This window comes from Lactuca saligna, chromosome 5 (assembly GCF_052625555.1).
Source record: "Lactuca saligna cultivar CGN05327 chromosome 5, ASM5262555v1, whole genome shotgun sequence".
In the NCBI taxonomy this organism is placed as follows: Eukaryota; Viridiplantae; Streptophyta; class Magnoliopsida; order Asterales; family Asteraceae; genus Lactuca; species Lactuca saligna.
The window spans coordinates 110,573,576-110,645,664 of record NC_136421.1 but is presented as its reverse complement, the minus strand read 5'-3'; the positions used below and the strand labels follow the sequence as shown (position 1 = coordinate 110,645,664).

Below are 72,089 nucleotides of genomic sequence, written 5' to 3'. Positions count from 1 at the left end.
TGTAAGGGAGCTTTGTAACCCTGATGAATTCATAAATCACACCGAAGAAAGGGAATTTTAGGCCTAAAGAAAGGGGTACTCCAGATTGCACACCCATGAGGGGGAAATGAAATCCGGTTGAATCAAAGGATCATACGGCCTAAACACAGTGTTGTGGGGAAAGCTCCACCATCTTTCAAAGACTGTATATCTCCATCATCAAAAGAGCATGTCTCGTCATAGGAAAAGAATTTTTGATCAGTGAAATCATCCTCGGGAAGAACGAGAACATTTTCGCGGGAAACGGTCATCTTTTTGCCCATGATGAAAGAAATTGTAAAAAGAAAGAGAAGGAGAAATTTACCTCCAAAGTTAGCCGGTACAGATCGAAAAGGACTGAGAGACGCGTATGACTTGATTGCCTCGTAAATATCTCTTAAATGGGTAGAAATGTAGCAGTTGGGGAGTTTTAAATTTAAAAATCTTATATTTTTACCCTTACCTCTATTTTTACTCATTTAATTTAATTTATCCCTTCAGTATATCATGAAGTAATTCGCTTATTTTTAGAAATAAATTACGGGCAATTGTTAGGGCTAGGATCTCAAAACTACAATAAGATCCTCAAGCCTAAGGATCCTCAAACCTCAGAATCCCAAATATACTTCAAGATCCTGATCATTATTATTCTAGTATTTATAATGGTTATATATTCTATTTTCTTTACCACATGTACAGTAATAATCAGTCAAAGTCTCAAAGAATAGTCACAACCATGCAAAAGACTCATAGGACCAAGTCATGCAACGTTCATAAGTTGATCTCAGAGGACCCCTAAATTTTCAAAGTTCTTTTTATTAGCTTTTAACTATATAAATCACTTATATTCATCACACCATACACGATATTTAACATAACAATAGCACTTGTGCTCGTATTCTTTACTTTTTCTCTGTAATAAATCATTTCAGTCAATAAAGTCATCAAGGTAGATGATCATCATCACCTCCCAAGGTTTTACAACGGATATCCTATCAAGGATCAAGGGCTTTCCTTGTAAAACACTTGTATTGCTTTTATTTACAATATATACTTGCTTCATTTTGAACACCGCAGCCTCCCATACACTTTGGTCGATCTTAATTTGTTCATTTTTTGACCAATACATAAGGATAGATAGAAGCTAATGTCAGCTTAAACTCCAATTGATCTTTTGGTCATCTCTCTAAACATTTCTTTGGATAGATTTTATCATCTTGAAGAGAGTTCTTCTGAATATGTTTTTGGGAGATGATCCCAACTTTAGAATTTACAGGGAAAAGACCCAACTCATGTAATATTGGGAAAGATTCCTTATAGTAATTCACTGGGGAAGATCCTAACTTAGAGTTTTACTAGGGAAAATCCCAAATTAAGAAATATTGGGGAAGATCCCAACTTAAGAAATACTTGCGGAAATATTGGGGAAGATCCCAACTTAGATTATACTAGGTAAGATCCCAACATAGATTATACTTGGGAAATCCCAACTTTAGATAATAACTAGGGAAAATTCCAACTTTAGATAATAACTAGGTAAGATCCCAACTTTAGATAATAACCGAGGAAAATCCCAACTTTAGATAATAATTGGGGAAGATCCCATTTCATAAGATAACATTATAATTTTATAAGTTGTATAAATTTACTTTAGGATCTTAACATATGTTCATAAATAAGAGGGTTTACAAGCCACTAAAGCACGAGATCATCCTCTTATTCACATCCTATATTTAGATATCATGCATCCAAGCGAGGTGTAGAAACCTAAACTGGTGCGGAAGAGGTCATTAACTCTTTAAACCTTAGGATCTTAACATATTTTTGGAAATAAGAGGGTTGCCAATTCAGTAAAGCGTGAAACTATCCCCTTACATACATCCCATAGTAAGATATTATGTGTCTAAGCAGGGTATGGAAACCCAAACATGGACGAATGAGGTTATTAACTATTTAAACCTTAGAGGAGATTAAGTACCCTTAACCGGAGGAGATATGATCAGTCTTTATTCATAATGGCCAGGATCCTTGAGTTTTTGCATGTTGCAAACGTTAGCTTGGGGTGGGCATTAGCCTTGCTAACATCCCTTTGATGCCTAAGTCAGTAGTGTCCTTAGAATAAAAATAAAAAAAGAAAAGAAATGAAGGTAAAGAGTAGGTATGTACCTCGACTCGGTTGTCATGAATTGCGAGTAAATTGACTTACATAAAGTACGCTTCAATGTGTATAGCATTTTAGGATCTTGGCAAGATGCTTCCTTCTAGGGTAGCTAGCCAATATGCCCCCATTCCCACTTCTGAATCAATGAGATACGTATCACACTTTTAAACATGTAGGAATGCATATTTCTTCATGGTTGGCCAATAGTATCATGTTCTTAACACTTTAGAACACAAGGATCTGCCTCCAGTGTGGTTGCCACAATCCCATTCATGTATGTCTTCTAGAACTTCCATGGCTTTTTGATCTTATATATGGACCTGTTATGGATTTTTTGTACAATACTCCATGCATCATCACAAAGCGTGAAATCCTCATCTTGAATGCTTTATTGCTTTTTTCTTCTTTTAGGATTGTACCATTATGGAGATACTCTATGATGAGTTGTGCCCAAGATCTTAAATGTCTCTGAGGAACCCGACTATTTAGATCAGGATCCTGAATATTAGGATCGTGGTTAGAGGATCATGAATTGGGCCTCTAATTGTTGTTATGTTGGTTGTCTGATCATGGTCATGGGGGTCGTCTGGTCCCCTAGAGGGGTCTTCTATCATTAGGATCATTATGTGGTTTATTAGGATCCTGGTCTCTTGCGGGATCCTGAGGGAAGACTCTAAGTCGGCTAATACATCTGAATCAGTGTTATCTTCTCTAAGAACTTGATCCAGACTAAAAGCTTCAAATTCAGAGGCTAATTTTTTTAGAATTTGAACGTATAAAGCTAATCTTTCACTTTTAACTGCATAGAATCCATTAAAGTGGTTAGTTATTAATAACGAGTTGACATATACCTAAAGCTTCTTGATTTGAAGATCCTCGGCCAGTTGTATCCCCATGATCAGTGCTTCACAGTCTCCTTCATTGTTAGTTGCATGGAGTTCAAAACTAACTGCCTAGGTAGGATGTCCCCATGTGGTGATTTTAGTATGATCCCAAGGCCTGCTCCTCTAAAGTTCGATGCTCCATCTTTAAAGAGTATCCAATCCCCCATGTTTTCTTCTTTTTTAAGTCATTACATTTCTAACCCTACCTCAGGTTTTAGATGATCACTAAAATTTTCCCTAAAATCGGCTAATGCGTTTAACTTTATTGAGCATATTGGCTCATATTTGATGTCATATGTGATGAGCTCCATTGACCACTTAGTCATTCTTCCTAACATTTATGTTTTTCTCATGACATTCTTAATACGGTAGTGAGTTTTGACATGCATATTATGAGTTTCAAAATAATGTCTTAATTTGAAAGAAGTTATAACTAGTGCAAGTATTAGTTTTTCAAGGAGAAAGTACCTGGTTTCAGGATCCAAGAGACTTTTACTTACATAGTAAACAAGTTGTTGTTCACCATCAAGGTCCTTGGCTAGAACAACACTTATAACATCTAAAGATATTGAAAGATGTAGGAGGAGTGGCTCCCTATTCAAAGATCCTTGGCCAGGACTCGCTTCTATTTCCCTTTTGGTGACCATGTAACCAAGGAACTTTCCTGCCTTCATTCCATAGTAATATTTGGATGAGTTCAGCTTTATGTTATATTCATCTAATATATCGATTACATCTTCATGCTCCCTGAGGTGATCTTCATATCTTTTAGATTTGACCACCATGTTATTAATGTAGACTTCGATGGTGTCCCCCGGTTTATCCTTGAACATTCAATTCACCGGCCTCTGATATGTTTTACCTACAAATGGCATAGTAGTATAGCAATATATACATGTGGGAATTATGAAGGCGGTATCATGTTCATTTGATGGTTCTATTTGAATTTTTTTGTAATCTTGGCGAGGCATCCATCATTGTTAATAGCTCATGTCCTACCATGGCATCTATCATCGAGTCTAAGTGTGGTAAAGGGAAAGGATCCTAAGGACAAGCCTTACTGAGATCCAAATTTTCCATTCTTCTTTTGGACCACCACTACGTTGGCTAGCCATCTTGGGAACTTCAATTCCTTGATCATCCATGTTTTGAGAAGTTTTTCCCCTTCTTCTTGAATGATCAGGTTCCTTTCAGGTGCAAACTTCCTTCTTTTTTGATGTATGGGTCTGAAAGAAGGATCAATGTTAATTTTATGAGTTATAATATTCTTATCTATACCTGTCATGTCTTCAAGTTTCCATGAAAAGGTTTTCCTTCTTTCTTTTAGGAATGTAATTAGGTAACTTTTTATGTCTTATGGTATCGAGGATCCTATCAGCATTTTGGCATCAGAATCTTCAAGGTATAAGCTCACTCCATTTATATCTTGCTCATTCTATTCTAGTACGCCACATGCCCCCTTCTTTAAATGATATGCTTGTCATGCAACTTTGGAAGTCTTCGTCTAGGTCGTATGGCACTCCTTGGATTTGTATTGATCACCTGTGATCTTCACTATTTCCCATGGAGTGGGCATCTTCACATATTGATGGTAAGTTGATGGAACCGCTTTCATGCCATGGATCCAGTGCCTACCTAATATAACATTGTAGGAAGCCAAAAATTAATAACACAAAAGTTTTGCATAAAATTTACCCATTCGATGTAGATGGGTAGCTTCATCTCTCTAAGACTATGCTTCGTTTCACCGTTGAATCCTATTAGTATTGAGGATCTCTTGATTATCTCGGATTTTGGGATGTTCATCCCAGTCAGAGCATCTAAGAGTATGATATTCACCGAGGATCCTCAATCCACCAGGATCCTTCTGATAAATTCGGTGGCAATGTAGATAGTTATCATCAATCCATCATGATGAGGATCCTAGATATTTTCTCCGTATTGTTCATCGAATGTGACTTCTTTCTTTCCTGTTATCTATGTATTCTTTTGGCGTCTCTCTTCTTTCTCTATTTTTGACACCTTGGCATGTTTTTTTTGCTGCAGAGTAAGAAGTTCCACAAATATCAGAACCCCCAGAGATAACATTAGTTACCTTAGAGTCATGAGGAGTGGATCATGGTTTTTCCAGGATCTTGGTAGGATCATGTTCCTTTTCCTTCGATTTTTCTTTTTGTCTTACTACGATTTCTTTGACATGTCCTTTGCTCAGGAGATAACTAATCTACAATCTTAGGGTTATGTAAACCTTAGTGATGTGGCCGAAATCTCCATGTTATGCACACCATTTAGATTTTTCTTTCCGACCACTCGATTTCTCTCCTTTCCTTGTCCACCTTGCTTTCTTGCCAAGATCCTACATGGCAAATATTAGACCAAAAACATCAACAGAAAAACAATAGTCATGTAACACCCTAAATCTGGTATGAGTTGAAACCCTCAACAAATTACATTTTTGCATAATTGGTCCTTTGAGTACATTGGGTGTACTTAAGTGTACGCTTAGCGTACTATGCATGGTTGATCGCGGAGGAACAGGACGTACGCTTGGCGTACATGTTAGGGGTCCAAAACCCTAATTTCCAGACATTAGGCCTATTTAAGAGACCTTAAGTCCCTTGGACTTAACCCTAGAGAGCCTCCATAGCCTTAGAATGTCCTTACACTCCAGAGAAACTTTTGAGACCATTTTGATCTTTAAAAAGGTATTTCTGGCACTTTTAATGTTCATTCCAAGAAGAAGAGGTGGTTGAACAAGCTTGGAATGAGTTGGTGCTTCAAGATCTTGCATCATAGTCATCTTGCAAAGTTTCTGGAGGTAAACATCTTGGATCTTTCATCTTAAATCTCTAGTTCTAGTTAGGATTTTCTACCTTGTCCCTTTTGTTGATTTTTGACCTCCATTTGTGAGTTAAGCAACTCCAGAAGGTGGGAATGACAAATCTGAAGTCCCTTGGTTCTTTAGTATCATAAAAATGGAGTCTTGATGGGAGTTTTGGCCTCATGCATGGGTTAAAGACCTTGGAAAGGTCTTAATGGAGGTGTTTGGGGTATATGAGGCACGCAAAGGCATAAAGTTGCCAACTTTATGCCTTGGGACATCTTATTAGACTTAGATCTAGCTTTTCGATGTAAAGGAAACGAGTATTAAGAAATTAATGGAGAAAGTGCTTAAATTTGTTGTATAATGGGCGTAACCCAGTGTACGCTGCGCTTAGTCCCAATCCAGTACGTTGTGCGTACCAGGATGGTATGTCGAGCGTATGCATCGCAGATGGGTCGAATCTATTCTGGGACTTTGAGCTATTTGGGCCTCATTTGATTTTTGGGCTTGGTGTATTACGGGAATTATGAGTCATATCATTAGTTATGGGCCATGGATATATTGAATGGGCTTTATTGGGCCAAGAGGCCCATTAGGGATTTTGGACTTGGACTTTGGGCCCTTTAGCAAGGGATGGACAATTGGGCCTTATGGAAGGGTTCGGAGTTTGGGTTTCCCTTGGTTAATTAAAATCCTAATAGTGTCTAATACTATTATTCGGCACGTGAGATGTGAGTCTCCTCACCATACCAATGGGTCTAAGGCGCCAAGGCCAGCCCATTCTTGATATGTAGTTTCCTAACTTAAATTGTATTATTTTGCTTGATATTTGGTACGAGCTAGGAAGTATGTTAGCAGTATGTGTGGTATGTTTCATGGAAGATCATGGGAGATCCCATGGCACTTGGATGTAAGACCATGAGGAGAGCCCGTGGATTTCCTATCAAAGACCATGGGAGAGCCCATGCCACTTAGGTGTAAGACCATGTGGGTAGCCCATAGCATCCTGGAGTAAGACCCTGGGGACGAGCCCACAGCATCCTTATATGTTGTATGCATTGCTTATGTGATATGTGTGTAGCCTTAATTAACTATCAGGTTATGTGTATGTGTAGAATGTGGTATGCTCTGGGGAACTCACTAAGCATTTCGCTTACAGGTTGTTGATTTGTTTCAGGTACATCCGAGCCCAAGGGCAAGGGTATTGCGTTATAGCGTGGCGTTGACTCTATCTCTCTCTTTCACTGTTAGGTTCTGGGGACACTCTGATGATTTGAATAAGTTGTAATGAATCATTGGTTTGAAAACAATTATGTTGTGATTTCATTGTTTATGCAATTAAGTTTTATTAATTAAAAGTGAAAATTTTCTTTAAAAAAATTGGGTCGTTACAAGTTGGTATCAGAGCCTTGGTTTGAGGGATTCAGGACTCAAACTAAGGAAATGGTAAATTTTTAAGCAAATGAAAAGATGAGAGTGCAACGCGCATGATTAGCCAAGCCAAATAAGTAGTTCCCCAATATTTTAGCCATGTTATACTAATAATTGAGCCTTGTTGATTATATGGAACTTGCTATGTGTATGCTTTTAAAATTGTATACGGTTAGGAGCTTATAGGCTCAGAATGATTGATTTGGCCTTATTTCCTATTCCTTGTTTGGTTGGGGTCGTAGGGTAGAATTTTTTATTCAAAAGTCTATTTGATCCTTTTTCTGTGTACAATTTGCATGCATGAAGGCAACCTGTTATGATGGGTTTGATTGATATGAGTAGAATAAATATTAGGACAGCCTGAGAATGATGTACTTGGTAATTGTGGGATATGGTTTGGTTGTGGGACGACTTGGAGTTATCAGGTAGAGCAGTGGGGAAAACTACAGGTAGGTGTGGAAGGTAGTATTGGTCCCGTACTATTAGAAGCACAGGACATGTACCCGAACCAATGCTAGATCTGACGACTTCAAGGAGGACCGTTATAGGGAAATCCATATCATGGAAAATCCTTATCGCTATAATTTATGATATTTTAGTTCAGCATGGTGGTGACATGATTTAGAGCAGGGGGTCAGGATCGGGCTCTAGGTCCAGGGCAGGATCGGGCGACACTGTCCATGTCATTGATGAGAGGTTGCACGAGCTTATCGCAGCCGAGGTTACTAGGGGATCCTTGACGCTACCCCAGTTATTTTTAGGATGGTCAAGGAGGGTATGATGGAGATTATGGAGGAGAGACTCAAGGCATTTAGGGCTAGGGTTGTTGCGGGTTAGGTTAGGGCCCAAACTCCCTCGTTCTGGGAGTTCAAGGTGTGCGGAGCGCTAGAGTTTCTCAGAGTCAAGGACCCCATTGTTAGCCAACGCTGGGTGGCGGATATCAAAAATGCTCAGCATACGAGTTCTTGCCCAGATGTGGCCAAGGTGGGTTTTTCTTCATGTATGCTAAGTGACTGAGCCTGAGATTGGTGGGGAGTGGTGACTAGTCACGTGGGAGCGGCTAGTGTGGTTAAGATGACATGGTCCGATTTTGTTCAGCGATTCAATGCGGAGTTTGTACCAGCTATTGAGGTGAACCGGCTGGTGAGGGAGTTTCACGACCTCTAGCAAACCACTGAAACTGTGGTGGAGATCACCGCCAGGTTTCGGGAACGAGCTTTGTTGATTCCACAATACGCTACAGATGAGGATTTGAGGAGGATGAGATATCACTTTGTGTTGAGGGATGATATCCAAGAGTTTGTGAGTTTTATAGGGTGCAAAACCTTGAATGAGATGGTGGAGAAGGCCCGAGAACGGGAGATGGAGTTGGATTTCCGCACCAAGCAGAAACTGGAGCAGGCACGGGCAGTGGTGGGTCAGACTAAGAAGCCCAAGACCTCAGATCCTTTCAGCAGGGGCCAGCAGGGTCGGGGCCGGTGTGCCAAGTACGGTAAACCGCACAGTGGAGCTTGTCGTGGGATAGGCTCAGGATGTTATGCTTGTGGCCAATAAGGCCACGTGATCAAGGATTGCCCCAAGAAGGGCTTGATTTTCTTCCACTACAACCATACTAGCCACAAGCAGACCGATTCTCCGATATTTCAAGTAGGTGGAGTGTAAGGATTGTTTTTGTTATAATTAGTCGAAGTATGTTTTGTTCTCTTCGTATATTTTGTAATCTATTTTACTAGGGCACTTTTATACAAAGCTAATTGTTTATGCCTTGTATATTTTTTATACGCTTTATGTATCCTGTAAATAGGATCATTTACTAGAGTTAGATAGTCTTTACAGTCTTGGCTATGGTTCTTTGTAACACACAAAGCGTAATAGAGCTGAAACGAAATCTTATTTATTTCCTGTGTTCCGTCTCTCTTACTTTCTTCAATATTAATTCTGATTAATATCTTACTTGATTCATTGATTCTTCAATTAATATCAGAGAAGGAATCATCTCTGTGATCTGATTTTCATTTGTTCAAAAAGTTTTTAAATCAAATTTTTGGTTCAAAAGTTTCTGCGCTTTTTAAAATTGAAAATTTCTCTTGGATCTAAGATTGTGATTCGATTCTGCATTTGAATTATTGAAACGAAAATCCCAAAAGTTTGAAAGGCCACCATTGTTATCTTCTTTTGCCTCTCCTATTCCTCTTCCACTTCATTTGATTGATCCCTCTTCACAAAAACTAGCATCTCTCCCTTAATCGAGGTAGCCTTTCATCCAAAAGTTCCCGCATGATACTATTTCACTTATGTATCGGTAGCATTCTCCTCAAAATCCTTACTTTTTAATTGGTCTGACCATCTTCTGGACTTCGCTTCAGTTCTAGGGTTTTGTTTCTCTCTTTCTCTTGAACACCATATGATTAATCGTTATTCTCTTTTCTTTTTACATGATTTGAAAGAACGAAGATTGTATATTCCACTTCATTTGATTCTTGCCTCTTTTCAACAAAAATTAGAGTTTCAATTTGGAATCCAGTTCATGAGGTTTGCTTAGATATTGGTCCTATTTCGTATTATACTTTCATTTTTTTTCTACCCTTTTCACTTTAATCCATCTTCTAACATTCTCTTCATGTGAATATATGTTGAAGCCCTATGTTTATTCTCTTTTCTTCAGCATGTCTGGAATTGATCCAGGTAAAGGGCTAGAACCCTAATTTCATTTCTAAATTTGTGTTTTGAAATTTTTTTTATTAGATGTTGCACCTGTTAGTTTGTCCCTTCTCTTCCAAATATGACTTTAGTTTGCGTCTTTGTTATGTGATTTTGGTAAAAATTTCTCTTTTTATGTAGCTACTTATCTTATTAAACTATAGCCCTATTTCTAAATAATATTTGTTTGTTTTTTGAAAGCAGTTATCATGTGTAAGGTCAAACCTTGAAATATGATAATGTTTAAAACAGACTCAGCATCAGCGCGTATCTCAGTATCAGCACCAGCGTGTCAGCAGCTCAGTTTGTAATAGTTTAGATTATTCAGTGCATTGTAATCATGTAGATCAAGCCGGTCAAGAGGATGAACCATATGATGGTGGTCATTTCTCTCCTCAACTTTCTCATCATATCGACTCAGTTGCTAATGTTCCCTCAGCTCAAAAAGATTCACTGAGTCAGGGGGAGCAACAATTTCAGGGGGAGCAACAATTTCAGGAGGAGCAACTATCCCAGGGGGAGCATCCCTCTCAGGGGGAGAATCCACCTCATGGGGACCAATATTCTCCGGTAATGGCTCCTAGCTCTCCAGCAGCTCCAGCTACTTCAGTTGTTCAGATTCCGGCCTCAGCATTTACTGAACTTCTGAAACTAACTCGGGACATGAATCAGCGTCGTCTACGCATTGAGGCTGATGTTCACCAGCTAAAGGAAGTTCTCCTGCAAACTTCCTCCTCTCGTCCCCAATCTGATGATGCTCAAAAAGGGGGAGATACTGATAATGATGCTGATGTTGATGATAATGCTGACCGTGAACCGAATGAGAGAGACACCAAACCTGTTGACAACACTCCTGTTCAACCTGAATCATCAACGCCAATGCATGAGTCTGACACTGCGGGGCACAATAGTCCAACAGCTACCGAAAAGCTGATTGAAGATAGTGAGCATGATGAAGAGCATGATGAACCAGATGATGAATGTCAAATACTGGATATGAACTTCATTAATCTTGGTGCTGATACCATCATTTCGGTCCAAGGAGAGGATTCAGACGTTGCCAGTGAAGAATCTCATCTGCTATCTCGAAAGCGTAAGGTAGCAGACACTGAGTTGGATCTTTCTCAAATTGATACTTTTCTGCCTTGGAAGAAACCCAATTCCATAGTCAGTATTTCAAATCTTGCCGCTGAATGGAACATGTCTCCTGATCAAGTTAAGCAAATTCTTGATGAAGCCAATCGAGCTCAACGTCTAAAGAACATTACTCAAGCTGATGTATCTCTTATTCAGCACAAACTTCAGGCCAAGGGATCTTTTGAAGCTCAGATGCAGAAATTCCTGGAATTTCAGTCCAAGGCTCAGTCTTCTCAACCTCTTCCTGGTTATAGTAAGCCTAAGCCTGACAGTGTTCTTGACCGGATTGATCGAAAGAGGTTTGAAGACGTTTTTAATCGGCCAATGTGTGGTGATAAGATCATCAAAGTTAAAGCTTCCAAACCACGAAATGAGAAAATCCTTACGTTGAAGATCACTCGTCAAGGTCCTCAGCATTCATACACTGAAGTTGTCAAGAGGGATGAGCTGATCAGGTATGGATATTCTGAATGGATGGAACTACTTGAACTAGCATCCAAGAAAACCTCAGCTCACTCTTCGGAACTGACTTGTGCTCTTCATCTGCTGATCAAGAAAGTTCAACGTTTGGATCTTGTTCCTAAAGAACGACCTTAGCATCAAGGCCAAAGGTTGTCTGTTCCTAGAACTCGAAGAACCAAGTTTCAAGTTGATGGTGAAGATGTATTGGTTCTTGACTTTGGTGCTGGTGAAATTAACAATTCTCTTCCTATCAGTGTTGATCCGGTTCAGCATAAGTTTATCTCAGCTCCTGAACACAGGATGTTCTATCTTGATAAAAACAGGAGGATGTGTTTTCAGCGAACTGTTGAGATCCTAAAGGCTCCAACCACTCATCTTGTTGGCTTAAGGCAAATGTGCATGAGTCATCAAGATCTATCTGGAGAGTTTCACATTCTTATTGCCATGGAGCTGTTGAACAGAAGACAGGAGTTGTTGGATGGTCCTCACTGGCCAGTTAAAATTAAAGTTGAAGCTGAGTATGAAGAGTTCCTTTCCAGAGGTGTTTTAATTTAGTTTGTTTTGAACATCATCATATTGGGGGAGATTGTAAGGTCAAACCTTGAAATATGATAATGTTTAAAACAGACTCAGCATCAGCGCATATCTCAGTATCAGCACCAGTGTGTCAGCAGCTCAGTTTGTAATAGTTTAGATTATTCAGTGCATTGTAACAAATCTTGTATTTATCCTGTTTCCATAGTTAGCTTAATTAGTTAGCTAGCGTATCCCTGATTTGTAGGAATTATCTAGAATCGTAGTATATAATCTTTTGTATAGGTTTGTGAATGTAAAGGCCTTTCACAAACCCTAATCGCTGCTTTGTGCACACGATAATCTCTTTGTGAGATTATCTTTCTTAGTGAAAGTTTTTTCTTCGTGAATTCCTCTTATTCTTATTTTCTGTCATTGTTTGATATATTGATTGATCTAAAGGTCTCTTCATCATGTTAGCTAATTAGAGATTAGGATTCCTCTTAAGAGAGGATAAGACAAGAGAAAACCTTGAATTTAATGTTCAATGGAGGATCCCTAGGAAACGAGAGAAAAGAAGTATGATGTGTCGTTTAGGGGGAAGGTGTTGTAACCTACATCAATCGATGACTCAACTCATTTTCTAACTGGCGCTTGAAACAAAGCAGGCGGTGGCATTCCATGGAAATAAGTGACAAAGTTGTGCTTCCCTCCTCCAATCGAAATGCTTTGGACTACTTTTTTAACTCATATGGTGCTCATAGCTTCTCTATTGATCAGGGTAAGCTAACGTCACTGGTTACCCTTTGTTGCCTCAAACCTTCTTCATGATGACAGTTTAAGAATCGGGACAGGTGTTTGGGAGATGATTTCCAGATTCTTTATAAGAGTGGTAATAACAAAGAGAAGAAAGAAGCACATACAGTTGATTACTTTTGGATTTTTGCCAAACCACAGACTGAAATAATATAACAGAAGGGATCATCTTAAAATCAATTAGCTTTACTAATTATCTAAAAGGGTTTATGCTTGGATATAATTTTTTTTTTTGTTAAAACGAAGGGATAGACAGTGAGGATCATTTTATTTGGAAAATATGTTTGTTTGTCATATATGTGTTCAACATGTGAATACATATATTATCATTATTAAATCTGGTCTCCTACTGTAGTCAACCCAAATTTTGAAACTTTTAATCTTTTTCCATAGCCTTCAACCCAATTTTTACTAAATTTGGTCTCATACTGTAGTCAACAAGTGAATACATATATTATCATTATTTTATTCCCATGGTCCCTTAATAGTTACCAAATTCAAGTATGTTTCCAAAAGAAAGACATTAAATGGTTTCGATAATGGGTTTATGCAAGAACTGAATGAAAATAACTTGATGTGAAGTATATGAAGACATGAGTTTGAAATTGATGGATCATTTTTTCTTTATGATACGAAATTACTCCAGCAAAGTTTTTCCAAATGTTGAATTTTCACTTTTTGTTGACTTTTGGGTGGGATGTAGTAAGGTATCCTCTTCCAGTCTATGAACCTCAAGGCTCTACTTCTGACGTCATCCATTTTTTTGCATGGGGTCATTACGAGATCTTCATAGAAGGGATAATCTTTCTTTAGTCCCATCTTGAAGGCTTCTACGGCAGTGGCCATGTCGATATTAAGAATATTTAGTGCTTCTTTTTCAAACCTGCTTACAAAATCTCTAAGGGATTCCTTAGGATCCTAGAGTACTCGATATAGATCACTAGTGATCCTTTCGAATGCCCTACTATAAGAAAACTATTTATTAAAAAGATTAACTAAATGAGAAAAAGAAGTAATGAAATAAGGAGTAACATTAAGAAGCCATTTCAAGGCTGATTCTGTGAGGGTTAAACCAAAACCCTTGCACAAACAAGCTTAGTTTAAGTGTAATGGGATGGGAATGATTTCCATTCTTTACGTATGTTGTGCTACATGTTCCTCAGGATCCATAGTTCCGTCATAAGGCTTCATTTTGGGACACTAGAATTGTTTTCAAACATCAGTATAGGCTATTGCGGCAGCGAATCTCGAGATCATGTGGCTTGCGGGGGATGCTTCTAGTATAGGTTGCAGTATTCGCAGTATGCTCAAGATCATCTGACTCCATTGTTAAGTTCCCTAGCCATGATAGGACTTATATCTGCATCAAGATCCTCAAATTTAGTATTAAATGCATTATTATTTAGTAAGTTACTGGTGTCTTGGTTTTTAAGGGTAGTGAAGGTTTCGTTAGGATCGTGCATCACAATGGTTTGATTATTTGCGATTGCTCCCCAAGTTAAAGCAGCAGTAGGTTTCGAGGTTATAGTATCTTAATGATTCCCTAGGGATCCCGCGCTGTCGAAATTAAGGATCCTAGGTTGCAAAATCAAAGGTGTTGTTTCATGCAGTTATTCTTTACATTCCTTTTATCAATGTTATGTTTTCCTCCTATTATTGATTCAGTTGTTGCTTTACTGTAACACCCATAATCAAAAATACCAAGAAAGGAAAGGAAAACCCTAGATCAAAGGGGGTCAACTCGTCGAGTCTAGGGTGGAACTCGATGAGTCTGAGCGAGATCCGGGTCGAAGAGTAAGTGACTGACTCGACAAGTCGGAGAGTGGATGCGGCGAGTCCGTTCTGGATTGGGAAAACCTAAGTCCAGGGCTTTGTGCACTATATAATCTTCTCATTCTCTCCCTTATGGTTCTCTATAGCCTCTCTTACCCAGAACAAGAAACCCTAAGTCTCCATTTTTTTCACATTCAAGCTTTCTTGCCATTTTGGGTGATTTGAAGGAAGAAGGAGGAAGCGAACCTTTGGTAATTCAAGGATTGGCTTTAGATCCAGAGTTGGTGTGACTTTTCAGATCCCTTGAGGTAACAAGCTGACCCTATTGCATTTAGATCTATCTTATGGTTGAGTTTTGGGCATTTTTGAGTATGGAGGATGTTTATTCTGAGTTTGGAGTAGATTTGAGGTTGCTACCTCAGATCTAGGCTATTAAGGATCCAGAAAGCCATAAATTTTATGCCAATAAGTTGTTGGTGAAGCCCCTTGGTCACAAAACCTAGCCCTAGAGTGTTTTAAGCCCATATCTCTTTGGTTTCACGTAAAGTTTGCAAATTTACGTGAGGAATAGACTTGGGAAGGGTGGATCTATGAGTTGGAGCCCCTGCATGGCTCAAAAAGCCACTGTATGGATTAAGAATTGAAGCGACTCGGCGAGTTGGATGAAAATGGGCATGGATTCGACGAGTTGGAAGAACAAATCGGCGAGTCTGTTGAAGATTATCATGGACTCGGCGAGTCTGTTCTTGGACTCAGTGAGCTAGGTCGCAAAGCACTAACCCCTTCTGGTTAAGACTTAGATCGGTGAGTTGAGTGGAGACTCAGTGAGTTGGGCAGGATGGGACTCAGGCATTGTTGAACTCGATGAGTCTTGGGGTGACTCGAGGAGCTAAGTTGTTTTATGGGAGTTTCTGAATGCAGGGACTCGACGAGTCTTGGGGCGACTCGGCGAGTAGAGTCAGTCAAGAAGGATGACTTTGACCAGGAATTTGACTTTGGAAAGAGTAGACTTAGACGGATTTTAAGAGTTCAGTTTAGGACTAAGTGTTGTATGATATTGATATTGATAGCTCGGGGAGCTAGTAGAGCAGCGGTTAAGAGAATTGTCGGTCAGCAGTAAGAGGATTATCAGCAAAAGTTCAGCACTGCAGGTGAGTTTCCCTTTGTGTGAATGGGTCTAAGGCCACAATGTCGGCCCGTGTAGTTGTGAGTGGGGAGACCCAGGGGTTAGCCCTAGGTACTGTTTGCTAGTATGATATTCCGAACCAAGGTCCGATGTCGGGCGGGTGCTCAAGGAATGGTTTGCATGTTAGAGTATACTTGTTGTTTATGTGATGCATGTATGTGCCTAGTAAGAAGGTGAGTGTGGGCGAGGTCCCGTATTTCACAATAGCAGAGTATGGATGGCATTCCATATCTCATTAGTAGAGGACCATGGGTGAGGCTCGAGATTGGCATGGAGTGAGTGTGGGCATGGCCCGTATCTCACTTATCGTAAGAGCTTGGACGGGGTTCCATGACTCACTAGTGACAGGACAGGGGCGAGGCCCAAGACAGGCGAGGCCTAAGGACAAGAAAGCAGTAGGGTATGTTCAGTTATGTGTTATATGCTATTTTTGTACTATATGTGGTTAGCGAGCGAGGCCAAGAGATAGGCAGGGCCTAAAAGAAACAAATATGTATCCGAGCGGGGTTCGAAGCCAGGCGGGCCCTGGAGCGGCGGGGCAGTTGTAGCGGGCGAGGCCCGAGGTAGGGACATGGCCCAGTATATGTGTATGTGTTTGTGCAGGGTATGTGGTTGGTTGGGGAACTCACTAAGCTTCGTGCTTATGGTTTTCAGTTTTCGTTTCAGGTTCTTCTGGTAGTGGAGAGAAGAGCTTGGGGTGATCGCATGGCACACACCATTGATTAGTCAGCCTGGGATGTTTTACTCTGATAATGAAATATGTTTTGAAATAAATACCCTGAATTCATGTTATGACTTATGATATATTTTTATGATTATGGCTTTGATAATGATTTAGAGAAAAATTCTTGGTATGGATTTTTGGGATGTTACAAGTTGGTATCAGAGCCTTGGTTTGAGGGATTCGGACATACTCTCGGGTGTGTCTGAACTCAAACTAAGGGAATGGTCTAAAATTTTTCAAAATGAAAAGACATTTTTGGTAAAAAGAGTTTTTAGAAAGGAAACAGTTTTAGAAATGCGAAAAGAATTCAGAAAGAAAAAGAACTTTGATAAAAGAAAAGGGTGCGGTGCATGCAATCAGCTGAGCTCAAGTAAGTACCCCAAAATACCCATATAAGTCTATCTTACGTTTATCAGTTAGTATAGTAGCATGCTATATTAGGACTAAGGATCTAGGGAGGATGCCTTATATGCCTGTTATATGTGCTTTGAGCTGCATGATAGTGCTGATTAGACAGTAGGAGGATAGCATGTTTAGGTTATGCCTGAATTTGTGAGCTTATGTCGCATGCTAGTGCAGATTCTTGATATGAAATTATTATTGTTGAGTATGTTATGGTTAGGTTTTTTCCCTTGTCTGAATGATGCTTGCTTTGTGCATTGTGGGATTCTGAGTGATGGGAGTTAGCCATTAGGTGAATACGTCATGTCACATGTGATCAGGGTTGAATAATCTCAGAGTGCTGGATTTGGCCCTATTGAGCAACTCTTGTCTGAGTCCAACCGTTGTAGGGACGAGTCTTCTACTCGAAGGATTATCTGAGCCCCGTCACATGTGATGGTATTCAGGTGATGGCTTATTGGCATCGCAAAGAGGCCTTCAGCAGCTGACGACTGCTTTGCGTTGAGTCAGAGGTTTCCCTAGGGTAAGCCTAGGATGAGATACTGCTGGGAGTTGTAGTAGTAGAGAAAGGGACATGTTGGAGTCGAAGCAGTTCTTGAGGAAAGTACGGATAGATGTGGAAGGTAGTATGGGCCCGTACTACTGAAAGCAGAGGATCCGTACTCGATTCAAAAAAGGCCGAGATGAGACCGCAAAACTTGCAGTGTGTGCGTATGATCCCTCAGCAGTGATGAGTATTCTGATAGTTGTTGCGATATGTTATCAGCATGGTGACATTGCGAGAGAGACCAGTGGGCGGATCAGGCGCCGGAGAGGGATCAGGCTCGGGTTCAGGGGCCAAGCAGCTCGAGGAGCGAATGAGGGAGTTGATATCAGCAGAGGTTACGCACAGTATCCTAGATCAAACTCCTATGATCTTTGGCACGGTCAAGAAGGGTATACTTGAGATCTTGGATGAGAGGTTGGGAGCCTTTCGTACCGAGATAATGGATTTGATGGGAGCGCGTACTATGACATTCCGAGAGTTTAGAGCTTGCGGAGCGCCAGATTATCATGGGGCTAGGGACCCCATCGCTAACAGCAGGTGGTTGGCCGATGTTGCCAACGCATTTCGTACGAGCCGGTGTCCCGAGTGGGACAAGGTCATACTCGCCTCCTGTCTTCCGAAGGACAGAGCGAGGGATTGGTGGGATGAGGTTGCTCATGCCATTGGTGATGATGCCGCGTTGGACGTGATGACATGGAGTGATTTCTCGGCCAAGTTTAGGGCTGAGTTTTCACCGATTATTGAGGTGCAGCAGTTGGCATGGGAGTTTCAGGATTTTACGCAAACTACTGAGACTGTGGCGGAGATCACTGCCAAGTTCAAGGAGAGGTCCCTCCTTGTTCCACAGTATGTCACAGATGAGGAGATGAAGAATGCCCGATACCACGAGATGTTGAGGGATGACATCAGGCAGTTTGTGAGCAGATCCAACTGCAAAACATTGGAGGATATGATTGCACGAGCTAGAGAGAGATTGATTTGGAGCATATCCGGAAGAGGAAGTCGGATGAGGTTCAGGTAGCCACAGGTTCGGGCAAAAGGCCCAAGGGGTCAGATTCGAGATCGAGGGATTACGATAATCGCGGCCGATATGGGAGGTGCGGCAGGATGCACGAGGGTGCGTGTAGGAGTGGTAGTGGTGGAGATTCGGGATGCTTCAAGTGCAGTCGGACTGGTCATCTTAGCAGGGATTGTACTGCAACCACCACACAGGGATCAGACTTGATATGTTTCCACTACAGTCAGTGGGGCCACAAAAAGGCCCAGTGCCCCAGTTTGTTTTTGGCAGGACGGGTGATAGCAACTGCCCCTGCAACTCTGAGGATCATAGACGGTCATCAGGGTCGAGCAGAGGCGCCTACAGTAGGAGGCAGGGCTTTTCAGATGACTACCATGGAGACGCGAGCAACATCGGACGTAGCAGTTATAGGCCATCTGCATACCTTGGATAATGAACTGGTAGTTAGGGGTCGTGCCCTATGGAAGCAGGTTACTTAGGATGCAGTAACTATAGCATGCTTATGTTTGACTCAGTGGTGACCCGATGGATTCAGGAAGGTGTTATCGAGTGATGGATTGGTTAGACCCCTAGCTATGGCAAGCTTGGTTCATCAGCAGATTGATTGCGGTATAGCATAGAAGATTGGGAATTCTTCTCAAGCATTGAGCAGTGAGGTATAAGCAGGATCAAAGTTAGGGAGAACCCTCCGATTTTACAAGGGTAAGAGCACGCAGATCCAGAATGAGTTCACGACCTCTGAGAAGGAAAAGAAGTAGCACAACGATTGATGGATTGAGGAGTTCAATGTTGGGGGTTTGGGAAACTTCCCAATAGTTAGTTCATTTATTCGAGATGGTTAGTATCTGGATGGTAATTCGGGATGGAGGATCGCCTGCAGGACTCCCCAAAAGTTGGAATGAGGATTTTGAGAATGGTTAGCATGGGATGCTTTCGTGTTAGTAGTCAGTGACAGAGGCAGCATGTAAAGCATTGTAGAGCGGCAGGAGGGCCGCAGCATTCTCCAGTAGCAGTCAGAGGTGGAAAGTGTTGTAATACTACGGGGTAGTCGTAGCATTCACTAGCAGTCAGTAAGTTTAGAAGGCATTGTAAGACTATGGGTAAGCCCTAGCATACCCGAGCAGCTTAGTTAGCGGAGTTGGGGCGAGTCCCTTACCTCCTAGTGATCCACATAGGAATCAGGAATGGGTAGTGGATGAGAATAGTATGGAGCTTGCATGCATAACCCTAGAGAGGTGATACCTTGTGAGAGGCCGCTCTAGGATGTAGTTGGGTGAGACCCGTGGGCGAGGCCCGTATGAGAATAGCAATATAGGTGAGACCTGAGAGCAGGGTTCCTCAGTAGTGTAGTCGGGTGGGACCCGTGGGTGAGGCCTGTGAGTTTTAGTAGCACAGGTGGGACCTGGTAAGGACCTTAAGGTCGATATAGGAGGATCGAGGATCCTAGGACTTGTAGCGCCAAAGTGGCAGAGTAGAGGGGGAAGGATTAGGTAGCCTAAGTTTCCTCGGAAGTCGCTGGGAGCAACTAGAAGTTTGTGTTAGTGCTAGCAACCAGTGGGAATCGGTAATCTAGATAGTGGTAGATCAGTAGGGACCAGGGTGATCTTGGTTTATCCAGAAGGCAGATAAGGGACAGAAAGATTTTCAGTCAGCGATAGTGATGGTAAGCAGACTATGGTGGAATATAGATAGTTAATCAAGGGTTGCTCAGCACTAAGTTATAGTAGTGAGAAGTGTCCAGTGGATACTGGCGGTAATGACCCGTACTAGAAGTAGTGGGGGTAATGGATTTGGTGAAGGATAGGACCTTCACAGCGATAGGGGGAGTAGTTGGTTATGGAACGTTGCCTTAGGGAGGCTAGAAAACGCACAAGGAAAAAAGAGGTGAACCCCTACGGTGTCCAGCATATGTACTCAGGGACTACCAGAAGGTTTGTCAGTTGAGTAAGTTGTGTTCCCAGGATGGTCAGTGTTAGGGTTAACCCGATAATATTATCCGCAAGGAATAATGGTAGTCAGAATGACCGGGCGAAAGGCCAGCAGAGGTAGTCAGCGGGTGTTAGCTCTAGCAAGCAGAGTGTTGAAAGCAGATTGCAGGGCGATTGGCCGTAGAGAAACTTCGAGGATGAAGTATAGTTTAAGTGGGGGAGAGTTGTAACACCCATAATCAGAAAGACCAACAAAGGAAATGAAAACCCTAGGTCAAATGAGGTTCAACTCGTCGAGTCTAAGGTGGAAATCGACGAGTCCGACCGAGATCCAGATCGAAGAGTAAGTGGCCGAATCAAAAAGTCAGAGAGTGGACCCGGCGAGTCCGGTCTAGATTGGGGAACCCTAAGTTCAGTGCTTTGTGCACTATATAATCATCTCATTCTCTCCCTTAGGTTTCTCTATAGCCTCTCTTACCCAGAACACGAAACCCTAAGTCTCCATTTTTGCACATTCAAGCTTTCTTGCCATTTTCGGTGATTTGAAGGAAGAAGGAGGAAGCGAACCTTTGGTGATTCAAGGATTGGCTTTAGATCCAGAGTTGGTGTGACTTTTCAGATCCCTTGAGGTAATGAGTTGACCCTATTGCATTTAGATCTATCTTATGGTTGAGTTTTGGGCATTTTTTAGTATGGAGGAGGTTTATTCCGAGTTTGGAGTAGATCTGAGGTTGCTACCTCAGATCAAGGCTATTAAGGATCCAGAAATCCATAAAGTTTATCCCAATAAGTTGTTGGTAAAGCCCCTTGGTCACAAAACCTAGCCTTAGAGTGTTTTAAGCCCATATCTCTTTGGTTTCTTGTAAAGTTTGCAACTTTACATGAGGAAAAGACTTGGGAAGGGTGGATCTATGAGTTGGAACCCCTGTATGGCTCGAAAAGCCACTTTATGGATTAAGAACTTAAGCGACACGGCGAGTAACATGGGTGAACTCGGCGAGTTGGATGAAGATGGGCATGGACTCGACGATTTGGAAGAACAACTCAGTGAGTCTGTTGAAGATTGTCATGGACTCGGGGAGTCTATTCTTGGACTCAGCGAGTTAGTTCGCGAAGCACAAACCCCTTCTGGTTAAGACTTAGATCGGTGAGTTGAGTGGAGACTCAGTGAGTTGGGCAGGATGGGACTCAGGCATCGTTGAACTCGATAAGTCTTGGGGTGACTCGAGGAGCTGAGTTGTTTTATGGGAGTTTCTGAATGCAGGTACTCAATGAGTCTTGGGGCGACTCGGCGAGTAGAGTCAGTCAAGAAGGATGACTTTGACCAGGAATTTGACTTTGGAAAGCGTAGACTTAGACGGCTTTTAAGAGTTTAGTTTGGGACTAAGTGTTGTATGATATTGATATTGATAGCTCGGGGAGCTAGTAGAGCAGCGGTTAAGAGAATTATCAGTCAGCAGTAAGAGAGTTATCAGCAAAAGTTCAGCAGTGCAGGTGAGTTTCCCTTTGTGTGAATGGGTCTAAGGCCACAATGCCGGCCCATGTAGTTATGAGTAGGAAGACCCGGGGGTTAGCATTAGGCACTATTTGCTAGTATGATATTCCGGACCAAGGTCTGATATCGGGCGGGTGCCCAAGGAATGGTTTGCATGTTAGAGTATACTTGTTGTTTGTGTGATGCATGTATGTGCCTAGTAGGAAGGTGAGTGTGGGCGAGGTCCCGTATCTCACAATAGCATAGTATGGATGGTGTTCCATATCTTATTAGTAGTAGATCATGGGCGAGGCCCGAGATAGGCATGGAGTGAGTGTGGGCGTGGCCCATATCTCACTTACCGTAGGAGCTTAGATGGGGTTCCATGACTCACTCGTGACAGGACAGGACCGAGGCCCAAGACAGGTGAGGCCTAATGACAAGAATGTAGTAGGGTATGTTCAGTTATGTGTTATATGCTATTTTTGTACTATATGTGGTTAACGGGCGAGGCCCAGAGACAGGCGGGGCCTAAAAGAAATAGATCTGTGTCCGAGCGGGGCTCGAAGCCAGGTGGGGCCTGGAGCGGCGGGGCCGTGGTAGCCGGCGGGACCCGAGGTAGGGGTGAGGCTCTAAATAGCGGGTGTATCCCAGTATATGTTGTATGTGTTTGTGCAGGGTATGTGGTAGGTTGGGGAACTCACTAAGCTTCGTGCTTACAGTTTTCAGTTTTGGTTTCAGGTACTTCCGGTAGCGGAGGGAAGAGCTCGAGGTGATCGCACGGCACACACCATTGATTAGTCAGTTTAGGATGTTTTACTCTGATAATGAAATATGTTTTGAAATTAATATTATGAATTCATGTTATGACTTATGATATGTTTTTATGATTATGGCTTTGATAAGGATTTAAAGAAAAATGATTGGTACAGATTTTTGGGATGTTACATTTACCATCTTCACCAAGGTGAAGTGTTCGCTATTAAAGATTGGAAAAGGAGGATCCTGGATTCTCATGGCTGGTGATCGGAGAGGTGTTCTTTATAGAGGTATCCAGAGTTTTCCTTTGGTAGGGAGATCCGTTTGGAGGTGGTGGAAGATTATTTATGGAAACTGGGAGGAATAGATAAAGAATATAAAGTTGGTTGTGTAGACATGATTTTCGAGAATTAAGAAAACCACGACCCCATGGTGGGTGCCAAATTGTTTTGGTCAAAAATTAACCAAATTGCATGAGAGGTTGTGGTGTTGTGGTTGAAGTGATTAACAAAATTAGAACAATTTTTCACAAGTGGTTTATAGGTAAATCCCTTGATACTTGACGACATCTCCAACATAAAACCTTGGGAGGTGATAATAATCACCTACCTTGTTTGATTTTATTAATTTGGATGAAAATTACAGAAAAATGATGAAGATAAAAATACAAGTGTTTCAGTAGCGTAAGGTGTTTATGGTGTATGAAGATTGTGCTCATTGTGTGTGTTTTAAAGGTGTATATATAGTCTAGGTTAATTAACTAAGAGTCTGATATTTCTGGGATCATGTTGAATTGGTATTTGCAACATGCTTAGACTTGGTATTCCTAGGTTTTAAGCATGTTTGAAGTGGTTCTTCATTGTGAATGAGTCTTACGTTGACCATTTATACACATGTGAGAAATAAACAAGAAATATAGTCGTTAAACTTGTTTGGAAATAATGGTGATGTTTAAGATCCTGATACTCCTTTAAGATCCAAGATCCCGGATAGGTTTAAGGATCCTTAGATATCTTTGAGATTCGGGATCTTGGATGGGATTGAGGATCTTGTCCCTAACAATGTTGATCCTAACTTGCCAAATATTTTCAATGAAAAGCTACAATGGAAGGAGCAGGAACTTATGTAAGGTATGAGGTTTGAGAATCCCAACAATTGAAACATATGCTTTGTAACTATGTTGTTGCGAGTGGTTATCAATTATGCTTTGTAAAAATTGATAGTAGATGGTTATTAGACAAATGTTATGATGGAAAATGTACTATTAAGGTTAAGGGTTCATGGATGAGTGATGATAAGTCTTTCCAGATCAAGTCTCTTATAAGTGACCATAATTGTGCAAAGAATTTCAAATTAGGATCAGTTGTCACTTATAAATGGATATGTACCCATTTTACTCAAGAATTTGTTAATAATCAAAAGATGAGTGTCATATTGCTTAGTGAGGATGTGAAAAACACTTTTGGAATTGATGTGACTATGAGGGTGTAACATCTAGACTTCCAGGTATATTATTTGTTATTTATTTATTTATTTATCTCTTGAGTTACTCGACGAGTCGGTACTCCAACTCATTGAGTAGAGTCGCGATGTGCCACGTGGATTTAATGATCTACTCGAAGAGTCCGAGGAGCCGACTCGCCGAGTAGGCGCTGGGATGAGAAACCCTAAATCCCCAGGTTTGGGGCCTATTTAAAGGCACTTATAGCCTCATTTGCGGCTACACTTCCCTGAGAGCAAACCCTAAATGGCCTTTGAGCTTTGAGAGAGAGTGCTTTGCTAATTGTGAGTGTTTGGTGCATCTTGTGAAGATGAGAGAAGAATTCCAAGCAAGGGACAAGAAGGTGCTGCTAGATCTGAGGTTGTTTCACTTCAGAGCTTCTGGGAAAGGTATAAAGCTTGCACCTTTCTCATTATTTGGTATAGATCTCAAGATTTTGTGAATCTAGGGTTTTTCCACCCAAATATGAGGACCTTGAGTGTTTTATGTTCATTGAGAAGGTTGAACTTCAGATCTAGACCATGTGAGGTCCCTAGAGTACAAAAGTCCCTGCTTTATCCAACCATAATAGTGATCTTGAGTGAAAAACACTTTTTAAGGTGTGTTTTGGCATTTTAAGCTCAAAATGCCATGCATGAAAATAAAGCCTATAACTTTACATGAAAGATGAGCCTTAGGAGTGTAGATCTAGAGTTTGGGAAGGTTCTTTGTCTTGAAAACGACTGAATGAGATATGAGGCTGAATGGACTCGTCGAGTCAAGGAGCTGACTTGACGAGTCGGATGGGGTTGTCCTGGTGGTATTGATCACACAACAACTCGGAGAGTTGAGCCAGATTTTGAGTATTATTGTGGATGGCGAGCAGACTTGTCGAGTCCCATAAGTGCCCTCGATGAGTAGGGTCAACATGGACTGTTAACTCGAGTTCCACATCTGTTGACTTAGGGTTTGGTCAACCTTGTCTCTGGGAAACCATGGAGGGGTAAAATGGTATTTTTCCCACTTCAAGAGAGAGAGAGAGAGAGAGAGAGAGAGAGAGATAACTTATTAAAATGTGTGATTTAAAGATTTAATTAGATATAATTATCTTATGTGATTAGGAGGATGCTATATTTGGTGATTTGTGTGCGAGGAGTATTCATTTACTTAGCTTACTTATGAGGTGAGTCTTCTCACTATACTTACCAAGAGTGGTATCTTTATGTGATTGAGTTGTTTTATGTGTTTATTTGTGTATTGTAATATTATGTATTATTTCTTTGTGATTCATGTTGAATGTTGTTGTTGTGAGTTTACTGAGTTGGAACCGGAGGGTTCCACTGAGACATATTGGCTGGAAGGTCTTATTGAGTTATGGCCTAGAGTGGCAATGAGTTGTGTATGGTATTTTGGGGAACTCACTAAGCTTTGTGCTTACCGTGTTATGTGTTATGTGTTTCAAGTACTTCTTAGGATCACAGGAAGGCGATGGCTTGATTGTACACACATCGGAGATTGTTTTATGATTTAGAGGATCCTGGAGTTTTATACACAGTTTTCTTTTAAACATGAGTTTTGATGAATTGATATTGTGGCATTTTATGGTTTATTTATTGGAATCAATGTGTTTTAAAATTTTAAAAAAATGGTCTAAAATTTACGTTGTTATAGAGGGATGGTGTAGGAGCGCCAAGAAGTATGCTTTGACTCTAGTTGAAAGCACAATTGCAGAAAATTATTCCAGAATATGGTCATATTGTGAGGAGATTAAAAGATCAACTATTAGATCTACTGTAAAAAAAATAAAAATAAAAAAACTTGTGGATGCAATACCAAATGGTAAGAATTACTTCAGCGAGATTTACATATGTTTTGGTGGAGTCAAAGATGGGTGGAGGGGAGAGTGTAGAAGGATCGTTAAACCGGATGGTGTGTTTCCTTAAACGTTTTTGCCAAGGTGAGTTGTTTTCTGCAATGGGTAGGGATGTTAACAATGGAATATTCCCAATTACTTGGGCATTTGTATGTGTGTAAAACAAATACAATTGTATATAGTTCATTGAAAATCATAAAGAAGATTTGAACTGTTCAAATGAAGGATTTGGGCTCGTTCTAATTTCTGATCAACACAAGGTATGATTCATTTTATAAATGTACTATAATAAATATTGACAATTCTAACTTTATTACTTCTTGTTACATATGTAGGGTATAGTTGAGGCAGTGAAAGATTTATTATTAGTAGTAGAACATAGGCATTGTGCAAGGCATATCTATAGCAATTTTAGAAAGAGGTTTAGTGGAGCCCAGTTTGAATATATTTTTTGGAGAGCTAGTAAAGCAACAATTGAATCACATTTCAATGCAACCATGAAATAGATTCAATAGTTAAACCTTGTTGCCTTTATTCATCTTTTGGAGAAGTATCCTACGACATGGTCTTTAGCTTTTTTCAGAGTTCACCATGCTTCTTGTGAATTTGTGGAGAATATTCAGAGAGCTTTAATAACATCATATTAGATGCTTGGAAGAAGCCTACTATTAGCATGTTAGAGGATATTTGTACTTTTGTGATGCAAAGGATGGTGACTATGCAAGTTAAGGGACAAGGATGGAATTGTTACTCAATGTGTCCAGACATTAGATATGAGTTGAATAAGCTACAAACTGGACAGAGGTGTGTACACATATATACTTATACATAACTTAAATGTTTGACCTCTAATTATTTGCATTACATTATGTAGGTATTTGCAGGTTGTATCTTATGGGGTGATAAAGTTTGAAACAAGGAAAATTGATGAGACTTAGCTTGTTTATATAGAAAAAAATGAATGCACTTTCAGGCTGTGGCAACTAAATGGGTATGGGTGTGTTCATTCAGTTGATACATTATCATTTTTAAATGTTAAACCTGATGCACCATATGTAGACCCATTATACTAGGAGCCTTCTTCCATAATACTTACAAAAGCCTCATACATAGGATGAATGGAAGCAACATGTGGCCTACTACAGAGTATATTCCCTATTTGCCTCCAATGAAAAGAAGAATTCCAGGCATGCTAACCATGAAGAGAATAAGGGATGCTTCTGAAAGGCCTAGAAAAAACACAATTTCAAAAGCAAGGAAAATGGTTTCTTATGGCATATACAAACAGATAAAACACAACAAGAGCACTTGTACTCAAGTGGAAAGGCGATCCGAAATTAATGTGAGAAAGAAACAAAAGGTTAGGCAAAGACAAGAGTTAGTAAATATGCAAGGGTGTGCGGAAGATGATGTTATGATAGATAAAGTTGAACAACAAGGTGTGCGTGATAATGAAGACGAGAAAGTGGTTAGGGTTAATGAAGATGTTGAATATGATGTTAGTGTGGTTCAAGCAAGTAAGAGAAAAAAAACTAAAAGAATCCTTAAAATGAAGCTTGCTAAAAGAGTTCAAGGTGAAGGTAGCAGTGCTACAACAGCAATGAACTTGGATTGATTTATATTTTAACTGTGTTTGGAAACAGGGGTATTTATGGTATTTCACAGATGTGAACATTGTAAACAATGGGAATGATGATTGTAATTTAAATTTATGTTATGGTAAGTTTTACATATGATATTTAGATTTATATATAAAACTACATTTTGTTTACTTAAGCATCATAGTACATTGTTTTAGTCATTTTAGGCATTTTAGCCTTTAGGGGTATTTTACTCATTTTAGGTATTTTAGCGAATTTAACAGTTAGGGGCATTTTAGTTATTATTGGATTTTTTAGACGGATGGGTTATGTTAGGCAATTTAGTCATTTTTATAGGGTAGAGGTATTTTGGGCATTTTGTACATACTGGTATTAGGCATTCTATCCATTGGGGAATTTAATACATTTTACCAGGGTATTTTGATATATATATATATATATATATATATATATATATATATATATATATATATATATATATATATATATATATATATATATATATATATATACTACCTTATAAAAGAAATGTTACTATTTCTATAAATAGAATCAATATAATAATAATATTTTTTTAAGATATTTTTAAGCTTAAAGTACAACCAACTATTAATATAATAATATTATAATATATATCTTACAAATGATAATGCTAGGGATACAAGTATTAAAAACACATTTAAATTAGTATTTCCTTATTTTTAGGGATTGAATTAGTATTTTCATCAATTTTGACCCAACTTGTACTCCTAAAGTATCTCTTCTCTGGTATCTGGTGCATTCGAAATCTGAAACACTTATATTCGACAAATCGTTTGAAATTTAAAAGCTCATTCAAATTGGACTTCCCTAATTTTTTTTGCATAAAATATAGTTGACTGGAGACTAATTCAAATCTTCATCTCTTTTTCCTCCATGGAATCCACCACCACAATATTTTTTTGTTTTGACATTGCACTTTTTATTTTAGTGAAATCGATCGATAATGGTGCAAGTGTACTTAGAAATATAACATGTCTCCGAATGGAAATAATCGCTTGAAAGAAACTATTCGTCGCCGCCGCTTTGCGCGGGCGAACGGCTAGTATATATATATATATATATATATATATATATATATATATATATATATATATATATATATATATATATATATATATATATATATATATATATACATTATGTTAATGGACATAAATTATATTAGTATAAGTAAACATGAAAATAGTATGGACGTCATGGTAGGTTGCTATTTATTAACGTAAAGAACAAAATCCAACTACACACCCGATTAAACAGTAGAATTTAACTTTTCTTATTTTTTCCAATTTTAGGTTAAAGACAAAAGGGGTATACATTAATTCCATTTTATGCATCTTGGGTTAGAATATTTCTTTTTGTCCTTTTCTTAAGTGAATACTTGTTGATCCCTCTTTTTTAAGTTAAAAACCACATTGACTTTGGCATGTTGTCCTAGCCTGCAAAACCAAATATATGGGACTTAGTTATAAACCTATTTTATTTATGGGGGTGTTTTGTATACAGAATTAATGCACATACAAAGTTGTAGTAGGAATGATAGTTCTTAAACATAACAATTTCATTTTATAGTGTTTGTTTCATACATTTCCATCAACTTACATAGATAATAGGATATACAAAATAAATCGTTCTTACATCTTAATAGCAACGATTACCACCACAAACAGGGCCACAAAATAAGAGCCAAAATAACCAAGCTTCACAACACCAAAATGAGAAACCCAAGAAAGAAATCATGTAACTTAGAGTTCTTCTCTTAGTGGAAGAAGTTGTAGCTTAAAACCCCCGACCCTAACAACAGTGACACATCCTCAAACACATTTGACTTTATTGAACTTGTTCTTGTCGACGATCATCTTGGCATACATAGCTTGAAGGGAGTAAAAGTGATTTTTAAGATTAAAACCCATATTTGACATGTCCATTTGGCATGTCCTAACATCATCAGCCTCATTGTTAAGGACGTCCATTTCTCTTCTAGCCCTCTAGTGTAGTTCGCACAAGTCAATATGAACCTCCTTCCAGATCAATGACACCTCCAAATGTGTTTGGAGTAGGTTGATGGCCATGTCTTCTTCCCTGAATCCATTAGACATGTTCACTTTCAAGTGATGGTGGTCGCTCAAGGACTAGGAGATGGGAGTTACGACATGTTCTTAGTGATTAGGGTATGAACTAAAGTACGCAGAAAGGGTAAGAAACTTTGGACTTTTGTCATTTTAAGGCATCAGATTGTGCTTATATACAGATGCGGGTATAAATAGTGTTGACTTGGGCTATACAATTAATACACAATTTGACATCGTTCCGTTAAATGGCAACAATTACATGGTTGCCATGTCATATTTGATGTGTCAAATAATGTGAATGTGTCCAGCAAACCAATTAAAACAAGTCCAAGGGGACTATATTGACAAGTTTGTCCACAAATTCATTCCATCGTAAAGCCACAAAAATAGTTTAGAGTCTAAAATGACCAATCCTAGAAAGTCAGCAGGATGTTTGTTTCATTTTTTTTAATAAATAACAATAACGATAACATGTTATAATTTTAAATGAATAAGAGGAGGGCTTGTCAAATTCAAATTTAAACTGAGTAAGTGTTGTAAAATTGGATTCTAACCCTCTAGTTGACAGAGGATAGCTTGAACTGGGAATGGAAATCAACTCCAAGAACGGTGGATCAGATCAGTGAGATTAACATGCTCACTAACATAGTCGGTGATTATCAGCTTATGGATGGAAGAGATAAGTGGAGGTGCACTTTATCTAGTGATGGTGCTTTTCATGTCGATGCTCTCAGATTCAAAATTGATTGCTGGAACATACCATTGATGGAGACCCACTTAAAATGGATTCATGAGATTCCATTAAAGGTGACATGCTTTATATGGAGGGCCAATTTAGACAGAATACTAACCGCATGTGCTCTACTCAAACGAGGCATTCAACTGGATTCCCCCATATGCACATATTGCGGGACTGCAGAAGAGGATGCATCTCATGTGCTCCTTCGATGCCCAATGGCTATGCAGGTTTGGGATTGGGTGTTCCGTTGGTGTGACATCCCTAATGTTCAATTCGCATCAGTGGAGGAATTATTGAAGTTTTCATCGCAGTGGGGGACATGTACAAAGAGGAGAAAAAGCTTCGTCAGTATCTGTTATGGAACGGCATGGCTCCTTTGGAAGGCAATGTGTGATTGGGTATTCAAAAAATCTAGAATCTCTCCTGTTAAGGTGGCTGACTTGGTGAAATCCACAGTGTTTCTGTGGATCGAATATAGGAGAGAACATTGTAATTTTCAATGGATTGATTGGTATATCAATCCTTTTTTGTGTCTGTAATTTCTTTCTTTATGTTTGTACTTATTTTTCCCTCCCTAGCGTCTTGCTAGGGTATGGCCTCTTAATGATATTTGCCGTTTCTAAAAAAAAAAACTAAACTGGAATAAATATCATAAATGAATTTATATCATTTTGTTAGACTACAAGGGTGTTTCTAATTAATGTAAGGATATGAATTATTGAAGTGATGGTAAGGGTATAAAGTATTGAAGTGAAGTGGAAGTTGTCATATGATCTTTTTAAATGGTTCTTTGCATAGGTGACGAAGAGCTTTGTAGAAAGGAGTCAAAAACGAACTCTTCAAGATAACAAGATGAATAACAATACTTATGTATGAGCTTTTTATGTATTGCATGTGTAAATAATATAGGTATGAAGTTTATGGATGTGGCATTGGTTTTCTATCTCTATCGTTAACTCATGCCCCTAGTATTCTTTTTTCCATATAAAAATAAATTCAATTTTTAGCATCAGAAAACTGAGAATAGAATGGCTCTCAAATACAAATTCCTTATTCTTGTAAAAAAAAAAAAAAAATACTGATACAATAACAAATGATGCAGAAATAAGTATTGGAATGATCTTCTTCCTGTTTCCAGTGTGTACCACTTTGTACACCATATATTGCTTCAAAGCCTCCAGTTTCTGTATACAATATAAAAGCTTATAGTTACCGACCTATGAATAGAAACTGTTTCTGAGAAAATGACCGGTTTACCCTTCTGTCTAAAAGGAAACTGAAGATAAAGGAAGATGTGATACAAAGAGGTACATACCAAAGTGAATGGCCCGAAACAATCAATACTTTGCCATAATCTCACTAAATAATTCCTTAGGTGCTGCAGTTGCAAAGTATAATTAATAAAGAAAAAGGAAAAGGAAAAATAATTTTTAATTTTTAAAATCTTACCAGGTAACCCTGTAAATCTCTCATATTGTTCATAAGCCTGCCCTATAAACATCTCCACCCCTGTAACAATTTTGGCTCCACATTCTCCTGCTTCCCTAAGTAATCTGGTAATTTTAGGCGTGTAAACAGCATCAAATACCAATGCATACAACTTCAAAGCTTCCTGTAAAAAAACAAGACAATACAGAAAAAATGACAATTCTGCCCTTCCAGGTAGTGGTGGTAACAACTGATAAGAGGATTTGTTTCAAATTTTATCTTTTAATAAAAATGATAGGATTAAAGTACCCAAAAATGCCCTTTAAGCCGTGTTTGTTATGCAGGAAAATATAGAACATGACGGCCTATTGACTTTTGGAATCATACTCGAGCTCTCATTTGTGCAAAAGACACAAATGCCCTCCTCGTTATCATGTTTCCATTTAACAAGCTTTGTAGGGGTATATATCAATGTTTTTGTTATAAAGGACCGGACTTAACAAGCTTTTTAATGCTATCTTCAATGATAATGAGAAGGGCATTTACATCTTTTACACATAGGAGAGATCAAGAAAACAAGTTTCTGTCCCAAAACTTTATGGGTGGGACAAAAAATATTACAACTTTTGTCACATTGACATGAGTCCAAACTATCCTGCGTAAGTAAGGAACAATCTTGTAAAAGACGTAAATGCCCTCCACATGTCATGCACATATTCACCTCATATCATAATCAGATTTCCAATTGAATAAAATATGATGAGAGAGTCAAACCTTAGAAATAGGAGTCTCCTGAATGTTTGGCTGCATACCAATTGAAGTTGTGTTTGCAAGTATCATGCCTTCTTCAGGGGCATAACTACTTAAATCAGCAAGAGATAAAGCTTCTCCCCCAATTATCTCAGCAAGCTCCCTAGCACGATCTACAACACATCAAAAAAAAAATCTTTATAAAAATTATCCATGTAAAACAATTATAAATAAATTCAAATTTTAATTTCTAACCATAAGTCCGATTGGCTATGACAATTCTTGCACCCTTCTCTTTTGCTCCATAAGCAAGTGCTTTTCCTGCTCCACCTGCACCAATTACCACAAATAGTCTACCAGCCAAAGGTGAACTTGAACCCCTTACACCATTTTGAACCCCTGGACCTATTAAAAAAAATAATTAAATAAACATTTAAATATTTTCATTAAAAAATTTCACATTATTAAAAAAGTACAAAAGGAAACCTCGTAGACCATCTTCAATGGCAGAAATGGCACCAACATAGTCTGTATTACAACCATATAACTTCCCATCACTTTGTCTTCTAACAACACAGTTCACTGCTCCTATTGACTGAAAAATCATACTTCATTATTAAATAATAAATATTAATTAATATCTGTGTAAAACTTTGTGATTTACCTTTGCAACTGGATCAACCTCATCACAACATTGGACTATAGATTCTTTGTGTGGAATAGTACAGCTGCATACAATAATGATATATCATTATTTATACCTTTTTGTAAATTTGACAACCAGAAAGATTCTAAAAATGGAATTAGTTTGGAAAGTATACCTGAAACCAGCAAAATCTGTAGAAGAGTAAGTGTCAAGAAAATTCTTTACATTATCCACCAACATATGTACATAAACGCCATTGAAGCCAACTGATCTAAAAGCTTGATTGTACAACAATGGTGATTTGCTATGTCCAACTGGCTTCCCGATAATACCAAATACTTTTGTATCAGGCCCTAATTGTCTGAAATTAAATAAGTCCAAAAGATCCCTAATTGTAGGTTGCCCTGGTGCTGATACCTTTCCATGTTCAAGGGTACCAAATGTCAAATATCCACCAAATTTTGGGCAGAGTACTCTTGACATCAACCCCTTCTCCCCCATCACCATTGCTATTATTGGAACCTGAAATATCAATCAGTTTACTCGAAATAAATTCATGTTTTCTTCTTTCCATTAAGTATTGTTTGGGAAACTAGAGTGAGGGTAAATCTGTAAATAGTTGGAACTTAATCGGGAAAGAATGGTTTTCGTTTCTTGACTTTCTCTATTGAGTTGTTTTTTGTGCATTAAGTCAAAAAGAAACACTCAAATATACCCCATTAAGTAAAAAAGAAACAAGCTTTCTTTTTTGCTTAATGGGCGATATGTTAAGTTATATATGTGGCTTTCTTTTTGACTTGATGCAAAAAGAAGAACTTGATAGAGAAAGTCAAGAGAAGAAAACCAGGCGTTCCCGATTAAGTCGAAAACTTTTACAAATTTGCCCTCGTCTTCAGAAATATTTTCATGCATCGATTATCTAGGTAACTTTTTTTTTCCATTAAGTCTTGTATGAGTAAAAGTGTTGTATATACATAAGGTATGTTTCCTTTCCTGACAGGATGAACTGTCTGAATGAGAGTAAATGACCATTTTACCCTTACATTACAAAAAAGTGAAACAAATTTCACATTCTTCATCGGTTATAATAACATGAGAGGAGTTGGAAGGAAGATTGAAGAATGGAAGATGATAATGTGAAGCTGCTATTATTTTTTGAGGTTCTAATAAAAATAAAAAGAACCAATCATACAATATATATATATATATATATATATATATATATATATATATATATATATCTAAAATATATGATGCATGACTTACGCCGCTTACTTGAGAATGAGCAGTTATTTGAAAAACTCGTGCTACATCAGTTATATCTACAGCTGTTGTTGCAAATTTTACTATGTCAGCCCCTGTTGATTGTATTTTAGCCACAAGGTTCCCCAGCTCTTCTACTGAAGGGGTATTTTCGTAATTGTGGGAAGAAACTATGAGTTTGCACTTTGTAGGCTTATCTCCTTGAATTAAATTGTTGAAATCATCAACAGCCTGCAAGTGAGCAAGTAATATGAGAAATTTGAGAGAAATATTATATTTGAAAGCAGATAACAAGTGAGCAAACAAAACTGTCCTCATAACCCATTACAAAACAACTCAATTGAAGGGTATTTTGGCCATTTAACATAATTTACGTTCTTATTTCTTTGATAAGTGAAATATAATGTACATAATACTAAAATTTCATGAGATGGATCCTAAACATCAATCATGCCAACATGACTCAGATAAATTGACAAACTTTAAATAAGTCAATGACTCAAAATAACAAAACACTCTTCAACTTTCCACCCTTTTGAGTTGAAAATTCAACTTTCTTGATTTAAGGAAAAACAGCAAATAAATTCTCAATATTGTGGTGGTGCTCTAAGCCAAATAAGCTAAATATTTAAGTTCTTTTGTACACGAATTTATCCAACAACTTGGATGTCTATGTTGCTATTTTTAGTAGACATCAAATGAATTTATAAAACCTGAGGCCAATGTAAAAAGAATATTGTTCATTTAATGTGAAAGTGAAACGTTTGCTTGGATGAATCTATTTTTAGACAAGAAGAAAGAAACCTGAAGCTCAACATCAATGTGATCAGCTCCTAGCTCCATTGCTAAGCGCAGAGCATCCAGTCGACTCTCTTCATCCCCATTGTATTGACCACCTTCCCATGTTGGTCTAGAAAATAACACAGAATCAGAAACCTTCTGAGGCAGATAAACTGTTAGAAGATCGTTTGATACGCACACCATTTATCCAAAAGCCAAAAGTGGATGCTAGTTGAATCCTTTTATGTTTTGCATACAATTCAGTGGACTAAAAGTCTAAAATGAAACTGAAATGACAGCATTCGTATTCTAAGACTGGCGTATGTAGAAATAGCACCTGTAAGTGAAAAGCGTGGGGAGAGGACTGAGTTTGACTAGGGTTTGGATAGCTTCCCGAGCGTTAAACCCCTTCAAGCTATCCAATCGGATTTCAACAAGGTCAGCACCATAAGATTTCGCCGAATTCATTTGAATCAACATCTGATCCACCGTATCCGCCATTATCGGTGCACAGATTAGGGTTGAATTCCTCCTAATCCCTTCGCGTCCACCCATCTTCTCGATAGCAGGCGTTACCTGACGAAAAAAATGTCAATCAAAGTTAAATCCCCAAACTTGAATAAACAAAAGAATACATCAGGTCTTGGGAGAATGCAGTAGAATCAAATCATCATTACTCAAACCCAATTTCCAAATCCTCATTCAAATCATTCCCCTCAAAGCTCTTTCAGCATAGAAATGCAAATATAGACATGCATAAAGAGATAAGTGTAGTTGTATTGAGAGAGGGGGAGACTTACGAGCTCCATTGCTGCCTTGTGCGTAGATGAGGAAGGTAGATTGGAGGAGAGAGAATGCAAGCAGCCTTTATACCAGTTGTTGGTGGGGAAATGTGGAGGGGGTTGGTGGAGAGTTGAGAAGAAGAATTCGGTAGACGCCTTGCTGCATCGTGGGAAGAAGGGGTTAGTTGGGAACCCATCTTGAACGTTCGATCCTATCTCATGTCTATACACTGGCAACGCCCTGCCCTTTCGTACGTTGGATCGATCGAACAATTTCAGGATTTTCTAAGTAAATATGAATACGTTTTATACAAAGTTTTAAAAATCGGTTTTTTAGTTAAAACGATATGATGTTCTGTTTTTGGTTTAACAGGTTCGATCTTTGAGTAAACTGGTTTGTATAATTTTCATATTTTTTCGCATTTTCCTATATATACATACAAAGTTTTAAAAACATGTTTTTTAGTTAAACCGGTATGGTGTCCTGTTTTTGGTTTAACCGGTCCGATTGCTGAGTAACCGGTTTCTATAATTTTCATATTTTTTCGGATTTTCCTATACATACATACATACACAAATCAAAATTTTGATGTCCACAAATTCAAACATTAAAATACACATGAAAACAAGTTGTAGATCAATTCAAATATATTAAATTTTAAAATAACTTATAATCATATCTTTTACATCAATCTACGTGCATTAAAAAGAAAATAAAATCGTAAATGAATATTATGTTAGAATGTCAGAGTAATAAAGGCATTTGGATATTCTGAGAATTGTGATTTCATTGTCAAATCAAAATATTAGGTGGTACTCTCTAATCTTTGAATGAATAAGACTCAGAAGATTAATAACAGAAAAGGAGATATATGAATTTCGTAAGTATAAAAAAAACTGACCAAAATTGGTTAAATACCTCCTTTGTCTGAAACTGTCAAAACTGTCATAAAACAATTTAGCAACAGTCAAAAAACTGTCATAAATTCGGATTTTCTATAAGGATTAATACCAAGCCAAAAAAAACGGGTCAAATATTCTAAATTAGTAGTTTTGATGCATTTTTAATACAGTAATATAACTCAAATAAAAATTTTCCACCCTAACCTGGCAGATTAAAAATTTCCGCCCTTGGACCACGCTCCTAGGGGCGTTGCCCCCGAACCCCCGTTCGTTCAGGGGTTTCGCCCCTAAATGACAGTCTACTTTTAATCTTAAATAAACTTAAACAAGTGTGCACTCTACACATTCCTTGCTTGTTTAATATTTATCAATATTACTTTTTGTCAACAAAGTAATCACATTACACTTAAATCACATTAGTGCATCAAAAAAAACTTCATAATATTTATCATGTGTTTTTATTCAGAAAAACTTTAATAAATGTGAAAAAAAATTACCAAAGTTATTATGCAAAATGTTTCAATTCCATGTGTTTTTATTCAATTTAAGTGGTTCAACCGGTTTTTTTGTAAAAACCGGCCGGTTCGATCCATTTCAGAAATAGACATAAAACAGTTGATAGTTGAACTGTTTCCTTCCCCGATTCCCGGTCAAACCAGTTCGACCAGCCAGTTCAAACTGGTTTTTAAAACATTGGTTTTACATTATGTAATTACATTTTTATTGGTAACCACAACATATTTTTATTGAGAAACTTGAAGTTGTCAGTCCCCACATACGCAAACAAGTTCATATATATTGTACGTTAGATGAAAATAGCATATTCAAAAAGTAAGATACGATGTTCAAAATGTGTTGTACAAAAAAAATATCTTTACAGTTTCTAATTACATTTTCGTAGGGGACACATGTGAGGTTTTCTTTACTATGTTCTAGTTACACAAAAGGAACATCTATTAATCATTTTATCATTTTGTATGCACTATTTAGGGGGGAAAAGTTGCCCATGTATGAAAGAGTAGGGACCAAATTTGTAAATTTTCTATTAGGCAGGGACTATTTTTTTTATAATTTTTTTAAACAAATAAACCGTTTCTATAAATAAAAATTACACAATGATATTTTTTATAAATTACGGAGACAATTTTGTAATTTTTTTAAACATATGCACTGTTTCTGTAAAAAAAAATACACAATAACATTTTTTGTAAATTACGGGGACAATTTTGTTAATTTATTTTCTACACATGGATCAAACCTGACAACATATTGAAATCTTAGACATATAGATTGTTTTGTAAAAAAATTAAACTTTACAAATACTTTTTCTGTAAATTTTAAAATTATAAGTACTAAATCAGTTAAAATCTAAAACTTTTATAGTAATACTCTAAAAGTAGAAAACATTAGCGATCCTAAGGTCATTACTTTTTATTATATAAAATAATATGTTAGAAATTAAGAGTATAAATAACAATAATTTGGATAATCTCTAGAATCGTGTTTCTGAAAATCACTTTCCGAAATCAATAATTTGAATAATCTTTTGAATCGTGTTTCTGAAAATCACTTTCCGAAATTTGTAAGTTTACCCTTATTAATAGGGTTACACATATGCAGATTCATGGGATAATTCAAGAGATCAAATCAGATTTTAGGACCAATATAATTTACAAACACAGAATACCTTGTTTATTAAATTTTCTTCGAGATAGAGAAATGCAAAGTGTTTGATTTTCAAGTATAATAATGTAACCGTTGTATTGTATTTCCATCTTCCTTATATAATAGGAAATTAGATGGTTTCCCGTGCGTTGCGGGATGGAAGGTGTCTGTTTTCTGTTATAGCATTATACTTTCGATATACAATGCTATAATTAGGAAAACTTTTAGGTATTTCAAAAAAAAAATTTCATGCTTAGAAAATGTTGAGACGGTCTGCTTTAATAACATTAGAAATGATCTGTTCTTAAAAAATACATAAATGACGACAATTTGCATAATTAGGATTAGTTTTATCTATTTCAAAACTTAATTGTACTTGAATCAACAATATTTAAATCAATCTGATGTATGGTGATTCCAACTCCAAAAGTAATAGTACAACAAAAAACATGTGTGGCCATTCCTGTAGTATAATTTTCCAAATTTTGAATTCCTTCTACTTTCCATCTTATTGAAATAAGGGAGTGACCTTCGCATCCAATAGTGATCTGCAAAAGCCAACTAACAAATTTGAATGTATCAATATCAAGAAAGCTCAGAAAAATGGCAAATTTTTTGTTGTTAAAGCAACGGTGAGCATGATAAGCCTAAAATTACTCCTACCAGTAAAAATTCTATATGTGGTCAATGCATTTACATGTTTGGTGCATTTAAATAGTAAGGATATTTTAGATCAATCTCATATACACAAACAATCACCAACACTAAGATGATTCACATATATAATACATATAAATGAATGTTTTGGTGCATTTAAATCATTTACACTTGATGTACCTATCTCATAACAACCACCAACAGTTCATTTAAAAAAGCTTCATGATCGATCATTCCATGAAATTGTAAATCAAGCATGTTAAAAAATAGCACTATGTATTTTGTGTTACCTGGTATGTTGGTTTTCATGAAAAAGGCAACATATTGTTATTTATTTTTTTTTTTTTGTCATCTGGTACAGTGAAAGGGCAATGCACTTTCATTTTGATAATGGTGGGAAGATGATTCACTATGACAAAACCTGGAAAAAAAAAAAAGCATGGGGTCATAATATTAGCAGCGTTCTCTCCAAACATATGTTATCCATTTTATAAATATTGCTAAAGTCTATCATGGCAAACTGATTAAAAGCATTTTACTTGTCTATTTTTTTAGAATAAGCTTCAATAAACACAAAAAGAAGGATCCAAGTAAACTTCAATCTATTTATTTGTAACGATAATGGGTGAATAGATAAGGTTAACACAAAAATGAAACATCCATGAATATTAGAATGTTGGTGAGAGGTAAGAATGATTTTTAACATGTGAAGGAATATTCTGCCTAAGCTGAAAGTGGCCTTCATAACGATCATCAAAAATTACCCTATCTGGCCATGGGCACTCATGCAGTCAATGTTGTAATCAATTGAACATAAATATTAGGCCTTGTATTTGATATGGCAGGAGATATATAAGGCCTGCACAAAAAACAAAAAGAAAATTGTTCAATGATCTGAATGAATGAAGATTTAAAAAAAAAAAAAAAAAAAAAAAAAAAAAAAAAAAAGATCTACAAAGTTTTAAATCCATGTGCTGAAATTCTCTTTAATTTATATGTTATGTGTGTTTCTCATTGAATCTCTTCATTATTTGGGCATCCATAATGAAAAACAGGTATTTATAATGTTCTCATTTATTGCTTCAATTTTCTTTGAATTAGTAACACCTAAATATTGACAAACACCAGCACTCCATAATCTATAAAACATGGGAAAATTATAACTATGTTAGTTAAAACCAAAACAGACAGTGGATATATGAACTGAACTTTAAACTGTAATGTTTTATTAAAAACGCCACATCAGCAGCACCAGTTTCGGGTCGCCTATGCGTTAAAAACCCTGTAAAATACACATTATTTTATACATTTTATGTACATAAAACAAAAACACATACATAATAGTACATTACTAATTTATATATATATATATATATATATATATATATATATATATATATATATATAACACAAAAAACAACATGCCATAACTTTTGTAAAGAACAGAAAACAAAGATCCATCATCCATCTTAATTTATATAATATAATGCCACAAGACCATGAATACTGAATATAGAAATGTCACTTTCGTAATACATTCAATAAATGGACGTCAATAAGTAAAACAAAATGTGAATAAGTAAAAAAAATAAAGAACTTACAGTTGAAGAAGCCTCTACAACTGTATCTTCCACAGCTGTCATAGAGATGAAACATTGGTGGTTGTAGTTATGGTTGTATGATGAGAGATAATAAGCATAATCAGATTCACCAAATTTGACAAAAGAGTTCATGTGGTAATTTGTATCTTGTTCTAACCTGAATACATGTCAATCAAAGTGCAGAAAACCTGAATCGGTAAAATCTTGATATGATCGAATAAGAAAAATCGATAATCCGGATTTCCAAGTATAATTATACAACTAATTGATGAAAAACATATTAAATTTTGAGCTTTAAGCAATCAATATAGTCACTTGAAAGTAGAGGTGCAAGGCACGTTTTATGGACGCTACAAACCAAGCATGATGTGGCAAGTAAATTTAAGGGAAGAGGCACTGCTTCTTTTTATTGGGTTTTCATATTATTCATGTTTAAGTAGATTTTGTTGACATATATTATCGACGCTACAGACCAAAGTGTTTTCATATTATAGTTGACATATATTATTCAAATCATTTTGTTGCGTAGCTTTCTAAGTGTAGCAGAGTCAAAGCTGCTATTTTTTCACAGAATGCACTCTTATATAGAACAATTCTCTGCTAAATTTGGAAGTAAGAAAAGCTAATTGTAACAATTCATCCAACATTTTTACTGATTATTAATCATTAGCCTCTTATAAGCTACAAAAAAACTCCCAACTATGGTATTCATAAAGTCGTATCACCAAAAAATGGTGTTTATGAAGCTCTAACCATTACATGGAAACGATGAATCAGGGAAGTAGAAGTGGGCCTTTTTTACTGTGACTCTAGATCGAGGGACAAATGGAGAACTAAGACAAGATTTATTGATTCGGCAACACCTACAACACAAAACCAATAAAATTAAACGTTTCTAACCAACCAAATACAAATTCCTTGCTTTTTTCATCGAGAAAATAAAAAAGTCTATGAAATAGCTAAACAACTGAATAACAACATATCTAAGATGGAAAAAGAACATACCATTAAGAAGGGTGTTTAATATAGGAAGAACATGAAGAATCTGTTCAGTCCAGTTATGACAAGTCAGATTGTTGTCATAGGGCATGACGATAGGAAAATCAGAAACTAACAGCCACAAAACTAAAAAAATTGACTACGGATCAAAACAACGTACAGGCGGAGAATAGATTGGGTTGATTCACCATTTCTTTGTTACAATTCTTTATGATAAGCAGGTTTTATGATCCAACAACAAAGTTGGAGGAGAAGATAGTCTCATGAATCCATCAAAATAGAAACAATAATTGGCCAAGTAATCGATTCAGATTGAAAGACAACACTCACATGGAACAAATAATCAAGGAGGCAGGTATCGGGAGCACAAGGTGGAGTCGCTGCTTTCATCCTCTTTCCCGTCTTTTACTGTTAATATTTGCCTCTCAACCGATCTGTATTTGTCGATTTCACATGGAGAAATTGATTAGCCCTAATAGTAAACTGGAACAAAATAGGGATTATTAGCCTGTAAGATTTGAAGCAGAAGTTCAGAAGTGTGGATTTTGGACTTTAATCAATCCAAAATTAAACCTGATGTGATGATGGTGGTGGGTTGCGAAGCGACAGTGGTGGATTTTGAAGCAACACATATGTATGTGTGTTTCAGCTGCCGTCTAAGTCGATTTGCAGGGTGAATAGAGGACGATAACGGAGGCGTTGTCAGAGGGTGAAGCTTTGAGAAGAATGAAATCGACAATGGGAGAAAATGAAGCCTTCCATCGTAGATCGGCTTGCGGAAACAGAAAGAGATGGAAGAAGCAGGTTAGTAATGGAATCAAGAGTCATGAGCGATTTTGGATTTGGGAGACGATTTCATCAGGAGGATACGAAGGAAACTGTGGAGAAGGATCCTGAAACACGGGGTGGATACTTACATGCACTATCCGTAACCGAACTGAATCGTGTAAAAAACCAAACCGAACCGAACCATATAAAGGTGGGTAACCACGGTTCGGTCCACGGTTACCCGCTAAAAAATCAAATTTTTTTGAAGTTCTAACACCATACATTACCAAAAAAAATGATAAACCTAATACATAGACATTAATAAGATATCATAATTTGATACATTTGACACAAAACATATCATGCATAATAATATAAACAAATATAAAAAAATTGAGAAAAAAAAAAAAAAACAAAAGACGTGTAAAGCCGTTAACTGGTATAGGGTATGTATTAAGAGTCTAATTTGATCAAAATGTTAGATTATTATTCAATGTGTTCCATTAATAATCACAACTAATAAATCATGACATAAGACATACATATCAATTATATATGCATCACTAAAATAATCACTAATGCTTGTGTAAAGTCTATATATATATAAAATGTAATACGGTTCGGTTCGGGTACCCGCGGATATCTAAATATCAAAACCGAAACCGAACCGTATATATCCGGTTTTTTCGGTTTTGGTTTTTCACGGTTTCGATTTTTTTCGGTTTCGGATTGACCGGATCGGTTCGGTTTTTCGGTTTTACGGTTTTTTTGCACACCCCTATTTCTGCCTACCTCTTAGGAACTTTACTATTCCGAAGAGGTGCACAACTTATATATATATATATATATATATATATATATATATATATATATATATATATATATATATATATATATATATATATATTAATTAGTGGTTATAAGTTGGTTAACATCCAATTTAGTGTCAAAATAGTGGTTAAAAGGTAATTATTAATGGAACCACCACCAGGGGCTCTACTCCTTGCACCCTGCAAGGGTTGCTGTCCCTTGGAACCATGTACCTAGGGGTGCTACCCCATGACCCCCGTATTCCCAAGTTCACATTTATAACTCCTAGTGTGCACCCTCACACCTCCAGTCTTGGTGAGTAAATAGAGCTCAATCTATCTTAACATTAATAATAACCACAGTAAAATATGTTGATAATACTAAAATCACCAACAAAGTCTTTAATAAAGTCTCAATATGTAGAGTCACTTTATGGTTTAATCCAAATATAAATTTTGTTTACAAAAAAATGACAGATTATCGGCTAAGACTTCAAAATAACCCTTTTTGACCAGATTCGCAAATTGAGTCAGTATCTCCTTTTTTTTGTTAATTGGTCAAAATATTGAGACTTTTCTGAAGATTACCTTATTTTTACTAATAGCCAAAATATTGAGACTTTTCTGAAGACTACTCTTGAACTAATTGTAACATCCTGATTCTTCACCAATTTTTTTTTTTCAAAATTTTATTTAACAGAATACGTTAGCGGAAGTCTTATTTTGAATTTTATGAAAACATCACCAATGTTACTTTTATTATCAAAAACATCATTCATCAAAATTAAAGTTCATAAACCAATCCAAATCAAGTTCTCAAAAACAAGTGTTATGAAAACTCAACAACATGTCCAAACGGTATCAATACTAAGACATAAACTGGAATGTAACTACCCATAAGCCCCTAATCCTCACTAGGTCATCATATCATGCTACATGTACCAATGCAAGGAAAAAGCCACAAGCAAAAAAAAACAAGTGTTAGGAAATGTTAAGTGAGCCAACCATAAATAAAATGTTAGGAAAATACAAATAGCATATCGCCACATACAACATATACATCACATACGAAACATACATCACACACATCACATACATCATATGCATCATTAGTGTGTCATTAAGGTCTAATGTTGTTATTTATCTTATAATATTAGATAAATATTGATTATTCCTCGCCTAGACCTGGGTCCTTCACTAACCCATCAGGTAGATACCCCACACATGGGTCCATCACTATCATGTAAGGCAGACATCCTACACGCATGTCTATCACTAACCTAAAGGAAAAACGCGTTCAGAACTAAGTGACCGGCCCAACTCTAACCCACTTGGTCCACCACTAACCCAAGAGGTAAAAACCTCATTCACTACTAACGCGACCATCTCAACCCAATGTGCTAAGTGAGCCGCGAATCTCATCCGTGACAATACCCCCCATGCGATGCATTTTCTACTCTGAATATGCAAATACAAGTACGTGTGTTGTCGTTCAAGAGTGGTACTTATCATTGTTTCCCATCACTAAAACATCCCACGCAAACGTGATATTTGGTCCAGCGTCATCACTACGCAAATATCACTCCAGTCCTCAAACACGTTAATGTCCATGAATAATGTTATGGATGGTGGTCGAGAAAAATCACCAGCATTGTTATTGGCTTAAGCTATTTCCCTTTAGGTATCTTTCAACCTATAAGGCCCTCACACCTAAGTCCAGGTTGCTACCTATTGCTCCACTAAATGTATTCATAACATAAGGATTATACTACAAACCTCCCTAAGTAATCATGCTCAATTTCTATTAATATTAAATGGCATATTACTTCCATACTTAAAAATATGTAAACATGCAACAAGTTAAGGAATTTTACAACTTTATATACTCATAGTAAGGCATATTATATCACTAGCATACATTATCCTAACCATCATAGATAAGTATTTCCAAAAACAACATAGCATGCACATACCACACATAATCAACACACATCCCTCTTTCTATTATAGACCTATCACACCCCTCACATCAAAATAGCAAACAAAAAGAATAACGTTAATGGAGTATCATTCACATCAACATTTCATTCGCAGTTGGGGTACATGCAACATATAGAACCTAGGTTCATTACAATCCCTCTAAGATGTGGAATTCCTAACAAGTACTTTAATAACTACAAAGATTGACTCACTTTTTTCGAAAAGCACCTTTTCCACACTTAAAATACTATAGTACTTGAGGTGTAAAGATTTCACCTAATAAAACACAAATAAGTAGGTTACTAGAAGTCTACAAAAAAAATATATCAATTATATACCCCAAACATGCAAACTAATAACTAGGCCAAATTCTCATAAAGAAACATGATCAAAGGCATCAATTAGGAAAGCAATTCACTCATGATTTCCACCAAATTCTCAAGAAATTAAGATGTAGAGATGAGAAGAAGAAGATGTAATGCCCCGATTCTCAGGTATTGTTTAAATAAGATTTATTGGGTTAAGCTCTACTCGACGAGTTGGTAGACCTACTCGTCGAGTAGCAGCGAGGTGGGATCACGTGTTAAGTGACCTACTCAACGAGTCTATATTGGGACTCGGAGAGTAGGAGCTGGCAGATGAAACCCTAAATCATGGGGTTCGCACCTCTATTTAAAGGAGCCTCAACCTCCTTTGGCCTCTTTGCAGTCTTTGAGAGCCCCTTAAAACCCTAATACACGTGTGTGTGTGTGCCCATTGTGTGTTTAAAGCTTGAAAAGAGGATCTTTAGAGGGAGAAGCCTTGGAGGAGAAGGAGATTGGAGCAAGTAGAGTGTGGGAATCAACTCTTATCTTAGTTATCATCTTTTGGAGGTAACCACATCGCCTTTTCCTTGTGAATCTCTTCTATTGGTTGAGTTTTAGGGTTTTTGGTGAGATAATTAGTTGGAAAGATGAGCTATGGGCTAGATCTGAGGTTGTAACTTCATATATGGAGCCTCCTTGGATTCTAGAAGCATAAAGTTTCAGTTTTGGTCGTGATTAAGGTCCCTCTTGAGCATGAAGTTCCATTAAGAACTTAAAATAGGCATTTAGAGCCTTTATAGCCATGCATGCACGTAAAGTTTACAACTTTACGTGATAAGCATGCCCTAGAAGCTTGGATCTGTGATTTGGAGCTGCTGCATGGCTCAAAATAAGTATGTATGGAAAAAGGACTGAATGGACTCGGCGAGTCGCAAGGTTGACTCGGCGAGTCACATGAAGATGGCCGTGAACTCGACGAGTCATGTGAAGACCAACTGTACGCAGCTCGCCGCTAAGCCGGCGTAGGGTTCCGCACCCGCTACTGTAAGGATTGGAGATGGGAGGCCAGTCAAGGTGGAGCCTCTAAAGGCTCAGGGTCACACCTTCCAGCTCACAACCGAGGAGGCCAAGGCAGCACCGGATGTGGTTGCTGGTACGTTTCTATTCTATGTCTTAGTTATTGTATTTGTGTTATGCTTATTGATTGTACCTATGATTAGGTACGTTTTTAGTGAATTCTTTGCCCGCTTTGGTATTATTTGAATCGGGGGCGAGTCGGTCGTTTGTATCTCAAACCTTCTCTAGAGGGTTCAGTGTGCCGATAGATGATCTTGAGTGTCCGTTGCGAGTTTCGATCGCCAACGAGCATGGGTTTCTGCTTCATCGATCTACCAGGGATGGAAGTTAGAGATTTTCGGGGTGTCCTTCCCAATAGATTTGATTCCTATCCCCATGGGGGAAGTGTGTGTGATTGTAAGGATGGATTGGATTAGCCGTTTTGGCGCCATGATCGACTGTGAAGGACAGTGAGTGGTGGTTCGAACCCCAAGTGGGGGAGAACTTGTAGTATATGGTGAGGGCACCAGGTTGGGATCAGGGTTTTGTTCGGCAGCCAGGGCTCGACATTATATTCAACACGGGTCTGTCGGTTATTTAGTGTATGTGGTAGATACACGGGTTAGGGAGCAGCACTCAGTTTCAGAGGTTCCCGTGATCAGAGAGTTTGCTGACGTGTTTCCGGAGGAGTTACCCGGAGTGCCTCCGGAGAGGTAGGTTGAGTTCAGGATTGATCTAGTGTCGGGTGTGGCCCCTATCGCTAAGGCACCGTACCGACTGGCACCACCAGAGATGCAGGAGTTGTCATCTCAGTTGCAGGAACTGTTGGGTAAGCAGTTTATTCGTCCGAGTAGTTCAACCTGGGGAGCACCGATCCTTTTCGTCAGGAAGAAGGACGGTTCGCACAGGATGTGCATTGAATATAGGGAGCTGAACAAGTTAACGGCGAAGAAACGTTACCTGCTCCTGAGGATAGATGATCTTTTCGATCAGTTGTAGGGTGCATCTTGGTTTTCTAAGATTGATTTGAGATCAGGATATCACCAGGTCAGGCTGAGGGAGGAGGACGTGCAGAAGACCGCGTTTCGAACTCGTTATGGTCATTACGAGTTCGTGGTGATGCCGTTTGGGCTCACCAACGCGCCAGCGGTGTTCATGGATCTGATGAACCGATTCTGCAGACCGATGCTCGATCGCTCGGTCATTGTGTTCATAGATGATATCTTTGTGTATTCCAAGACTCGAGAGTAACATGAAGAGCATCTTAGGGAGCTGCTGGAGGTTTTGAGGCGAGAATGGTTGTATGCCAAGTTCTCGAAATGTGAATTTTGGTTACGAAAGGTCCAGTTCCTCGGACATCTCGTTAACCAGGATGGGATTTTGGTCGATCCGGCTAAGTTGGAGCCGGTTATGTAGTGGGAGACTCTGAAATCTCCCTCAGACATCAGGAGTTTCTTGGGTTTAGCGGGGTATTATCGGAGATTCATTCGTGATTTCTCCAAGATTTTCGTACCCCTCACTCGTCTAACGAGGAAGGGGGTGGATTTCCAATGGGGCCCTGAGCAGCAGATGGCATTTGAGACCCTCCGACGATGTTTATGCGAGGCTCCGGTGTTGACACTCCCCGAGGGAGTTGAGGATTTTGTTGTATTTTGTGATGCGTCCATCACAGGCTTGGGGTAGTCCTCATGCAGAGGGGAAGAGTGATAGCCTACGCATCGCGGCAGCTGAATCCGCGTAAGACGAGATACCCTACGCACGATCTTGAGTTGGGAGCGGTGGTTTTCGCTCTCGAGATTTGGAGGCACTATCTGTACGGGGTCCGTTGTACTACATACACGGATCACAAGAGTTTGAGACATATCATGGATCATCCGAACCCAAACATGAGGAAGTGCAGGTGGCTGGATGTGGTCAAGGACTATGATTGTGAGATCCTTTACCATCCTAGTAAAGCGAACGTGGTTGCGGATGCTCTGAGCCGTAGGCCAGCTAGGACCTCGACCCTAGCCAGGTGTATGAGGATAGCGGTGGATTCCCCGCTGTTGGGTTTGGTTAGGGATGCTCAAATTGAGGGTATGAGACCATAGAACTGGAAGTTAGAGATGATTAAGGGTGAATGTCACACCCCCAAACCAGAACGGCGGAAACGTTCGGGGGCGGAGGACGTCATATTCAGTATCATAACAGTTCATAGAAAGGAAAGTACACACCACCATATATATTAAAGTTTCCAAGATGTTTACATAATTGTATTCATTACATGTTCAAAAGATAAATACATAAACATCATTCAAAAGAAGTAATTAACGCCAGCGCGTTAATCCCAAAAGTTGATTCCCAAACCTGCTTAGCGGTTCCCTGAGAATACAAGTTATTTCAAAGAAAAAGTGTCAACAATTAAGTTGGTGAGTTCATAAGCAGTTTAGAAAAATTGGATGCCATTCCAAAATGGGTGTATATTTTCCAGAAAACGCAGCATTTCAAATGTAAAGAGTTGTGATTTGTTTTGTTGAAAGTGAATGTATTAAATCCAGAAAATCCCATATTTTCCCTAATGGTTGAGATACGAGTTGTTGTGTTTCCCAAGAAAAACCCTTATTTTCTTATAAAAGTATGAAATGCATATGAATGTTCGTGTTATAAGTTGTAAATAATTGCACCAGGAAAATCCCTTATTTTCCTAACATAAATGGCAGTCTCTAAGACCAAAACTTTGCAAGAAACCGACGTTCAAAAGTTGTGTCATAGTTTTATATAATAAAGCTATACGAAGATCGCATTTGTTAGATGAAGAATAGCTTTAATAGCTACTCGTTCATAAAAGCATAATACCATAATAATTGTATATCCGATGAGTTTTATAACCATACTAAACATAATATGCCTGTAACGACGTTCTTCAGGCGTCGCAGCGTTATGACAACTGTCACCCCAAAAGACGGACTGTAGCTAACAGTCAGGGCGCAGGATCATGACTTCCCGTATAGATCTATACACATTTGACACGATCTCCGAACGGGAGACTCTGGTTATAGACAGGACTTGCAGCATTACTTTCTAATAAAGAAAAGTAACGTTTGAAGATATACACGTCTCATGGATTCTCAACTAAGCCTGTATTAAAGTGATAGTTTTGTATGCAAAGTTTATCCTTTTTCACAATGTTTGACAAAGCAAAATCATAAGTTTTTAGAATGTATAAAACGACTTAACAATGAAAGGTACTTTGAAATCATTATATCCTTTGTATAAGTCTAATGCACACAAAGTATGACAAGAGTTTTCCATAATAAAAATAAGTTCCAAGTGATTTATTCGATAAAACAAGTGAAGTGAAACTTTATAAAATACACGATAATAACCGTATGTTTACTTGTATTCCCCCCCCTTAAAAGAGTATAAAAGCATTTAAAATGTATTTAAAGTGTGTTTGAAAGGGGTATGAACTCACTTGAAAGCTTGAAGATAGCAAGATGGAAAACCGAGCAGAGTTTCATCTCGGGAAATGGATTTTCCTCGGAAATCTCGGGATTCCTCGGGAGTAAAATCGACCTTCGGGACTTGCACAAAATGACCAGGGCTTCGGGGTAGTGCGAGCACGGAAAATGAGGTAAAACGCAAGAAAAAGGAGAGAGAAGGAGCCATTTTCCCGGGAACCCTCGCATGCTATTTATAGGGGGGCCTGAGAAGCCTCGTACGCGGGGTGTATGCTCGTACGCAGCGCGTACGCGTACGTCATGCGTGACCGAAGCCTCGACTGCCTCGGCCTCGGATGGGACGGCTCAGGCTGTCGGGTCGGATGGGACGGCGGGTTAGACGGGCGGGTCGGATGTCTCGCATAGGGCGACGTGGACGGTTTGAGGCCAAGCTCCTCGGGTACGCAGGGCGTACAAGGGTACGCAGCGCGTACCTCGGATGAGGACGCTGACTCCTCTTCGGATAATACCGAAGTTTTAATAAAAATTATATATAAATTATTTATCAAACTTCGAAAATTCATATCTCCTTCATACGAACTCCGTTTTTGACGTTCTTTATATCCCCGCGAAGGTGAGACTACGATCTACAACTTTCATTTAGATTCCGTTGGCAAATTCCGGAATTATTTTTATTATTTATTTATTAAAATGACGTGATTAAGGAATTTCTTTAAAAATTCATAACTTATTCATACGATGTCCGATTTGAGCGTTGTTTTTATGCATGTTTGTAGTTTAACGATATCTACGACTTTCATTTAGACACCTAAGGTCGGAAAGTGTTTTATTGAAACTTTGCGTTTTTACGCAACTTCGTATTGCCGTTTTTTGTCGGAAAACTTAGAATGATCATAACTTCTTCGTTATAACTCGGATTTTTGTGTTATTTATATGTTTGGAAACCTTAAGACGATAACTACCACATAGTGTACTCCAAATAGAGTTTTTGAATACTTCATTTTTCGATGATATTCTAATTCCTTTCTCAAAGAGGTTACAGGACTCGATTTTTACTGATTTGAAATAACGGGTTGTTACAGTGAAAGCACCCAGTTTGTTCAGGATAGTCGCGGATTGTTGACCCGTTACAGTCGGGTTTGGGTTTCGATGTCCGGAGGGTTCCGACAAAAAGTGATGGAGGAAGCTCATAAGTCTCGTTTTTCGATTCACCCGAGAGCCACCAAGATGTATCGTGATTTGAGTTCGAGTTATTGGTGGCCTGGCATGAAGCGAGATACCGCTTGGTTTGTTGAGAGGTGCTTGACCTGTACGATGGTCAAGGTCGAGCATCAGAGGCCGCATGGTAAGTTGCAGCCTCTGGAGATTCCCATGTGGAAATGGGAACGAATCGTAATGGATTTCATCACGAAGTTGCCGAAGACGGCAAAGGGGTTCGATGCTATATGGGTCATCATGGATCGATTGACCAAGAGTGCCCATTTCCTAGCCATACGGGAGAGTTTGTCAGCAGAGAAGTTGGCCGACCTGTACGCCAATATCACTCCAGTCCTCAAACACGTGAATGTCCATGAGTAATGTTATGGATGCTGGTCGAGAAAAATCACCAACGTTATTATTGGCTTAAGCTCTTTGCCTTTAGGTATCTTTCAACCTATAAGGCCCTCACAAGTATCCAGATAGGGTACACACACCTAAGTCCATGTTGCTACCCATTGCTCCACTAAGTGTATTCATCACATAAGGAATATACTACAAACCTCCCTAAGTAATCATGCTCAATTTCTATTAATATTAAATGGCATATTACTTCCATACTTAAAAATATGTAAACATGCAACAAGTTAAGGAATTTTACAACTTTATATACTCATGCACATATCATCACTTCATCAGTAAGGCATATTATATCACTAGCATACATTATCCTAACCATCATAGACAAGTATTTCGAAAAAAACATAGCATGCACATACCACACATAATCAACACACATCCCTCTTTCTATTATGGACCTATCACACCCCTCACATCAAAATAGCAAACAAAAAGAATAGCATGAATGGAGTATCATTCACATCAACATTTCATTCGCAATTGGGGTACATGCAACATATAGAACCTAGGTTCATTACAATCCCTCTAAGATGTGGAATTCCTAACAAGTACTTTAATAACCACAAAGATTGACTCACTTTTTTGAAAAGCACCCTTTCCACACTTAAAATACTGTAGTACTTGACGTATAAAGATTTCACCTAATAAAACACAAGTAAGTAGGTTACTAGAAATATACAAAAAAAAAATAGCAATTCTATACCCCAAACATGCAAACTAATAACTAGGACAAATTCTCAAAAAGAAACATGATCAAAGGCATCAATTAGAAAGAAATTCACTCATGATTTCCACCAAATTCTGAAGAAATTCAGATGTAGAGATGAGAAGAAGAAGATGTATCGCCCCGATTCTTAGGTATTGTTTAAATAAGATTTTTGGGTTAAGCTCTACTCGGCGAGTTGGTTGACCTACTCATCGAGTAGCAGCGAGGTGGGATCGCGTGTTAAGTGACCTACTCAACGAGTCCATATTGGGACTAGGCGAGTAGGAGCTGGCAGATGAAACCCTAAACCCCGGGGTTTGCACCTCTATTTAAAGGAGCCTCAGCCTCTGTGACATCCCCAAAATCACGGTCAAAAAAGACCGATTTTGTTTATGCTTTATGAAAATCAGAGTACTTCATTTTATAAAAAGGTTGCGGAATTTGTTCCCAGAAAAACACGATAAATACGTTATTAAAACATTTTCGAAGAAACGTATTTTTATTCATCTTAAAACGTTTGGGATGTCATCGTTAATACAGAAACCTAAGCATAAACAGAACTTACAATTATTTACACTAGTGATCTACATCTCTTTAAATCTCTCAGTGTAATGTCACTTCATATCGCCACCTGTGATGTAAATAAACTGAGTGGGTCAGGTTGGGAAACCTGGTGAGTACATAGGGTTTTCAACCCACAATAATATAATTGTTATGTTCAATCAGCAAACAATTAACCCAATTACCCATCCCCGTTATATTCTTTACTCCTAAGAGTCATCTATCCTGCATTCGTTTATTCCAAAGTCCCTTACTTCCAGGGTTATAGGACTGACACTAAATCCATAGCTGCCGATGTTCGTTCATAAAGCACTAATTCCATAGCTGCTATAGTCTATTCATCGGGTACTAAATCCATAGCTACCAGTCTTTATCTAATAGGTACTAAGTCCATAGCTACCAATGTTCAACAGGTACTAAGTCCATAGCTACCAATTCCTACAGGTACTAAATCCTTAGCTACCAGCGTCTAACTAATAGGTACTAAGTCCATAGCTACCAATTCCCAACAGGTACTAAATCCATAGCTACCAACGTCTAACAGGTACTAAGTCCATAGCTACCGATGTTTATTCCATAGGCACTAAGTCTATAGTTGCCAATGTATACTCACGTCATCTTCTATCTCTCATCATTCATCTACCCATCATCATACCCAACATATTCGTATATATAAAATACGTATACAGTTTAAATCCTTTAAAACATGTATAAAATGTTCATCCAGCATAGACAGCAAGTATTCAGATAATATGCACACATAGCACGTAGTTTATATATATAAAATACTTCATATCTATGTGTAAGATGAAAGGGACTATGCACTCACAACACGTAAATTATATAATAAATACTTCATATCTATGTGTAAGATGAAAGGGACCATGCACTCACCTGATAGGTGGTGACTCAACACTCGGACAGCGCTTCGATACTCTCAAAACAACTTTTCTTCGATAAAACCTAGTATCAACACCACTAGGGTTTAGTCTACCGATATCCACGACAAATTAATAGTCTGACTATTATTATTATTATATAAGCGTTAAATAACACTCAATATAACTCATAATAATAGCCCAAATAATTATTTTCAGGTCCTAATAATGTTACTATAATTAATTAGAAGCTATATTAAAACTAGCGTAGGCGTAACTCACTTACAGCGGGTTTTTCGCAAAACCGGGCTTCGCTGGAGCAGCGTTTCCCGAGCTGAAAGACCCTTTTTCTCGGGACTCCAGGAGCCTCGGGGCTTCCTTCGGGTGCTAGGGGTTTACCTAGGCTTTTAGGGGGGTTAGGGGGCTAGAGAGAGAGTCTAGAGAGAGAAAGAATAGTTTAGGAAGGTGTGAAGAATGAGGGAACCCGGCACCTCTATTTATAGGGGTGCTGACTGGTCTACTCGCCGAGTAGGGGGGACCTACTCGCCGAGTTGGTCCATGTGGTGGCCTTCTGGTGGTGCCACGTGTCCAATTCTGGTGGTGCCACGTCACCCCCTATCGCGTATCAGCCCTCAAACTTAGAAAAATCATAACTTTTGCATACGAGCTCCGTTTTCAACGTTCTTTATATCCACGCGTAGGTAAAATCAAGATCTACAACTTTCGTTTAGACTCCGTCGGCTAATTCTCGACCGATCTCAAATTTAACAGTAGGAGGCGTTTAGACTGTTAAATGGCCGCGAAGAGTTCATAACTCCTTCATACGGACTCCGTTTTCGTCTGTCTTTTTACCGTTTAGTTCCTATTAATGAGACCTTCAACTCTCATTTAGGTCGTGTAATCCAAAAACCGCTCGAACTAAAATTCGAGTTTCGGGTTGTATAATGCTAAGCCGAATCTTAGAAAAATCATAACTTCCTCATACGAAGTCAGATTTGGGCGTTCTTTTTATCGACGGTATTAGTTTAACATATTCTACGAATTTCATTTAGATCACTAAGGCTAAAAAGTACTCCATCGTAAATTCACTATTTACGCTTCCCGGTGCCGTGCCGGTTCCGTCGCGAAACTTCGACGGGCCATAACTTCTTCGTTATAACTCGGATTTTGGCGTTCTTTATATGTACGGAAACCTTGTGACATATTCTACAACTTGGTTAAGATTATTTATTCTAAATAATATTTTGTTGAAAAGTCATTTTCGACCCCTATTGCCTCTAAATTGACTAGCCCGGATCTACGGGCGTTACAATTATCTCCCCCTTAGGATGATTACGTCCCGGAATCATCAACGAAATAGGGCTCACATGATGACTCCATTTGTTATCTATTCATCCTAAGTCATAACTTCGATGTTTCTTCGAACGTGTATCTAACTCTTAGACTCCTTGACTACAGGCGGTGCTCGATCTTGCATACGCTCTCTATCTCACGTTAGACTCCAAATTATGACCTTCAAGTCACAATCTCGATCCTCACTGGATACGAACTTAAGATAAGTTCTTTTATTAATACAATGGACCGATGTGTCATATTCTAATGACCCCTCATCGTATGTTGCAATGCTCAGACTCATGTCTCTTAGAGTCAAATTCCAGAACAGTCTATACCTTCCTTCATGTTCTAGTCACATCTAAAAAGGTAGCATCTCTAGCAACCATCTTCTTTTAACAACGAGCGCGATACTTCTATTGATCGCTTTGATTTCAATCGTTTGGTTTAAGTCGGACGCTACATCAAACTTGGTTCTCTGAACCACGTAACATACTCATCGTAGTCGGACTCAATTCGATATGACCACTAGGGTCGGAATATCAACAATCGTCTTAGTCATTACCGAAACAATGGTAACAACACACTTGAATAAATCGAAATCAATTACTAGTTTCTTGGTAACCTTGTGACTTTCCCTGATCCAAGCGTGAGTCCTGTGCTTCCGGTAGTATATGCATCTACTACCTTTCACACCTACTCATACTCGTCCCAAGTATTGTCTCGCAGTTTTCCCAAGTTATTATCACAAAACAATTTTTATCACAAAAAATGTGTCCAAACAATCACAAAATTTTCCCTAGACTCTACTAGGACTTCTTCTATGCGTATCTTCAATCATCAATTCTGCTTCAGCTCGGTGGAAATACCATACGATGGGTCAACTTCATGAATTACGCCAATTATTCCATCATCTTGCCAATCGAAGGTGTACTTCAGGCGTGATGTACTCCTCTAAACGTACTGCATGACATATTCTAAAGGCAAGATGCCACTCTTATGATATCTTTCGATAGGTGTCATTCACTATCGTAAGCCTTTTCATTTCCTCCACTTACTTAATTCTCTATGAGTCCTTATCATGACATTCTATTCTCCAAAGCAAGCGTTTGGTGTATCGAGACGAGAATATAGATAGAGGAAGAATTAGACGCGTATTCCTCCTTATTACTCCAAAAAGTTACATGCTAGTTCTAATATCGTAATTAAACGTTTAGAAACCTGAGCACATAAAATTTCCAGATCCGGTTGGCAACAGACCATAGATCCGATCATATAATGCATATCATAAATCATTTAGCACATAAAAGCATGTTAGGAATTTTCCCTAAATAAGCTAGTGCTTGTGTCTATTCAGGTGTATTACCTAAATCTATTTGACACATTCCTCACAATCATTACTTAGCATTCTAAGTTTAAGTCTAGAAATAAATCCATATTCCTAGTTCGCTTAAACTAATGCTCTAATACCAACTGTTACATCCCCAAAATCACGGCCAAAAAAGACCGATTTTGTTTATGCTTTATAAAAATCAGAGTACTTCATTTTATAAAAAGGTTGCGGAATTTGTTCCCAGAAAAACACGATAAATACGTTATTAAAACATTTTCGAAGAAACGTATTTTTATTCATCTTAAAACGTTTGGGATGTCATCGTTAATACAGAAACCTAAGCATAAACAGAACTTACAATTATTTACACTAGTGATCTACATCTCTTTAAATCTCTCAGTGTAATGTCACTTCATATCGCCACCTGTGATGTAAATAAACTGAGTGGGTCAGGTTGGGAAACCTGGTGAGTACATAGGGTTTTCAACCCACAATAATATAATTGTTATGTTCAATCAGCAAACAATTAACCTAATTACCCATCCCCGTTATATTCTTTACTCCTAAGAGTCATCTATCCTGCATTCGTTTATTCCAAAGTCCCTTACTTCCAGGGTTATAGGACTGGCACTAAATCCATAGCTACCGATGTTCGTTCATAAAGCACTAATTCCATAGCTGCTATAGTCTATTCATCGGGTACTAAATCCATAGCTACCAGTCTTTATCTAATAGGTACTAAGTCCATAGCTACCAATGTTCAACAGGTACTAAGTCCATAGCTACCAATTCCTACAGGTACTAAATCCTTAGCTACCAGCGTCTAACTAATAGGTACTAAGTCCATAGCTACCAATTCCCAACAGGTACTAAATCCATAGCTACCAACGTCTAACAGGTACTAAGTCCATAGCTACCGATGTTTGTCCCATAGGCACTAAGTCTATAGCTGCCAATGTATACTCACGTCATCTTCTATCTCTCATCATTCATCTACCCATCATCATACCCAACATATTCGTATATATAAAATACGTATATAGTTTAAATCCTTTAAAACATGTATAAAATTTTCATCCAGCATAGACAGCAAGTATTCAGATAATATGTACACATAGCACGCAGTTTATATAAAATACTTCATATCTATGTGTAAGATGAAAGGGACTATGCACTCACAACACGTAAATTATATAATAAATACTTCATATCTATGTGTAAGATTAAAGGGACCATGCACTCACCTGATAGGTGGTGACTCAACACTCGGACAGCGCTTCGATACTCTCAAAACAACTTTCCTTCGATAAAACCTAGTATCAACACCACTAGGGTTTAGTCTACCGATATCCACGACAAATTAATAGTCTGACTATTATTATTATTATATAAGCGTTAAGTAACACTCAATATAACTCATAATAATAGCCCAAATAATTATTTTCAGGTCCTAATAATGTTACTATAATTAATTAGAAGCTATATTAAAACTAGCGTAGGCGTAACTCACTTACAGCGGGTTTTTCGCAAAACCGGGCTTCACTGGAGCAGCGTTTCCCGAGCCTAAAGACCCTTTTTCTCGGGACTCCGGGAGCCTCGGGGCTTCCTTCGGGTGCTAGGGGTTTACCTAGGCTTTTAGGGGGGTTAGGGGGCTAGAGAGAGAGAGTCTAGAGAGAGAAAGAATAGTTTTGGAAGGTGTGAAGAATGAGGGAACCCGGCACCTCTATTTATAGGGGTGCTGACTGGTCTACTCACCGAGTAGGGGGGACCTACTCGCCGAGTTGGTCCATGTGGTGGCCTTCTGGTGGTGCCACGTGTCCAATTCTGGTGGTGCCACGTCACCCCCTATCGCGTATCAGCCCTCAAAATTAGAAAAATCATAACTTTCGCATACGAGCTCCGTTTTCGACGTTCTTTATATCCACGCGTAGATAAAATCAAGATCTACAACTTTCGTTTAGACTCCGTCGGCTAATTCTCGATCGATCTCAAATTTAACAGTAGGAGGCGTTTAGACTGTTAAATGACCGCGAAGAGTTCATAACTCCTTCATACGGACTCCGTTTTCGTCTGTCTTTTTACCATTTAGTTCCTATTAATGAGACCTTCAACTCTCATTTAGGTTGCGTAATCCAAAAACCGCTCGAACTAAAATTCGAGTTTCGGGTTGTATACTGCTAAGCCGAATCTTAGAAAAATCATAACTTCCTCATACGAAGTCAGATTTGGGCGTTCTTTTTATCGACGGTATTAGTTTAACATATTCTACGAATTTCATTTAGATCACTAAGGCTAAAAAGTACTCCATCGTAAATTCACTATTTACGCTTCCCGGTGCCGTGCCGGTTCCGTCGCGAAACTTCGACGAGCCATAACTTCTTCGTTATAACTCGGATTTTGGCGTTCTTTATATGTACGGAAACCTTGTGACATATTCTACAACTTGGTTAAGATTATTTATTCTAAATAATCTTTTGTTGAAAAGTCATTTTCGACCCCTATTGCCTCTAAATTGACTAGCTCGGATCTACGGGCTCGGTCGGGAGTAGTACCGGGATGGGTGACCCCCTGGGAAGTCCTCGTGCTGAGTGGCCCAAAGCGGACAATATTGTGATACGTTCCAGAGGGGGGTGTTACAAATGGTATCAGAGCTAGGGCACGGGTCGATGTGTTCGACAGGGACGTCGAACCCTATAATGGGGGGTGAAAGTGGGTTGCACCTGATCCTACATCGGCTTGGAAGGAGAACAAAACATCTCCTTATAAGTGGTGTGGATACCTTCCTTGTTACAACGCGTTTTAAAGCCGTGAGGGCAGCAGATCCCATAAGAACTCTGCAGTTAAGCGTGCTCGGGCGGGAGTAGTACCGGGATGGGTGACCCCTTGGGAAGTCCTCGTGCCGAGTGGCCCAAAGCGGACAATATTGTGATACGTGCCAGAGGGGGGTGTTACAGCCTCCTTTGGCCTCTTTGCATTCTTTGAGAGCCCCTTAAAACCCTAATACGTGTGTGTGTGTGTGTGCCATTGTGTGTTTGAAGCTTAAAAAGAGGATCTTTGGAGGGAGAAGGCTTGGAGGAGAAGGAGATTAGAGCAAGTAGAGTGTGGGAATCAACTCTTATCTCAGTTATCATATTTTGGAGGTAACCACATCGCCTTTTCCTTGTGAATCTCTTCTATTGGTTGAGTTTTAGGATTTTTGGTGAGATAATAAGTTGGAAAGATGAGTTATGGGCTAGATCTGAGGTTGTAACTTCAGATCTGGACCCTCCTTGGATTCTAGAAGCATAAAGTTTCAGTTTTGGTCATGATTAAGGTCCCTCTTGAGCATGAAGTTCCATTAAGAACTTAAAATAGGCATTTAGAGCCTTTATAGCCATGCATGCACGTAAAGTTTGCAACTTTACGTGATAAGCATGCCCTAGAAGCTTGGATTTGTGATTTGGAGCTGCTGCATGGCTCAAAATAAGTTTGTATGGAAAAAAGGACTGAATGGACTCGGCCAGTCGCAAGGTTGACTTGGCGAGTCACATGAAGATGTGAACTCGACGAGTTGGATGAACAACTTGGCGAGTCCGATGAAGATTGCCATAAACTCGATGAATTGAAGAACAACTCGGCGAGTCAGATGAGTTTTCTCCAGGATATGTATGTGTGTGTATCCGTTGAGTTGCAAGGAGGAAAACTCGACTGGTGGCCTTAAAGTTTGATCGAGAATCGAAGGAACTCGACGAGTCACCCAAATGTCCCAACGAGTTGGAAAGTGCTTTAAGGAACTCGGGGAGTTAAGGTCAACATGGACTGTTGACCTTGAATGAGGACTTTGACTTTGACCAGGGGTTGACTAGTGGGTTATGGAGTACCTTATAAGGTTAAGGACTTATGAGTATGTTGTGCTATGATAATAGGTGGTGGAGCCTGTGTCAAGTGACCCTAGTGTTGGAGTTTACCTTTCGAGTCGATATCTGCGAGGTGAGTTATCCTCACTGTATCGATTGGGTCTACGATACCAAGGCCGACCCTTTAATTGTTATTGTTATGGTATGCTACATGTGGTTATGATCTGTTAGATCAGAATCAGGGTAGACAATATGTTATGCTTTTATGATCCGTAAGGATTGGTATGTTAGTGACCTGCTAGGTCGGTACTCTAGTTACAGGAGAATTCTATGATTGATGATCAGTGAGATAGATATGTTTGATGTTTGTATATGTCAGTATATGATAGTATTCACACATGGTTATTTGTTTGTGGTTGGGTTGAGGCGGTCCTGTTGTATGCTGAAGGCCAATATACCCTATGAGAGGTCCGGGGAGACTGTAGGCCCACGTGGTGGACCAATCATGTCGAAGGCTCAGGATAGATTCAGATAGACTGTAGGCCCGATAAGGTGGTCCACTCAGGCTGATGACCCAGTATGTATGTTGATTGATTGATTTTTCCTTATATGGTATTGTCAGTGTGGTTTTGGTATCTTGGGGGTAGCTCACTAAGCCCTCGGGCTTACAATTTTCAGTTTTTTGTTTCAAGTACCTCAGGAGATCATGGAAAGGCGAAGGCGTGACCGTACCGCTCCTCATCCTTATGTTATGATTTTTGGGACACTCTGATGAAAAATGATTTGAAAACATTTTGTAAACAATGCTATTTGGTTTTTATTTATTATTGAAAAGGTTTAAATATGGCGTAAAAATTTATGGATGTTACAGAAGAAGTAAGGAGTTTTACCAAGATTAAGGCTAACTTTCACAATTCATATACCCCTTCAAAGACCGAAGATGGTAGTCCTCCCCCCCCCCCCCCCCCCTCTTCTCGGTTTATTCTTTCCTTCCTACTCAATCACTCGCTGTTTTTTCGTTCTTGTTGGTCGAAGCACTCACTAATAGCCTAAGGAGTTGATTTTGGCAGCCTCTTGATTGGTCCTAATGAAAAATGGACGTAAGAAAAGAATCGTTCCCTTGACTTGTAGGTTATAATCGAATTTCACTCATTGGTCCCTCAATTTTCGACTTATAGCCCCGTCTAACCTAATCCTTGACACCTTGGCAATTTAAGTTTCCTTTAATTACATCTTGGCCCCTCAATTCTAATTAAACCTTTTAATGAATTATATTTGCCTCAATAATTCCATAAATCAATTTAATTAGATTATACTCCTCTTAATTATTAATTAATTATTTCAGACATTAAACATAGTATTTAATTTAATTTATTCCATTTTAAACTAATAAAGCTAAAATCTTTTGTATAGATATTTCTTCGAGTAACAGAACGCTAACATCATTAATGGAAGAATTTTTGGGTCGTTACACTAATGTATATTATCATTAACAAATAATTTCTAAACATAACATATATTTACTTATTGTAAACAAAATAAATATAGTCATTTCTAATTTCTAGGAATGGATTAATTACCCCCCCCCCCCCCCCCCCACCCTTAATATTGCTTATAGATTACTTCAAACTATCTAGAATCCTCTTAAGCATCGTGGTGGTTATCATTTAATGTTGACTTTTCACCCTCAATGGATATGTGTTATCTGATGGTTGTTAGCATGTAAGGTATGGAGGTTGGATAGTGGTTAGATTAAATAGCATAAGAGGAACACCACCATCAGATGAACACCTATAAAGTGCATTTCACCATGACACCCACAACAATGTATAAGAGGATCTTAGATAGTTTAAAGTTGTCAGCTATCAATATTGTTAGGGGGTACGTAGTCCACTATTCTGTTCCTAGAAATTGGAAACAACTATGTTTATTTTTTTTATAATAAAAATGATATGTTTATAAATGATTTGTTAATAATAATATATATTAGTTCAACGTTAATCTTCAGAAAAGTCTCAATATTTATGTTATTGGTAAAAAATAAGATAAAATCTTCAAAAGAGTCTTAATATTTTGACCAATTAGCGAAAAAAGACGGGATACTTTCAAATTTGTGAAACCAACCAAAAATGGTTATTTAGAAGTTTTAGCCAATAATCTGCAATTTTTGTAAACAAAATTCAATTTGGGATTAAATCGTAAATTCACCTAAAATATTGAGACTTTATCAGACATTTCCATATTTAGATATTTATTAGGCGGTATACACCCAAAACACATCATGATAAGGTGTCACCATTATGGTTGTGTGGTGAACACCACACTGTCTCATGTGCGGTGTTGCAGTGACCCCCTCCATACAACCCATTTTGCCACACCTCTTTCCTTTTGATTACTCCCCAATGACTATATAACCTCTAGTTTTTTTGTTTTTAAAATTAACCACTATAAATATCATATTGGCTACTACTTATTTCGTTCAAATACTACATTTATATTATTCATTTTCACAAAAACACTACACTTTCTATTACCAAAATGAATCCAAAAAGCTCCCACAAATCTCATCCCAAGATTCGGCTGAAACAAGTCGTGTGCAATTGGTTCAACAACACCGATTCAAAATATTCTTCCTTTAGACGTGTCTGTTTTGAAAGATCTTTATGCCCCAATAGTTATTATAGAATGATATTGGTAATGACATATGATCATATAGGATCACACCTTATAACAAGTTACTACTAATTGATTATTTATTATTAATTTGATTAGTAATAAATATAATCAACAGTTATATTTAATTGGAAAATTATTATTTTATAAAAATAAAAAAAATTAACAACTAATTGAAAATTTATTATTTATGAAAATAATATTTATTAAAGGAATAACAACTTATAAAATATATCATATAGTATGATTTTTATAAGTTATAAATATATATCATTAAACTTGTTAGAGTTTATTTATATTCATTTCACACAAACACCACATATTTTCGTCTTGCTTGTAGTCTTCATTTACCTCTCATACTGGTCATAAAAGAGCATCATGTTTCCACTAACTTGCCTTGACTTTGGTACATGCTTGGATGTATAAAAGGAAGGCATAATAAGCTTGAAAGGATTGTTGTTTTTGATGATATTTTCTCCATACAGGGCGCTATATTTTCGTAAATATGAGTCTCTCTCCCTCGTATTATTACTGCATTTTTGTTGATTGGATTATGGCCTTATATGTAGCTTCTCTTTAACGTTTATTCGTATAAATCTTACAACTTAAGAAATATATATATATATATATATATATATATATATATATATATATATATATATATATATATATATATATATATATATATATATATATATATATATAGAGGTTCATTTGAAACCATTCTAATTTTGTGAGACTGTGAGACCAAATCTAAAAATAATTTTAAAATGCAAAATAAATGGAAAAATCCAAAAATTCTTTTTTTAAATATTATTTTCGGAACTTGAATTAATTAAAAAAAATAAAAATAATAAAAAAAAATTCTGTTTTTTTTTTGAAAAAATACGTGAAATATTCTAAATAGAATATTACACTGACATATTCTAAAAAATAATTTTAAAATGCAAAATAAATGGAAAAATCAAAAAATTCTTTTTTTAAATATTATTTTCGGAACTTGAATTAACTAAAAAAAATAAAAAAAAATTCTATTTTTTTTGAAAAATACGTGAAATATTCTAAATAGAATATTACACTGTACATATTCTAAAAATAATTTTAAAATGCAAAATAAATGGAAAAATCAAAAAATTGTTTTTTTAAATATTATTTTCGGAACATGAATTAACTAAAAAAAATAAAAAACAAATAAAAAAAAATCAAAAAATGCGTCTCACGGTCTCACAAAATATAGGTGGTCTCAAATGAACCTAACCCTATATATATATATATATATATATATATATATATATATATATATATATATATATATATATATATATATATATATATATATATATATATATATATATGTGAGACGACCTAATTTTGTGAGACCGTGAGACGCATTTTTTTTATTTTTATTTTTTAATTTTTTTAGTTAATTCAAGTTCCGAAAATAATATTTAAAAAAAGAATTTTTTATTTTTCCATTTATTTTGCATTTTAAAATTATTTTTAGAATATGTACAGTGTAATATTCTATTTAAAATATTTCACGTATTTTTCAAAAAAAAAGTTTTTTTTTTTTTTTTTAGTTAATTCAAGTTCTGAAAATAATATTTAAAAAAAGAATTTTTAGATTTTTCCATTTATTTTGCATTTTATAATTATTTTTTAGAATATGTTAGTGTAATATTCTATTTAGAATATTTCACGTATTTTTTAAAAAAAAATGGGATTTTTTTTTTTAAAAATTTATTTTTTTAGTTACTTCAAGTTCCGAAAATAATATTTAAAAAAAGAATTTTTGGATTTTTCCATTTATTTTGCATTTTAAAATTATTTTTAAATTTGGTCTCACGGTCTCATAAAATTATAATGGTCTCAAATGAACCTGAACCTATATATATATATATATATATATATATATATATATATATATATATATATATATATATATATATATATATATATATATATATATTGTAACATCAGTAAAATTCAAGTCAATTTAAAACTTTTTAAACAATTTAAAACCCATTAGTTATTACAAAATTTGTTTACAAAATGTATCATATAAGAGTATCCCAGAAACAAAGTCATAAAAAGTGAGGAGTTGTATGATTACGCCTTAGCCTTGCCACGATCCTCTGATTTACCTGAAATAATAAACTGAAACTGTAAGCCCGAAAGCTTAGTGAGTTACCCCCAAAATACCGGTACACATACAGTCCAATAACATATGAACAAATAACAACACGTAACGGTTCCACAACTTTATATACTGGAATACCCTGGGCCCACAATGTGCGTCTGGATTGCCTACCGGGCCCACAGCACACATCTAGATTGCCCTCGAGCCCACAGTACGAGTCTGGATTGCCTACCAGGCCCACAACTCATATCTGGAATGCTCCTGAGCCCACAATATGAGTCTAGAATGCCAACCGGGCCCACAGCTCATATATGGAATGCTCATGGGGTTTGTTGGCTACCGCACGGAGCAGTACAACCTCAACCCATCCCACATAACATGTCGACATGTAACAGATAAATGCACATACAGGCAGTGTTCTAAAAGGTGCACCATGGCGTGAGGCGTGGCTTCGCCGTTACGAAAAACATTATAACGTTGGTGTTAGGCGAGGCGTGTGGCAAGGCGCGATATGGCGCGCCATGGCGCATTATGGCGTGTTATGGCGCGTGTTTTTTCGTTTGAGACACAGTTTTTTGCTATTTGTTATGTCTTTTCTAATTGGAGATACAAGTATTTTGGTTTTTGTTAACTTTTTGTTATTAGTTATTGAACTAATATTGCTAAAAGTAGTTATATTTAATATAAATTTATATTTATGTGGTAATAATATAATTTTAAATTAATACAAAATTCCCGCCTTACATCACGCCTTGAAAAAACGCCATGGCTCGTGAAGCTTGAGGCTTGGCCTTGCCGCCACGCCACGCCTCACGCCATTTAGAACCTTGCATACAGGTAATCAATCAGTATCATAAGTAGTCATACAGACCTACCAAACTAGCATATCAACTGGTATACATCACTAACTCAAACTCAACATATTAGTAACTACTAGTATATCAGATCCAATGGGTCGGACTTGGTGTCTTAGACCCCTTACTATAATGAGGATAACTCGCCTGAAATTGCTAAAGTCCCGCAGATAAAACTCCAGCTGCTGGTTGATAGGTTCCCGAGCTGTCAACATTAAACAATACCCAATTAATAATTGGGTTCCCAGCCCAAGGTCCAACTCACACTACAAAAGCCCAAAAGTCAAATAATGGGTCAAAGCCCAACATATGGCCCAACTTTCCAAATTAGGTCCAGACCTCTACATGGTCTTTCCTTAAGGCCCTTCCAATCATTCCAATGTAATTCCCATGGCCCAATATCACATAATCATAAAGGCTCGATTATGGCCCAATTTTCCAAATTGGGCCCAAGTCCCCACATGGGCCTTATTGTAAAGCCCATCTAATTACTTTGGTCAATTAACTTGTTCTTGGATGCCCCACCAATAGTCCAATCGCCAAAGCCCAATAGGAAGGCCCAACTCAAGGCCCGAGTGAGATTAGGGCTTTCACATGAAATGATGATTAGGGTTAAGTGTTTCTTACTTAACCCATTAAGGACTTAATCCATTAAGTCCATTATTGCCTTATGTTAGTTTCCCAATGATTATTATTTAATATTTCAAGTTTATTAAATAATTTTCGTGTGTGTGTCCCGATCAATTTCCACAAGTTAAGGTTTTATGCCCTTAGGGTTTCCAAACCCTAATTAGGGTTTTCCAACCCAAAACTAGTTCATTAGTCCATTGGTTGGGCTTTTAGGTCACATTGGGCCTTATTGGCCCATTAAGGCTCTATTGGGCCCACTAGGGTTTCTTTGGCCCCATTAGGGTTTCATTAGTCCCACATTGTCCAAGCATCCCCCAAACGAGGTCCAAACGCAATCAAAGCACACCGTCACCCGATACGGCGGCTGGTGGCGGCAACCGCCACCTCACGATGGTGGTTTGAGTTTTCTTTTCATTCTTCTAATCTCAAATTACATGTTATAGTTCTTTAATCAAGGAAATAACGCACACACACACACTAATTTATAAACACACAGACACGCACACACACATCCAATTTCAGAATATACTCCAGCCACCAGCCTAGCGGCTCGCGGTGGCGGCAGCAGCAATGTTGGCGGCAACCGTAGCCAAGGAAAACGGCCAACAACAGTAGTTTTTGGCAACAACCATCATGACCGGTCGCCATGGTGGTCCTCCATGATCTATATTCGACAGAGATCCCACCCTTCATATGCTTCCATATCGTACGCCACGAATAATGGTCATTACCACCCTCCTGGTGGCGTTCATCGGGTGGAAACAACCTCCACACAAGCAACCGGCAACAGGTGGCGACGGCCTCTGTGTGACGAGTTCCAAAGTGGGCGGTGGCAGGAAAGAGAAGAAGAAAGAAGGACGATGGAGAGATGGTAGTGGCGCATACAGCTTCATCGGGGAGTCCTCATCGTCAACAACAAGACTTCAACGATTTTTGTGACTCGACGACCATGGGAGAATAGCAACGCCGAAGATCGGAGGAAGGAAAGGGGGTCGTGGCGGCTGGAGGGACAAGGGTGGAAAGGGAAGTGACGACTGGATGTTAGGGTGACAACCGCTCCTAGAGTTTGGGTTGGACGGGCAATAGAACAGTCTTATACCCACTCCCTTCAAAACTATGGTCCATAATGACAAAATTGATCTCTCCTTCCCCTTTTCATTTCATATTCGATCCAGAAATTACAATTTCTACCCTGCCTTCTAAAATCCTTACAAAATAAGTCTGATATTTACTCTTTAACCCCTGTTTCCATAATTTCTTTTATATTAAGACCAAAAGATACCAAACAACCCCTCCTCTTACAAAACATTTTCAAAATAAGTCCCTTAATTACACTTTAACCCCCGAAACTAACATCCCGTTAATTATTATCTGTTTTTGGGCTATAATCGTCTAAAATAAAAATAAAATTATTTCTTGGGGTTCCGGGTTTATTATTTAATTATTCTATTTTAAACGAGATGTTATATATATATATATATATATATATATATATATATATATATATATATATATATATATATATATATATATATATATATATATATATGACTAGGTTATAATGTGGATGTACAACTATTGTGTGGACGTGTGGATAATGCAATTTTATAAAAATTACTAAGAGAATATGTTGTTTAGTAATGTGAATACGTTCAATCTCATATAACTATTGTTATTTTAATGGATTCTCACCAATTCTAATTCATTTTTGTTCTCATTCATCGTTTTTTGTTTATTTTAATTTTTACAGAATACAACTCAATAAACATTATGACAAAATTAGAATAATTAAAAAAAAAGTATATAATAACCTTATAGACAATTTAATTAGTGAAAATGCTTAATAATTAAAATAATTATATAAGATTGAACGTATTCATATTACCAAACAACATATTTTCTTTGTAATTCTCACAGAATAGCATAATCCACACATCCACACAATAGATATCAATCCACATTTGAACCTAGCTCTCTCTCTCTCTCTCACTATATATATATATATATATATATATATATATATATATATATATATATAAGTGAAGACTAACATCTTTGATGGTTTATCCTTGCTTGGTGGATATCTCTTTAGAGCTTTTATTTTGGAGCTTCTTGTCATCTTTATCAACTTTCTGATTGCCAAAAGGAATCAAAGTCTTCAAAGGTTGTAAATATATCCCTTTTATTGTTGTTTAATCTTTCTTAGCTCTGCAAAATGATCATTGGTGGGTAAAATGGTTTTAGTTTATTGAAATTTAGAAATTTCTTCCGTTGCTAATCACGTCACGTTTGACTCGATAATTATACTATTTTTTTTTTAATAAAACTCAACATGTTTATCGAACAAAACTTGATACCCTTATTTTTTCATCCCCACCACAACCCCAACTTCAACAATTTCACTTTCAACAAAATACTAAAATATTACTTTATATCACTCGTTAGCCCAACCTTATTCCACAATTTTTCCCTCATCTTGAATAAATTCCGGGAAGCCAATCCCTTGATCGAGCTGGAAACCAAATTTTTACGAGAAATATAACCCAAACCTACTCCCGTACCATCCTACCCCGAAAGAAGAGGAAGTGAAAAGCACCAGCTAGAAAAGAAAAGGAAACCCCTCAACAATGGACACCTGAAGAAGAGAATATATTATTGAAATCATTGCCAACAATTTTTAGGATCTTGTGACTGGAATATGCAATCGAATGATCATTTTTTGCAACACATTACCGAGCGGTTATAAAGTTTAACAGTATGTACAATAACTTTATGAGTCAACGAAAAAGCAAAGAAAACAATACAAACATTTTTTAGACAACGCTTGAAATATTTAAAATTGAAAATAAAGATAGACCATTCAAATTTGTTGGTTTTTCGAAGTTTTTATCCACTTCTGTAACAATTGCTACAATTGTCACTGATCATTAATACAGAAAGTGACAAACGTCGAATATAATAGACTTAATACGTATATATATATATATACACACACACACACACACACACACACACACACACATATATATATATATATATATATATATATATATATATATATATATATATGGAAAAGTTCAATAGAGAACCATAATTATGGGTTCTTCAAGGAACCAAATCTTTTTTTTTTCAATTTCTAGAGCTTATTCTTTATCGAAAAAAAAATCTAAAAATATCTGATGTAACAGCCCGGATCCCCAGGTATCTTTACTTTCATATTTTTGGTATTCTGTGAGGGGACTCGGCGAGTTGGAGGTCGAACTCGCCGAGTCGGGTCGCGGTTTTGGACGGAGGTTCGCGTCCGGACTCGGCGAGTCCAAGGGATGGACTCGGCGAGTCCGTGCTGTTTAATGAAACTCTTATTTCCCGGTCCTAAGCCCTATTTAAAGGACCTTATGGCCTTCATTTGCGGCCACCTTGAGCCCTGAGTGCATCCAAACGGCTGAGAGACTTTCTGAGTGAGTTAGAGGCCATTTGTTCATCATTTTGTGTGATTTTTTTGCAAGAAGGAAGGAAAAGATCAAGCTTGAAGAGTTGGGGAGCTTGGATCTGCTTCTATTTCATCAAGGGAACCTTCTTGAGGTAACTTTCAGAGCTAAACTTCGTATTTTGGTTGATGTGTCAAATCTAGGGTTTCTTCTTGCCTTATTTGGCTTGATTTGGAAGTATGAAAGGTCCCATGGAGGTATGGAACCTAGATCTGGACCTTAGCAGGTCCAGAAGGCCCCAAATGACAAGCTTTATGTCCATTCTTTTGAGTTGGAAACTAGGGTTGCCATATTAGAGGTTATTTCTCCAAAATAAGCCTTGTATGTGTTGCATGGTGACCAAGACTGAGACTTAACATGACAAATGAGCTTGGGAAGGCCAGATCTATGTGTGTATGGAACGGATCTGACCGTAAAACCCAGTTTTAGCTGATGCATGGCATGGACTCGCTGAGTCTGAAGAACAGACTCAATGAGTCGCTTGAAGATTATCCTTGTGACCACCCAGTGTGTAGTCCTGCCGAGTTATGGGTGACTCAGTGAGTCACGGAGAGTTAGAAAGATTTTGACAGGTGGACCGAGTCGAGTTAGGACTCGCCGAGTTGTCCTTGCGACTCGGCGAGTTGAGTCGCGGTGGCCCCGTGATTCATGCCCAGGTGGAACTCATCGATTCAGGGAAGTACTCGACGAGTCAAATGGAAAATCCTTGCGAGTTGGAGAAAACGCGTAGACTCGCCGAGTCACTATAGTGCACTCGCCGAGTCCGGTCAATTTGACCAAAGACTGTTGACCAAGTCGATCAGTGTTGACTTGATAAGAATGGTCAACCCTAGTGGTACAAGTAATAATTATAGATTCATGATGTCATAGGAGAATTACAGCTCGGGGGTTCGAGCACGAGTGTTTTCCACGGTTCACGAATTAGCGAGACATACGAGGTGAGTCTTCTCACTATACTGTGCCCGGAAGGGTTTGACTGTGTGATCGGAAGGTCGAATATGATATATGCCTTATGTGTAATAAGTTATTCGTTATATGTGCCATGTATGATATGCTTGATATGGGCCGGAAGGCAATGTGTTATGGGCCGGAAGGCGTGGTCATATGGACCGTAAGGCTGACGTGGGTAGGACCGGAAGGTTTACCCAGTCGGGATGGAAGTCCCCTGAGACACATGGACCGGAAGGTCAGGGCCTGGAAAGGCGTATGTGTGTAGGTTGTATTGTGGGGAACTCACTAAGCATTTATGCTTACAGTTGTTGTGTTATGTGTTTCAGGTACTAGCGAGGACCGTGGGAAGGCGCCGGCGTGATCGTACACACACTCGGGGAAACCGTTTTATGATCTTTGTTATGTAATTGGTTGTGACTAAATTGTTACATTGGAACCTAAATTTTATTACTCGATGATTTTATGATTGTAAAAATGAAAAAAATTGGTTTTGAAATTTATGATGTTACAAGTTGGTATCAGAGCCTTGGTTTGAGGGATTCGGGTACACCTTCGGGCGTAACTGAAATCAAACCGGGGATTTGAGAAAATTTTAATTAATAAATCAATAAAATTTGATAAGTGATTTCGAGACAACCAAAGAAAAAGGAGTGTGTATGTGACAATCGTCAATCTTGAGTCAAGTCAAGTCATCAAG

General features: G+C 37.9%; 1 protein-coding gene and 1 long non-coding RNA gene across 8 annotated transcripts; both read right to left on the bottom strand.

Moving 5' to 3' along the window:
- Nucleotides 1-31,546: 31,546 nt before the first annotated feature.
- MEE32 (dehydroquinate dehydratase, putative / shikimate dehydrogenase) lies at nucleotides 31,547-36,403 on the bottom strand. 2 transcript variants are annotated; one of them, XM_078997684.1, is made up of 12 exons: nucleotides 36,229-36,403; nucleotides 35,766-36,004; nucleotides 35,453-35,558; nucleotides 34,652-34,879; nucleotides 33,561-33,907; nucleotides 33,404-33,467; nucleotides 33,226-33,334; nucleotides 32,995-33,144; nucleotides 32,764-32,912; nucleotides 32,011-32,173; nucleotides 31,877-31,939; nucleotides 31,547-31,745 (listed from the first exon to the last, which is right to left on the bottom strand). In XM_078997684.1, the coding sequence occupies exons 1-11, from the start codon at nucleotides 36,235-36,237 to the stop codon at nucleotides 31,899-31,901; spliced, it is 1,605 nt and encodes a 534-aa protein (XP_078853810.1). In that variant the 5' UTR covers nucleotides 36,238-36,403; the 3' UTR covers nucleotides 31,547-31,745; nucleotides 31,877-31,898. The 2 variants fall into 2 exon arrangements, with proteins under 2 accessions (XP_078853810.1, XP_078853811.1); XM_078997685.1 differs by having other exon boundaries at nucleotides 34,661-34,879; nucleotides 36,229-36,402.
- Nucleotides 36,404-39,039: 2,636 nt separating this feature from the next.
- On the bottom strand, nucleotides 39,040-42,967 carry LOC145048934 (uncharacterized). Of its 6 annotated transcripts, XR_013683116.1 has the most exons (8): nucleotides 42,609-42,967; nucleotides 42,366-42,518; nucleotides 42,042-42,081; nucleotides 41,790-41,899; nucleotides 41,037-41,193; nucleotides 40,200-40,294; nucleotides 39,726-39,856; nucleotides 39,040-39,339 (listed from the first exon to the last, which is right to left on the bottom strand). It is a non-coding gene; the product is annotated as an uncharacterized LOC145048934 (long non-coding RNA). The 6 variants fall into 6 exon arrangements; XR_013683113.1 differs by having other exon boundaries at nucleotides 41,037-41,899; XR_013683118.1 differs by lacking the exon at nucleotides 41,790-41,899.
- Between the last annotated feature and the right edge of the window lie 29,122 nt (nucleotides 42,968-72,089).

What these genes read in the sequence shown, in the direction of transcription:
- MEE32 (XM_078997684.1), bottom strand. An exon ending in CCCACGCTTTTCACTTACAG is followed by an intron (nt 35,559 to 35,765) that starts GTGCTATTTCTA and finishes GTTATTTTCTAG; the next exon opens with ACCAACATGGGAAGGTGGTC. An exon ending in CTCATTCTCAAGTAAGCGGC is followed by an intron (nt 33,908 to 34,651) that starts GTAAGTCATGCA and finishes TTGATATTTCAG; the next exon opens with GTTCCAATAATAGCAATGGT.